Genomic DNA, 62,982 nt, shown 5'->3' with positions numbered 1-62,982 from the left:
TAGTAATGCATGCTAACATAAACATGCTAATGGTTAGCATGTGTCACATACCAAGTTATACGACTGTAAGGTGTATGGCTGTGTAATTAGAGAAAAAAACCCGTAAAGTTAGCACTTTAATGTTAGCGGGCTAGCATGCTAAAGTTAGCACGCTAACTGTTAACAAGTGTCACATACCAAGTTATATGACTGTAGGGTAAACTGTTGCCAATTTAGCTCAAAAAGCTAGCACTGTAATGTTAGCGTGCTAACGTAAACATGCATACAGTTAGCATGTTTAAAATACCAAGTTATATGACTGTAAGGTGTATGGCTGCGGAATTAGACAAAAAAGCATAACATTTTGCCAAAAAAAAGTTATTACTTTGATGTTAGTGTGCCAGCATGCTAACGTTAGCATGCTAACAGTTAACATGTGTCACATTCCAAGTTATATGACTCTAAGGTGTATGGCTGCGGACGTAGACAAAAAAGTGTAATATTAACAGGAAACGTTGCCATGCTAATGTTAGCATACTAGCATGCTAAAGTTAGGAAGCTAGCACATGACTGGGTAAGAAGAAATGCCAAAATGCAGTATTTGTTGGGGTGGACATAAAAAGTAGCAAAAAAGCTAGCATAAAACATTAGCATGCTAATATGAGAGACGCTAGCAAAAAAAAGCTAGCATGCTAACGTTTTCACAAGTTTGGTAGCCGTTAACGTGCTAACCTTGTGGCGATATGAAAATACTACACGTCTGTAGTTTGGGCACTTCCGGGTTGGCGATGTCTGTTCAGTTCATGAGACAATTGAGAAGTAGACAAGTTGTGTTAGCTCTTACAAGCCTTGGAAAAGATAAGTCTCTAAGTAAACTGTTTAACTTGTTTATGTAACTCAATATTAAGGTGGAAAGTGGTTAAATTTGATACTAAGATGATAAGAAACTATCGAGTTCGAGCCCATTATCGAATCCCATTATCGAACCGATTCCTTATCGATTCTCTTATCGAAACCAGATAGGTTGTTGTATATGGAAAAAAACACAATATTTGGTTTAACAAAAGCTCACTTTTATTTTATAAGAAAAAAAATTTAAAAAAATAAATATTGACTGTTACCCCCCTAAAAAAATAAAATAAATAAATATTGACTGTTGTTACCCAAAGTATATTAAGTGGGATTTTTCAGAAAAACAAATATATACAGTAACACAAAACCAAGCTGTCTCTGTGATCACTATAGGTGTATAAATAATAATATAGTGTTAATTAAAATCAGTCCCTTGGGCACAAAACTGAAAATAATACAGCTCTCCAAAAAGTGCACTTCTGCTGCTATTGGAACATACTAACTACACACACAGGCAGACAGCTAACAAACAATCCAAGACATCTAATAAAGTTCCAAAGCAGATTAATCCATTTAGGCTCTTTATTGTTGTTGTTCTCGCTTTGTCTTTTCCTATCTTTACTTTTGTCTTGCACTGGACTGTTATTGTTTTTTTTTTAACTGAAATACACACAATGGCAAATGTATAAGCTATGTGATTCAATTAACATACTGAAATGTAATACACAATATGTAAATATTAGCTTCACACAAATATACAGTACTATCATCAAACAAATACTTCTCAGTGTTGAAACTATTTCGATGGTGGAAATACACGACTGGCAGCCATTTTAAATCCTCAAATCATCCATTGAAACAGTGCACAAAAATCGTTTTTCAATAAACATCTTACTATCAAATTTACCACTTTCCACCTTAATATTGAGTTACATAAACAAGTTAAACAGTTTACTTACAGACTTATCTTTTCCAAGGCTTGTAAGAGCTAACACAATTTGTCTACTTCTCAATTGTCTCATGAACTGAACTGACGTCGCCAACCCGGAAGTGCCCAAAACTAATAAGGCGTAGTATTTTCATATCGCCACAAGGTGTCAGTAAGAGTCTACAATCAAATGGGCATAACATTGCCGTCCCACAGGGCATTTCCTGTGGGAAGGGATTTGAATAAAGAACCAACTCTTTTTCTTTACTAAAGTGGCCTCGATAATGGCAACCGGTTCTCAAAAAGGGATTTGAGTCCATGGAATCGGTTCTTTTCTTATCGAACAACCGGGAGAACCGGTTTCGAACATCATCCCTAGGCGTATGACGCGCAAAGCTACAACGTTGGGGTACAAAACAAAATAAAAAGCATCCTAATCAGGGACAGGTGATGGAGCCAAGTTCTTGAATGTACAAAAGAAGTAAAACGTTTGGACAGCCCTCAACTAAATGAATATGTTTGTGTGGTTTCCAGGATTTGCACAAAAACCTGGAGAAGAAGTTGGCAGAGTTCCACGAGAGGGAGGACTGCATCCTCTACGCCAGCTGCTTCGACGCCAACGCCGGACTGTTTGAGGTGCGTCACGCCCGCGTCCGCCCCAGCGCCGGTACCGCCATGTTGACCCCTGCGTCGCTCCCCTCGACAAGGTCCTGCTGGGTCCCGAGGACGCCGTGTTGTCCGACGAGCTCAACCACGCCTCCATCATCGACGGCATCCGTCTGTGTCGGGCCAAGCGGCTGCGCTACAAACACCTGGACCTCAGAGACCTGGAGAGCAAGCTCAAGGAGTCTCAGGTGTGGTCCCGTCCTCGGGTTGCTTAGCCTGGATGACAACATGGCGTTGTTGGCTTCATGTAAACGCCTTTATTTTGAAGTAGAAGAGAGGAAGTGAGTCAGCGGGGCCTCTTAAAGGGCCAGCATCAGTGGGAGTGTTTCCCATATTCTAATATATTTGTGACAGCCCGCCACAAATACAAACTACAATAGCAGTGAAGTTGTCACGTTGTGTAAATGGTAAACAAAAAGAGAATACAACAAATCCTTTTCAACTTATATTCAATTGAATAGACTGCAAAGACAAGATATTTCATGTTCACACTGGAAAAATGTGTTATTTTTGCAAATATTAGCTCATTTGGAATTTGAAGCCTGCAACATGTTTCAAAAAAGCTGGCACAAGTGGCAAAAAAGAGTGAGAAAGTTGAGGAATGCTCATCAAAGACTTATTTGGAACATCCCACAGGTGAACAGGCTAATTGGGAACGGGTGGGTGCCATGATTGGGTATAAAAGCAGCGTCCGTGAAATGCTCAGTCGTGCACAAACAAGGACGGGGCGAGGGTCACCACTTTGTCAACAAATGCCTGAGCAAATTGTTGAAGAACAACATTTCTCAACTAGGAATTTAGGGATTTGACCATCTACGCTCCGTAATATCATCAAAAGGTTCAGACAATCTGGAGAAATCACTGCGCGTAAGCGGCAAGGCCGTGACCTTCAGTCTTTCAGGCGGTACTGCATCAAAAAGCCACATCAGTGTGTAAAGGATATCACCACATGGGCTCAGGAACACTTCAGAAAACCACTGTCAGTAACTACAGTCGGTCGCTACATCTGTAAGTGCAAGTTAAAACTGTACTATGCAAAGCCAAAGCCATTTATCAACAACACCCAGACACGCCGCCGGCTTCGCAGGGCCCGAGCTCGTCTAAGATGGACTGATGCAAAGTGGAAAAGTGTTCTGTGGTCTGACGAGTCCACACAAATTGTTTTTGGAAACTGTGGACGTGGTGTTGCTGCCATTAAATTCTAAGTTCATGATTATTTGCAAAAACTAACAAAGTTTCTCAGTGTGAACATGAAATATCTTGTCTTTGCAGTCTATTCAATTGAATATAAGTTGAAAAGGATTCCTTGTATTCTCTTTTTATTTACCATTTACACAACGTGACAACTTCACTGCTTTGAGTTTTGTACATTTGGAGAAATTGGTTCAACCTTTTTTTTTAAAAATTATTTTAATTTAATCTGTTCACTCTTCAACCCAATTCGAAGGAGATCTGCACTTTTTTTTTTAGGAATTCTACCCATCATTTAGCGTAATTTCCGCACTTCAAGCCGCTATGAAACATGCGGCTTGTAAAACTGTGTGGCTAATTTATGGATTATTTTTCGCACTTTGAGGCGTGTTATTGTTTGTGCTACAGCGCCATCTTTTGGACGCGTTCGCTCACTGCAGGTGCTGCATTGCCCGTCTGTTTAGATTTTTTTATTTTTAATCCTACCTCGAGTACATTTGTCGTTCGGTCTTCCAGCTGTCCATAGCGGTTCTACTTGTATGAATTCTACATTCGTCACTCCAAGCAACATTTGTAAGTTTTACAATATAACTACAACAATTCTTATTTACTAAACCGTCCCATGCTATCGTAATGTAATGAAGCTAGTAAATGTAACGATTGGAATAAAACTCAATGTATTATTATTATTATTATTATTATTATTCAACGTTTAAATCTGTAGATCAACTTCAGGTCTATCTATGGATATAAAGTTTGTCAAAAACACAAAATTTCCCAAAAATAATTTTTTGAGTGAAGTCATTGAATTGGTGAATAATTCATAACAACACTGCTTTTAATTTATGATTATTTTTTGACCAATGACCATTTAAAAAAAACCCACTAAAATTCTTGGTGATCCAAAAGGGTCCCACTCATAAAAGTGTTAAAAATGAGCCTTTTTCTTAACTTGCATTATGCCCTTTTTGTCAAAGAAAACTTTGTTTCTTATGGAATATATGCAATATTTTACCCCCAGAAACATTTCAAAGGGAAACAAAAGGTGTGAAGTAATTGGAGCCTTAAATAGGTGAATAATTCATAACAACACTGCTTTCAATTTATTATTATTATTTGACCAATGACCGTTTAAAAAAAAAACAAAAAAACATTTGCAGTTCGATCTTCCAGCCGTCCATAGCGTTTCTACTCGTATGGATGTTTTCACGCATATTATTACGTGCTATCGCAATGTGATGAAGCTAGTAAATGGAACGATTGGAATAAAACTCCATGTAAAGGAGTAAAAGTAGCATTTCTTCTTCTCATAAATACTCAAGTAAAAGTATGTTGCATTAAAACTACACAATTTACCCGAAAAGTTACTTAAGTAAATACAACAAAATAACTTCCCACCTCTGGTAATAAGCACATACTAAAAGTGTAAATTGAGTAAAAAAAAGTCAGAAATATGAGGTAAAAAGTATAAATTGAGAATAAAATGTCTGAAATATGAGGTGAAAAGTCTAAATTGACCACAAAAAGTCAGATATATGAGGTAAAAAGTCTGAATTGAGTACAAAAAGTCAGAATTATGAGGTGACAAATCTAAATTGAGTACAAAAAGTGAGAATTGAGGTAAAAAGTCTACATTTTATTTTTTTTAAAGTCAGAAATATGAGGTAAAAAGTCTAAATTGAGTACAAAAAGTCTGAAATATAAGTTAAAAAGTCTAAATTGACAACAAAAAGTCAGAAATATGAGGTAAAAAGTCTAAATTGAGAATAAAAAGTCAGAATTATGCGGTGAAAGGTCTAAATTGAGTACAAAAAGTCAGAATTGAGGTAAAAAGTCTAAATTGTATTTTTTTTAAAAAGTCAGAAATATGAGGTGAAAAGTCTAAATTGTGAATAAAGTTAAAGTTAAAGTAACAATGATTGTCACACACACACTAGGTGTGGTGAAATTTGTCCTCTGCATTTGACCCATCCCCTTGATCACCCCCTGGGAGGTGAGGGGAACAGTGGGCAGCAGCGTAGCCGCGCCCGGGAATCAACAAGTCATAATATGAGGTAAAAGGTGTAAATTGAGTTAAAAAAAAGTCAGAAATATGAGGTAAAAAGTCTAAATGTATTACAGTCAGACATATGAGGGAAAAAGTCTAAATTGAGAACAAAAAGTCAGAAATATGAGGTAAAAAGTCTAAATTGAAAACAAAAAGTCAGATATATGAGGTAAAAAGTCTGAATTGAGTACAAAAAGTCAGAATTATGAGGTGACAAATCTAAATTGAGTACAAAAAGTGAGAATTGAGGTAAAAAGTCTACATTTTATTTTTTTTAAAGTCAGAAATATGAGGTAAAAAGTCTAAATTGAGAACAAAAAGTCAGAAATATGAGGTAAAAAGTCTAAATTGAGAACAAAAAGTCAGAAATATGAGGTAAAAAGTCTAAATTGAGAATGAAAAGTCAGAATTATGCGGTGAAAGGTCTAAATTGAGTACAAAAAGTCAGAATTGAGGTAAAAAGTCTAAATTGTATTTTTTTTAAAAAGTCAGAAATATGAGGTAAAAGGTCTAAATTGTGAATAACAAGTCATAATATGAGCTAAAAGGTGTAAATTGAGTTTAAAAAAAGTCAGAAATATGAGGTAAAAAGTCTAAATTGAGAACAAAAAGTCAGAAATATGAGGTAAAAAGTCTAAATTGAGAACAAAAAGTCAGAAATATGAGGTAAAAAGTCTAAATGTATTACAGTCAGACATATGAGGTAAAAAGTCTAAATTGAGAACAAAAAGTCAGAAATATGAGGTAAAAAGTCTAAATTTAGGAAACTAAAAGTCAGAAATATGAGGTAAAAAGTCTAAATTGACAACAAAAAGTCAGATATATGAGGTAAAAAGTCTGAATTGAGTACAAAAAGTCAGAATTATGAGGTGACAAATCTAAATTGAGTACAAAAAGTGAGAATTGAGGTAAAAAGTCTACATTTTATTTTTTTTTAAGTCAGAAATATGAGGTAAAAAGTCTAAATTGAGTACAAAAAGTCTGAAATATAAGGTAAAAAAGTCTAAATTGAGAACAAAAAGTCAGAAATATGAGGTAAAAAGTCTAAATTGAGAATAAAAAGTCAGAATTATGCGGTGAAAGGTCTAAATTGAGTACAAAAAGTCAGAATTGAGGTAAGAAGTCTAAATTGTATTTTTTTAAAAAAGTCAGAAATATGAGGTAAAAAGTCTAAATTGTGAATAAAGTTAAAGTTAAAGTACCAATGATTGTCACACACACACTAAGTGTGGTGAAATTTGTCCTCTGCATTTGACCCATCCCCTTGATCACCCCCTGGGAGGTGAGGGGAACAGTGGGCAGCAGCGTAGCCGCGCCCGGGAATCAACAAGTCATAATATGAGGTAAAAGGTGTAAATTGAGTAAAAAAAAGTCAGAAATATGAGGTAAAAAGTCTAAATGTATTACAGTCAGACATATGAGGGAAAAAGTCTAAATTGAGAACAAAAAGTCAGAAATATGAGGTAAAAAGTCTAAATTGAGGAAACTAAAAGTCAGAAATATGAGGTAAAAAGTCTAAATTGAGGAAACTAAAAGTCAGAAATATGAGGTAAAAAGTCTAAATTGACAACAAAAAGTCAGATATATGAGGTAAAAAGTCTGAATTGAGTACAAAAAGTCAGAATTATGAGGTGACAAATCTAAATTGAGTACAAAAAGTGAGAATTGAGGTAAAAAGTCTACATTTTATTTTTTTTAAAGTCAGAAATATGAGGTAAAAAGTCTAAATTGACAACAAAAAGTCAGATATATGAGGTAAAAAGTCTGAATTGAGTACAAAAAGTCAGAATTATGAGGTGACAAATCTAAATTGAGTACAAAAAGTGAGAATTGAGGTAAAAAGTCTACATTTTATTTACCTCAGAAATATGAGGTAAAAAGTCTAAATTGAGAATAAAAAGTCAGAATTATGCGGTGAAAGGTCTAAATTGAGTACAAAAAGTCAGAATTGAGGTAAAAAGTCTAAATTGTTTTTTTTTTTAAAAGTCAGAAATATGAGGTAAAAAGTCTAAATTGTGAATAACAAGTCATAATATGAGCTAAAAGGTGTAAATTGAGTAAAAAAAAGTCAGAAATATGAGGTAAAAAGTCTAAATGTATTACAAACAGTCAGACATATGAGGTAAAAAGTCTAAATTGAGAACAAAAAGTCAGAAATATGAGGTAAAAAGTCTAAATTGAGAACAAAAAGTCAGAATTGAGGTAAAAAGTCCAAATAGTATTTTTTTTTTAAAGTCAGAAATATGAGGTAAAAAGTCTAAATTGTGAATAACAAGTCATAATATGAGCTAAAAGGTGTAAATTGAGTAAAAAAAAGTCAGAAATATGAGGTAAACAGTCTAAATGTATTACAAACAGTCAGACATATGAGGTAAAAAGTCTAAATTGAGAACAAAAAGTCAGAAATATGAGGTAAAAAGTCTAAATTGAGAACAAAAAGTCAGAAATATGAGGTAAAAAGTCTAAATTGAGAACAAAAAGTCAGAAATATGAGGTAAAAGGTCAAATATAGGATGGGGAAAAATGTGGATATGAAAAAAATAACTATAAGAAATAAAAAACAAAAAAATTAGGAGATAAGAAAATCCAAATTATGAAAAAAATATGTGATGAGAAATTAGTCAAAATTGAAAGAAAAAAAATCATAATTATAAGTTAAAAATAAAATCTTTGTATTGCGCAACATAATAAATACAGCTTTCATAGCACTGCCATCTAATGTCTTGGAAGTGCAACTGCATTGCAAACATGACTCAAACGTAATAAGGAAACAAGATAGAACAACAATTATCTTAATCGTCTTATTTTGAAAGAATGCAATTGTATTATCAAACAACCAACATTTATTAACACACACAAAAGTACAGAAAATTGGTACCGGTTTCCAGATACCGTCAATTGGTAGCGAATCGGTTCAAATGTGAACACACGTGTACACACACACACACTTACACACACTTGGAGTGTGTATGACTGTCAGGATTTGTCCCCGTCAGTCCTCTCGCATGCGGCTGGTGGTGACAGACGGGGTCTTCTCCATGGACGGGGACGTGGCCCCTCTCGTAGGAATCTGTGACCTGGCGGAGCAGTACGGGGCCATGGTGTTCATCGATGAATGCCACGCCACCGGTTTCCTGGGTCCTCGGGGCAGGCAAGTAGAAGAGGAGGAAAATGTCTTTCAGAACGTGTTGTTCAAAAGTAGTGAGAATGTTGTTGTAATGCACACTGTTGAAGAATATTGTTGAAATAATCAAATATGTGTTGTCCCTCTGACTAATTGACACTGGAAATCATTATAATTCAATTCATAATTAATATCAGGGGTGGTGGCCAAACTTTTTACACTTTTTAACTTTGTTTTTTAATGGCAAACACACAAAATATGCAAGATTTTACCACAAAAACATGTCAAAGTGTAATATTTGATGTGAAGTCATTGGAGCCTTAAACAGCTCAATAATTCATAACAACTTTGATTTTAATTCATTATTATTTTTTGAGCAATGACAGTTTAAAAAAATACATTTAAAACATTTCTTAGGGATCCTAAAGGGTCCTACTCATAAAAGTGTTAAAAATAAGCATTTTTCTTAACTTTATTTTGCCCTTTTTGTTTAAGAAAACTTTGTTTTTTTAATGTTAAAACATTTCAAAGTGTAATAATTGATATGAAGTCATTGGAGCCTTAAATAGGTCAATAATTCATAACATTGATTTATTATAATTTTTTGAGCAATGACAGTTTAAAAAATAAAATACAATAAAAATATTCGGGATCCTAAAGGGTCCTACTCATAAAAGTGTTAAAAATAAGCCTTTTCTAACTTTATTTTGCCCTTTTTATCTAAGAAAACTTTTTTTATTTTATTTTAAAAACCCAAAAAATACAATATTTTACTCCGAAAACATGTCAAAGTGTAATATTTAATGTGAAGTCATTGGAGCCTTAAACAGCTCAATAATTCATAACAACTTTGATTTTAATTCATTATTATTTTTTCAGCAATGACAGTTTAAAAAAATAAATAAAACAATTCTTATGGATCCCAAAGGGTCCCACTCATAAAAGTGTTAAAAGTAAGCCTTTTTAACTTTCATTATGCCCTTTTTGTCTAAGAAAAATTAGTTTTTTATGCCAAACACAAAATATGCAATATTTTACCCCAAAAATATTTCAAAGTGGAATTTTTGATGATGATTTTTGAATATTTCAATAGGTCATAACATTGATTTTAACTCTTTATTTTTTCGGCAATGTCAGTTTAAAAAAAAAACAACAATTCTTATCCCATAAAAGTGTTAAAAAGAAGCCTTTTTTTAACTTTATTTTGCCCTTTTTGTCTAAAACTTTTTTAAAAATTATTTTAAAAACAAAATACACAATATTTTACCCCAAAAACATTTCCAAGTGTAATATTTAATGTGAAGTCATTGGAGCCTTAAACAGCTCAATAATTCATATCCCAAAAGGTCCTACTCATAAAAATGTTAAAAATAAGCCTTTTTTAACTTTATTTTGCCCTTTTTGTCTAAGAACACTTTTTTATTTTTTTTATTTTAAAAACACAAAATATACCCTATTTTACCCCAAAAACATTTCAAAGTGTAATATTTGATGTGAAGTCATTAGAGCCTTAAATATGTCAATAATTTATTATTTTTGAATATTTCAATAAGTCATAACATTGATTTTAACTCTTTATTTTTTCGGCAATGTCAGTTTAAAAAAAAAACAACAATTCTTAGGGATCCCATAAAAGTGTTAAAAATAAGCCTTTTTTTAACTTTATTTTGCCCTTTTTGTCTAAAACTTTTTTTTAAATTATTTTAAAAACACAAAATATAAAATATTTTACCCCAAAAACATTTCAAAGGGTAATATTTAATGTGAAGTCATTGGAGCCTTAAACAGCTCAATAATTCATAACAACTTTGATTTTAATTCGTTATTTTTTGAGCAATGACAATTTAAAAAAAATTATATGGGATCCTAAAGGGTCCTACTCATAAAAGTGTTAAAAATAAGCCTTTTTTTTTTACTTTATTTTGCCCTTTTTGTCTAAAAACTTTTTTATTTTAAAAACACAAAATATACACTATTTTACCCCAAAAACATTTCAGAGTGTAATAATTGATGTGAAGTCATTGGAGCCTTAAATATGTCAATAATTAATTATTTTTAAAAAATTCTTAGGGATCCCAAAGGGTCCTACTCATAAAAGTGTTAAAAATAAGCCTTTTTTAACTTTCATTATGCCCTTTTTGTCTAAGAAAAATTGTTTTTTATGCCAAACACAAAATATGCAATATTTTACCCCAAAAAGATTTCAAAGTGGAATTTTTGATGATGATTTTTGAATATTTCAATAATTCATAACATTGATTTTAACTCTTTATTTTTTCGGCAATGTCAGTTAAAAAAAAACCCAACAACAATTCTTAGGGATCCCATTAAAGTGTTAAAATTAAGGCTTTTTTTTAACTTTATTTTGCCCTTTTTGTCTAAGAAAACTTTTTTAAAATTATTTTAAAAACTCAAAATATACAATATTTTACCCCAAAAACATTTCCAAGTGTAATATTTAATGTGAAGTCATTGGAGCCTTAAACAGCTCAATAATTCATAACAACTTTGATTTTAATTCATTATTTTTTGAGCAATGACAATTTAAAAAAAATTATTAGGGATCCTAAAGGGTCGTACTCATAAAAGTGTTAAAAATAAGCCTTTTTCTTAACTTTATTTTGCCCTTTTTGTCTAAGAAAACTTTGTTTTTTTTAAATGTTAAAACATTTCAAAGTGTAATATTTGATATTAAGTCATTGGAGCCTTAAATATGTCAATAATTCATAACAACATTGATTTTAATTCATTATTTTTTGAGCAATGACAGTTTAAAAAAAAAAAAAAAATTATTCTTAGGGATCCCAAAAGGTCCTACTCATAAAAGTGTTAAAAATAAGCCTTTTTTTAACTTCATTTTGCCCTTTTTGTCTAAGAAAACTTTTTTATTTTAAAAACACAAAATATACACTATTTTACCCCAAAAACATTTCAAAGTGTAATATTTGATGTGAAGTCATTGGAGCCTTAAATATGTCAATAATTAATTATTTAAAAAAAATTCTTAGGGATCCCAAAGGGTCCTACTCATAAAAGTGTTAAAAATAAGCCTTTTTTTTAAACTTTCATTATGCCCTTTTTGTCAAAGAAATTTTTGTTTTTTATGGCAAACACAAAATTTGCAATATTTTACCACAAAAATATTTCAAAGTGGAATTTTTGATGATGATTTTTTAATATTTCAATAATTCATAACATTGATTTTAACTCTATTTTTTCGGCAATGTCAGTTAAAAAAAAAAAACAATTCTTAGGGATCCCATTAAAGTGTTAAAATTAAGCCTTTTTTAAACTTTATTTTGCCCTTTTTGTCTAAGAAATTTTTTTTTTTAAATTATTTTAAAAACACAAAATATACAATATTTTACCCCAAAAACATTTCAAAGTGTAATATTTAATGTGAAGTCATTGGAGCCTTAAACAGCTCAATAATTCGTAACAACTTTGATTTTAATTCATTATTTTTTGAGCAATGACAATTTAAAAAAAATTATTAGGGATCCTAAAGGGTCCTACTCATAAAAGTGTTAAAAATAAGCCTTTTTTTAAACTTTATTTTGCCCTTTTTGTCTAAGAAAACTTTGTTTTTTTTAAATGTTAAAACATTTCAAAGTGTAATATTTGATGTGAAGTCGTTGGAGCCTTAAATATGTCAATAATTCATAACAACATTGATTTTAATTCATTATTATTTTTTGAGCAATGACAGTTTAAAAAAAAAAAAGTTTTATTCTTAGGAATCCCAAAAGGTCCTACTCATAAAAGTGTTAAAAATAAGCCTTTTTTTAACTTTATTTTGCCCTTTTTGTCTAAGAAAACTTTTTTTATTTTTTTAAATTTTAAAAACACAAAATATACACTATTTTACCCCAAAAACATTTCAAAGTGTAATATTTGATGTGAAGTCATTGGAGCCTTAAATATGTCAATAATTAATTATTTTAAAAAAATTCTTAGGGATCCCAAAGGGTCCTACTCATAAAAGTGTTAAAAATAAGCCTTTTTTTAACTTTCATCATGCCCTTTTTGGTCAAAGAAATTTTTGTTTTTTATGGCAAACACAAAAATTTGCAATATTTTACCACAAAAATATTTCAAAGTGGAATTTTTGATGATGATTTTTGAATATTTCAATAATTCATAACATTGATTTTAACTCTTTATTTTTTCGGCAATGTCAGTTTAAAAAAAAAAAAAAACAATTCTTAGGGATCCCATAAACTGTTAAAAATAAGCCTTTTTTTAAACTTTATTTTGCCCTTTTTGTCTAAGAAAACTTTTTTTTACATTATTTTAAAAACACAAAATATACAATATTTTACCCCAAAAACATGTCAAAGTGTAATATTTAATGTGAAGTCATTGGAGCTTAAATAGCTCAATAATTCATAACAACTTTGATTTTAATTCATTATTATTTTTTCAGCAATGACAGTTTAAAAAAATAAATAAAAACATTCTTATGGATCCCAAAGGGTCCTACTCATAAAAGTGTTAAAAATGGGCCTTTTTAACTTTCATTATGCCTTTTTTGTCAAAGAAAAATTAGTTTTTTATGGCAAACACACAAAATATGCAATATTGTACCACACAAATATTTCAAAGTGGAATTTTTGATGATGATTTTTGAATATTTCAATAATTCATAACATTATTGATGATTTTTTGGGCAATGTCAGATTATAAAACCCAACAACAATTATTTGGGATCCCAAAGGGCCCCACTCATAAAAGTGTTAAAAATAAGCCTTTTTTAACTTTCATTATGCCATTTTTGTCAAAGAAAACGTAAAAAAAAAAAAAAAAAAGTCAAACACACAAAATATGCAATATTTTAACACAAAAACATTTCAAAGTGTAATATTTAATGTGAAGTCCGTGGAGCCTTTAAACAGCTCAATAATTCGTAACATTGATCTTTGATTTATTATTATTTTTTGGGCAATGACAGTTTAAAAAAATCCCACTAAATTTCTTAGGGATCTCAAAGGGTCGCACTCATAAAAGTGTTAAAAATAAGCCTTTTTTAACTTTATTGTACCCTTTTTGTCTAAGAAAACTTTGTTTTTTTAAAATATTAAAAACACGAAATATGCAATATTTTACCATAAAAACATGTCAAAGTGTAATATTTAATGTGAAGTCTTTAGAGCCTTAAATATGTCAATAATTCATAACATTGATTCATTATAATTTTTTGAGCAATGACAGTTTAAAAATGAAATACTATTAAATTATTCGGGATCCCAAAGGGTCCTACTCATAAAAGTGTTAAAAATAAGCATTTTTAAACTTTATTTTGCCTTTTTATCTAAGAAAACTTTTGTTTTTTATATTTTAAAAACACAAAATATACAATATTTTACCCCAAAAACATTTTAAAGTGTAATATTTAATGTGAAGTCATTGGAGCCTTAAACAGCTCAATAATTCGTAACATTGATCTTTGATTTATTATTGTTATTTTTTGGGCAATGACAGTTTAAAAAAATCCCACTAAAATTCTTAGTGATCCCAAAGGGTCGCACTCATAAAAGTGTTAAAAATAAGCCTTTTTTTTAAACTTTATTTTGCCCTTTTTGTCTAAGAAAACTTTGTTTTTTTTAATGTTAAAACATTTCAAAGTGTAATAATTGATATGAAGTCATTGGAGCCTTAAATAGGTCAATAATTCATAACATTGATTCATTATAATTTTTTGAACAATGACAGTTTAAAAAATAAAATACTATAAAATTATTCGGGACCCCAAAGGGTCCTACTCATAAAAGTGTTAAAAATAAGCCTTTTTTAACTTTATTTTGCCCTTTTTATCTAAGAAAACTTTTGTTTTTTTTATTTTAAAAACACAAATATACAATATTTTACCCCAAAAACATGTCAAAGTGTAATATTTAATGTGAAGTCATTGGAGCCTTAAACAGCTCAATAATTCATAACATTGATCTTTGATTTATTATTATTTTTTGGGCAATGACAGTTTAAAAAAAATCCCACTAAATTTCTTAGGGATCCCAAAGGGTCGCACTCATAAAAGTGTTAAAAATAAGCCTTTTTTTAACTTTATTTTACCCTTTTTGTCTAAGAAAACTTTTTTTTTAAATGGTAAAAACACAAAATTTGCAATATTTTACCCCAAAAACATGTCAAAGTGGAATATTTAATGTGAAGTCAATGGAGCCTTAAACAGCTCAATAATTCATAACAACTTTGATTTTAATTCATTATTATTCTTTGAGCAATGGCAGTTTAAAAAACCAAAATAAAATAAAAAATTCTTAGGGATCCCCAAAGGGTCGCACTCATAAAAGTGTTAAAAATAAGCTTAACTTTATTTTGCCCTTTATGTCTAAGAAAACTTTGTTTTTTTAAATGTTAAAAACATTTCAAAGTGTAATAATTGATATGAAGTCATTGGAGCCTTAAATAGGTCAATAATTCATAACAACTTTGATTTTAATTCATTATTATTTTTTCAGCAATGACAGTTTAAAAAAATAAATAAAAACATTCTTATGGATCCCAAAGGGTCCTACTCATAAAAGTGTTAAAAATGGGCCTTTTTAACTTTCATTACGCCTTTTTTGTCAAGAAAAATTAGTTTTTTATGGCAAACACACAAAATATGCAATATTGTACCACACAAATATTTCAAAGTGGAATTTTTGATGATGATTTTTGAATATTTCAATAATTCATAACATTATTGATGATTTTTTGGGCAATGTCAGATTATAAAAACCCAACAACAATTATTTGGGATCCCAAAGGGCCCCACTCATAAAAGTGTAAAAATAAGCCTTTTTTTAACTTTCATTATGCCATTTTTGTCAAAGAAAACGTAAAAAAAAAAAAAAAAAAAGTCAAACACACAAAATATGCAATATTTTAACACAAAAACATTTCAAAGTGTAATATTTAATGTGAAGTCCGTGGAGCCTTAAACAGCTCAATAATTCGTAACATTGATCTTTGATTTATTATTATTTTTTGGGCAATGACAGTTTAAAAAAATCCCACTAAATTTCTTAGGGATCTCAAAGGGTCGCACTCATAAAAGTGTTAAAAATAAGCCTTTTTTAACTTTATTGTACCCTTTTTGTCTAAGAAAACTTTGTTTTTTAAAATATTAAAAACACGAAATATGCAATATTTTACCATAAAAACATGTCAAAGTGTAATATTTAATGTGAAGTCTTTAGAGCCTTAAATATGTCAATAATTCATAACATTGATTCATTATAATTTTTTGAGCAATGACAGTTTAAAAAATGAAATACTATTAAATTATTCGGGATCCCAAAGGGTCCTACTCATAAAAGTGTTAAAAATAAGCATTTTTAAACTTTATTTTGCCCTTTTTATCTAAGAAAACTTTTGTTTTTTTATTTTAAAAACACAAAATATACAATATTTTACCCCAAAAACATTTTAAAGTGTAATATTTAATGTGAAGTCATTGGAGCCTTAAACAGCTCAATAATTCGTAACATTGATCTTTGATTTATTATTGTTATTTTTTGGGCAATGACAGTTTAAAAAAATCCCACTAAAATTCTTAGTGATCCCAAAGGGTCGCACTCATAAAAGTGTTAAAAATAAGCCTTTTTTTTAAACTTTATTTTGCCCTTTTTGTCTAAAAAAACTTTGTTTTTTTTAATGTTAAAACATTTCAAAGTGTAATAATTGATATGAAGTCATTGGAGCCTTAAATAGGTCAATAATTCATAACATTGATTCATTATAATTTTTTGAACAATGACAGTTTAAAAAATAAAATACTATAAAATTATTCGGGACCCCAAAGGGTCCTACTCATAAAAGTGTTAAAAATAAGCCTTTTTTAACTTTATTTTGCCCTTTTTATCTAAGAAAACTTTTGTTTTTTTTATTTTAAAAACACAAAATATACAATATTTTACCCCAAAAACATGTCAAAGTGTAATATTTAATGTGAAGTCATTGGAGCCTTAAACAGCTCAATAATTCATAACATTGATCTTTGATTTATTATTATTTTTTGGGCAATGACAGTTTAAAAAAATCCCACTAAATTTCTTAGGGATCCCAAAGGGTCGCACTCATAAAAGTGTTAAAAATAAGCCTTTTTTTAACTTTATTTTACCCTTTTTGTCTAAGAAAACTTTTTTTTTAAATGGTAAAAACACAAAATTTGCAATATTTTACCCCAAAAACATGTCAAAGTGGAATATTTAATGTGAAGTCAATGGAGCCTTAAACAGCTCAATAATTCATAACAACTTTGATTTTAATTCATTATTATTCTTTGAGCAATGGCAGTTTAAAAAACCAAAATAAAATAAAAAATTCTTAGGGATCCCAAAGGGTCGCACTCATAAAAGTGTTAAAAATAAGCTTTAACTTTATTTTGCCCTTTATGTCTAAGAAAACTTTGTTTTTTTAAATGTTAAAACATTTCAAAGTGTAATAATTGATATGAAGTCATTGGAGCCTTAAATAGGTCAATAATTCATAACATTGATTCATTATAATTTTTTGAGCAATGACAGTTTAAAAAATAAAATACTATAAAATTATTCGGGATCCCAAAGGGTCCTACTCATAAAAGTGTTAAAAATAAGCCTTTTTTAACTTTATTTTGCCCTTTTTATCTAATAAAACTTTTGTTTTTTTATTTTAAAAACACAAAATATACAATATTTTACCCCAAAAACATGTCAAAGTGGAATATTTAACAACTTTGATTTTAATTCATTATTATTTTTTGAGCAATGACAGTTTAAAAAAATTAATAAAAAATTCTTATGGATCCCAAAGGGTCCTACTCATAAAAGTGTTAAAAATGGGCCTTTTTTAACTCTCATTATGCCTTTTTTGTCAAAGAAAAATTAGTTTTTTATGGCAAACACACAAAATATGCAATATTGTACCACACAAATATTTCAAAGTGGAATTTTTGATGATGATTTTTGAATATTTCAATAACTCATAACATTATTGATGATTTTTTGGGCAATGTCAGATTATAAAAACCCAACAACAATTCTTTGGGATCCCAAAGGGTCCTACTCATAAAAGTGTTAAAAATAAGCCTTTTTTAACTTTCATTATGCCTTTTTTGTCAAAGAAAAATTAGTTTTTTATGGCAAACACACAAAATATGCAATATTTTACCCCAAAAAGATTTCAAAGTGGAATTTTTGATGATGATTTTTGATTATTTCAATAATTCATAACATTGATTTTAACTCTTTATTTTTTCGGCAAAAATCCCACTAAATTCTTAGGGATCCTAAAGGGCCCCACTCGTAAAAGTGTTAAAAAATAAGCCTTTTTTTAACTTTCATTATGCCCTTTTTGTCAAAGAAAACTTTTTTTTTTTAAATGTTAAAAACACAAAATATGCAATATTTTACCACAAAAACATGTTAAAGTGTAATATTTAATGTGACATCATTGGAGCCTTAAACAGCTCAATAACTCATAACATTGATTTTTGATTTATTATTATTTTTTGGGCAATGTCAGTTTAAAAAAATCCCACTAAAATTCTCAAGGATCCCAAAAGGTCGCACTCATAAAAGTGTTAAAAATAAGCCTTTTTTTTAACTTTATTTTGCCCTTTTTGTCTAAGAAAACTTTGTTTTTTTAAATGTTAAAACATTTCAAAGTGTAATAATTGATATGAAGTCATTGGAACCTTAAATAGGTCAATAATTCATAACATTGATTCATTATAATTTTTTGAGCAATGACAGTTTAAAAAATAAAATACTATAAAATTATTCAGGACCCCAAAGGGTCCTACTCATAAAAGTGTTAAAAATAAGCCTTTTTAAACTTTATTTTGCCCTTTTTATCTAAGAAAACTTTTGTTTTTTTATTTTAAAAACACAAAATATACAATATTTTACCCCAAAAACATGTAAAAGTGTAATATTTAATGTGAAGTCATTGGAGCCTTAAACAGCTCAATAATTCATAACAACTTTGATTTTAATTCATTATTATTTTTTCAGCAATGACAGTTTAAAAAAATAAATAAAAAATTCTTATGGATCCCAAAGGGTCCTACTCATAAAAGTGTTAAAAATAAGCCTTTTTTAACTTTCATTATGCCTTTTTTGTCAAAGAAAAATTAGTTTTTTATGGCAAACACACAAAATATGCAATATTGTACCACACAAATATTTCAAAGTGGAATTTTTGATGATGATTTTTGAATATTTCAATAACTCATAACATTATTGATGATTTTTTGGGCAATGTCAGATTATAAAAACCCAACAACAATTCTTTTGGATCCCAAAGGGCCCCATTCATAAAAGTGTTAAAAATAAGCCTTTTTTAACTTTCATTATGCCATTTTTGTCAAAGAAAACTTAGAAGAAAAAAAAAAAAAAGTCAAACACACAAAATATGCAATATTTTAACACAAAAACATTTTAAAGAGTAATATTTAATGTGAAGTCATTGGAGCCTTAAACAGCTCAATAATTCATAACAATGATCTTTGGTTTATTATTATTATTTGGGCAATGACAGTTTAAAAAAATCCCACTAAAATTATTAGGGATCCCAAAGGGTCGCACTCATAAAAGTGTTAAAAATAAGCCTTTTTTAACTTTATTTTGCCCTTTTTGTCTAAGAAAACTTTGTTTTATTAAATGTTAAAACATTTCAAAGTGTAATACTTTATATGAAGTCATTGGAGCCTTAAATAGGTCAATAATTCATAACATTGATTCATTATAATTTTTTGAGCAATGACAGTTTAAAAAATAAAATACTATAAAATTATTCGGGATCCCAAAGGGTCCTACTCATAAAAGTGTTAAAAGTAAGCCTTTTTAAACTTTATTTTGCCCTTTTTATCTAAGAAAACTTTTGTTTTTTTATTTTAAAAACACAAAATATACAATATTTTACCCCCAAAACATGTCAAAGTGTAATATTTAATGTGAAGTCATTGGAGCCTTAAACAGCTCAATAATTCATAACAACTTTGATTTTAATTCATTATTATTTTTTGAGCAATGACAGTTCAAAAAAATAAATAAAAACATTCTTAGGGATCCCAAAGGGTCCTACTCATAAAAGTGTTAAAAATAAGCCTTTTTAAACTTTCATAATGCCTTTTTTGTCAAAGAAAAATTAGTTTTTTATGGCAAACACACAAAATATGCAATATTGTACCACACAAATATTTCAAAGTGGAATTTTTGATGATGATTTTTGAATATTTCAATAACTCATAACATTATTGATGATTTTTTGGGCAATGTCAGATTATAAAAACCCAACAACAATTCTTTGGGATCCCAAAGGGCCCCACTCATAAAAGTGTTAAAAATAAGCCTTTTTTTAACTTTCATTATGCCATTTTTGTCAAAGAAAACTTAAAAAAAATAATAAAAAAAATGTCAAACACACAAAATATGCAATATTTTACCACAAAAACATTTTAAAGTGTAATATTTAATGTGAAGTCTTTGGAGCCTTAAACAGCTCAATAACTCATAACATTGATCTTTGATTTATTATTATTTTTTGGGCAATGACAGTTTAAAAAATACCACTAAATTTCTTAGGGATCCCAAAGGGTCGCACTCATAAAAGTGTTAAAAATAAGCCTTTTTTAACTTTATTTTACCCTTTTTGTCTAAGAAAACTTTGTTTTTTTAAAATGTTAAAAACACAAAATATGCAATATTTTACTACAAAAACATGTCAAAGTGTAATATTTGATGTGAAGTCATTGGAGCCTTAAACAGCTCAATAATTCGTAACATTGATTTTTGATTTATTATTATTATTTTTTGGGCGATGACAGTTTAAAAAAATCCCACTGAAATTTTTAGTGATCCCAAAGGGTCGCACTCATAAAAGTGTTAAAAATAAGCCTTTTTTTAAACTTTATTTTGCTCTTTTTGTCCAAGAAAACTTTTTTTTTAAATGGTAAAAACACAAAATTTGCAATATTTTACCCCAAAAACATGTCAAAGTGTAATATTTAATGTGAAGTCATTGGAGCCTTGACAGTTTAAAAAATATATATATATTCTTAGGGATCCCAAAGGGTCTCACTCATAAAAGTGTTAAAAATTAGCCTTTTTTAACTTTCATTATGCCCTTTTTGTCTAAGAAAAATTTGTTTTTTATGCCAAACACAAAATATGCAATATTTTACCCCAAAAAGATTTCAAAGTGGAATTTTTGATGATGATTTTTGAATATTTCAATAGGTCATAACATTGATTTTAACTCTTTATTTTTTCGGCAATGTCAGTTTAAAAAAACAACAACAATTCCTATCCCATAAAAGTGTTAAAAATAAGCCTTTTTTTAACTTTATTTTGCCCTTTTTGTCTAAAACCTTTTTTTAAATTATTTTAAAAACAAAATACACAATATTTTACCCCAAAAACATTTCCAAGTGTAATATTTAATGTGAAGTCATTGGAGCCTTAAACAGCTCAATAATTCGCAACAACTTTGATTTTAATTCATTATTTTTTGAGCAATGACAATTTAAAAAAAATTATTAGGGATCCTAAAGGGTCCTACTCATAAGTGTTAAAAATAAGCCTTTTTTAAAACTTTATTTTGCCCTTTTTGTCTAAGAAAACTGTTTTTTTTAAATGTTAAAACATTTCAAAGTGTAATATTTGATGTGAAGTCATTGGAGCCTTAAATATGTCAATAATTCATAACAACTTTGATTTTAATTCATTATTATTTTTTGAGCAATGACAGTTTAAAAAAATAAATAAAACAATTCTCATGGATCCCAAAGGGTCCTACTCATAAAAGTGTTAAAAATGGGCCTTTTTTAACTTTCATTATGCCTTTTTTGTCAAAGAAAAATTAGTTTTTTATGGCAAACACACAAAATATGCAATATTGTACCACACAAATATTTCAAAGTGGAATTTTTGATGATGATTTTTGAATATTTCAATAATTCATAACATTATTGATGATTTTTTGGGCAATGTCAGATTATAAAAACCCAACAACAATTCTTTGGGATCCCAAAGGGCCCCACTCATAAAAGTGTTAAAAATAAGCCTTTTTTTAACTTTCATTATGCCATTTTTGTCAAAGAAAACTTAAAAAAAAAAAAAAGTCAAACACACAAAATATGCAATATTTTACCCCAAAAACATGTCAAAGTGTAATATTTAATGTGAAGTCATTGGAGCCTTAAACAGCTCAATAATTCATAACAACTTTGATTTTAATTTATTATTATTTTTTGAGCAATGACAGTTTAAAATAATAAATAAAACAATTCTTATGGATCCCAAAGGGTCCTACTCATAAAAGTGTTAAAAATGGGCCTTTTTTAACTTTCATTATGCCTTTTTTGTCAAAGAAAAATTAGTTTTTTATGGCAAACACACAAAATATGCAATATTGTACCACACAAATATTTCAAAGTGGAATTTTTGATGATGATTTTTGACTATTTCAATAATTCATAACATTGATTTTAACTCTTTATTTTTTCGGCAATGTCAGTTTAAAAAAAATCCCACTAAAATTCTTAGGGATCCTAAAGGGCCCCACTCGTAAAAGTGTTAAAAATAAGCCTTTTTTTAACTTTCATTATGCCCTTTTTGTCAAAGAAAACTTTTTTTTTTTAAATGTTAAGCACACAAAATATGCAATATTTTACCACCAAAAAAAGTGTAATATTTGATGTGAAGTCATTGGAGCCTTAAACAGCTCAATAATTCATAACAATGATCTTTGGTTTATTATTATTTTTTGGGCAATGACAGTTTAAAAAAATCTCACTAATATTATTAGGGATCCCAAAGAGTCCCACTCATAAAAGTGTTAAAAATAAGCCTTTTTTTTAAACTTTATTTGACCCTTTTTGGCTAAAAAAAAACATGTTTTTTTTTATGTTAAAAACACAAAATATGCAATATTTTACCACAAAAACATTTTAAAGTGTAATATTTAATGTGACATCATTGGAGCCTTAAACAGCTCAATAATTCATAACATTGATTTTTGATTTATTATTATTTTTTGGGCAATGTCAGTTTAAAAAAATCCCACTAAAATTCTCAGGGATCCCAAAGGGTCGCACTCATAAAAGTGTTAAAAATAAGCCTTTTTAAACTTTTTTAAAATTTATTATTATTATTTAGAAAACTTTTATTTTTTTATTTTAAAAACACAAAATATACAATATTTTACCCCAAAAACATGTCAAAGTGTAATATTTAATGTGAAGTCATTGGAGCCTTAAACAGCTCAATAATTCATAACAACTTTGATTTTAATAATTTTTTTTTTTTTCAGCAATGACAGTTTAAAAAAATAAATAAAAAAATTCTTATGGATCCCAAAGGGTCCTACTCATAAAAGTGTTAAAAATGGGCCTTTTTTAACTTTCATGATGCCTTTTTTGTCTAAGAAAAATTAGTTTTTTATGGCAAACACACAAAATATGGAATATTGTACCACACAAATATTTCAAAGTGGAATTTTTGATGATGATTTTTGAATATTTCAATAACTCATAACATTATTGATGATTTTTTGGGCAATGTCAGATTATAAAAACCCAACAACAATTCTTTGGGATCCCAAAGGGCCCCACTCATAAAAGTGTTAAAAATAAGCCTTTTTTTAACTTTCATTATGCCATTTTTGTCAAAGAAAACTTAAAAAAAAAAAAAAAGAAAAAAGTCAAACACACAAAATATGCAATATTTTACCACAAAACATTATAAAGTGTAATATTTAATGTGAAGTCATTGGAGCCTTAAACAGCTCAATAATTCATAACATTGATCTTTGATTTATTATTATTTTTTGGGCAATGACAGTTTAAAAAAATCCCACTAAATTTCTTAGGGATCCCAAAGGGTCGCACTCATAAAAGTGTTAAAAATAAGCCTTTTTTTAACTTTATTTTACCCTTTTTGTCTAAGAAAACTTTGTTTTTTTAAAATATTAAAAACACAAAATATGCAATATTTTACCAAAAAAATATGTCAAAGTGTAATATTTAATTTGAAGTCATTGGAGCCTTAAACAGCTCAATAATTCATAACATTGATTTTTGATTTATTATTATTATTATTTGGGCAATGACAGTTTAAAAAAATCCCACTAAAATTCTTAGTGATCCCAAAGGGTCGCACTCATAAAAGTGTTAAAAATAAGCCTTTTTTTAACTTTATTTTGCCCTTTTTGTCTAAGAAAACTTTGTTTTTTTAAATGTTAAAACATTTCAAAGTGTAATACTTTATATGAAGTCATTGGAACCTTAAATAGGTCAATAATTCATAACATTGATTCATTATAATTTTTTGAGCAATGACAGTTTAAAAAATAAAATACTATAAAATTATTCGGGACCCCAAAGGGTCCTACTCATAAAAGTGTTAAAAATAAGCCTTTTTTAACTTTATTTTGCCCTTTTTATCTAAGAAAACTTTTGTTTTTTTATTTTAAAAACCCAAAAAATACAATATTTTACTCCGAAAACATGTCAAAGTGTAATATTTAATGTGAAGTCATTGGAGCCTTAAACAGCTCAATAATTCATAACAACTTTGATTTTAATTCATTATTATTTTTTGAGCAATGACAGTTTAAAAAAATAAATAAAAAAATTCTTATGGATCCCAAAGGGTCCTACTCATAAAAGTGTTAAAAATGGGCCTTTTTAACTTTCATTACGCCTTTTTTGTCAAAGAAAAATTAGTTTTTTATGGCAAACACACAAAATATGGAATATTGTACCACACAAATATTTCAAAGTGGAATTTTTTATGATGATTTTTGAATATTTCAATAATTCATAACATTATTGATGATTTTTTGGGCAATGTCAGATTATAAAAACCCAACAACAATTCTTTGGGATCCCAAAGGGCCCCACTCATAAAAGTGTTAAAAATAAGCCTTTTTTTAACTTTCATTATGCCATTTTTGTCAAAGAAAACTTAAAAAAAAAAAAAAAAAAAGTCAAACACAAAATATGCAATATTTTAACACAAAAACATTTTAAAGTGTAATATTTAATGTGAAGTCATTGGAGCCTTAAACAGCTCAATAATTCGTAACATTGATTTTTGATTTATTTATTTTTTTTTGGGGGAATTGACAGTTTAAAAAAATCCCACTAAAATTTTTAGTGATCCCAAAGGGTCGCACTCATAAAAGTGTTAAAAATAAGCCTTTTTTTAAACTTTATTTTGCCCTTTTTGTCTAAGAAAACTTTTTTTTAAATGGTAAAAACACAAAATTTGCAATATCTTACCCCAAAAACATGTCAAAGTGTAATATTTAATGTGAAGTCATTGGAGCCTTAAATATGTCAATAATTCATAACAACTTTGATTTTAATTCATTATTATTTTTTGAGCAATGGCAGTTTAAAAAAACAAAATAAAATAAAAAACTCTTAGGGATCCCAAAGGGCCCCACTCATAAAAGTGTTAAAAATGAGCCTTTTTTAACTTTCGTTATGCCTTTTTTGTCAAAGAAAAATTATTTTTTTATGGCAAACACGCAAAATATGCAATATTTTACCCCAAAAATATTTCAAAGTGGAATTTTTGATGATGATTTTTGAATATTTCAATAATTCATAACATTGTTTTTGATTCATTATTATTTTTTGGAGTAAAGACAGTTAAAAGAATAAAATAGCTTTGTGTTATTAGTCAACATTACCACTTTTACTCGTTACATTTCACCTCTTTGCTCTTTTATTCCACTTTTTATGAGTTTTTTTGAGATGCTTTGGCCGCCCCTGATTATTCTAAATCAACGATGAAGTAAAAGTATGTGCGTGATGAAGAAAATTGTGTTTGCAGAGGAACTGATGAGCTCCTGGGCGTGATGGAGCGTGTTGACATCGTCAACTCCACCCTGGGAAAAGCCCTGGGAGGTGCAGCTGGTGTGTTTCCTCCTGTTTGCGCCACTAAAGTGCAGCCATGCTCCAAGATGACTAACCAGTAACTTGGGTGGGTGTGTCCAGGTGGTTACACGGTGGGCCCCAAGCCTCTCATCGACCTGCTTCGGCAGCGTTCTCGGCCCTACCTCTTCTCCAACTCCCTGCCTCCTCCCGTGGTGGGCTGTGCCACGCGGGCGGTGGAGCTGCTGCTGGCCTCCAGTGACATTGCCCACACCATGTCTGCCAAGACCATGAGGTACCACACCACTTATCTCATCATTATGATTTCTAATCTCATCATTTCCATGTATCTCATCATTTTGATTTTTTTATTATCACATAATTATTTTCATTTCAATTAATTATTTTCATTTCATATTTAACTTTTTTCTCAATTTAGAGTTTTAATCTGGAAATTATGACTTTTTATCTCACTTGAAGTGTATCTCATAAGTTTGACTTTCTCATAATTATGACTTTGTATCTCATATTTCATTTTTCCCCTCATAATTATGAGGGAAAAATTTCAACAAATTTTTCATAACACTTTTTTCATAATTTGGATTTTCTTATCTCATTATTATGACCTGTATTTTCATAATTTCGATAAAACTCATAATTTTGTTATTTGTTTATCTGATAGTTAATTTTTTTAATCCACAATTTTCCCCCATCTCATATTCGACTTTTTACCTCATATTTTTGATTTTTTTTTTTCTCAATTTATACTTTTTACCTCATATATTTGACTTTTTGTATTTAATTTAGACTAATAACCTCATATTTCTGACTTTTTTTCTCAATATATACTTTGTAGCTCATATTTTTGACTTTTTTTGTTCTTAATTTAGACTTTTTACCTCATATTTCTGACTTTTAGTTTCCTAAATTTAGACTTTTTACTTCATATTTCGGACATTTAGTTCTCAATTAAGACTTTTTACCTCATTTGACTTTTTTTCTCTCAATTTAGACTTTTTACCATATATTTTTGACTTTTAGTTTCCTAAATGTAGACTTTTTACCTCATATTTCTGACTTTTTGTTCTCAATTTAGACTTTTTACCTCATATTTCTGACTTTTAGTTTCCTAAATTTAGACTCTTTACCTCATATTTCTGACTTGTTGTTCTCAATTTAGACTTTTTACCTCATATATCGGACTTATAGTTTCCTAAATTTAGACTTTTTACCTCATATTTCGGACTTTTTGTTCTCAATTTAGACTTTTTACCTCATATTTCTGACTTTTAGTTTCCTAAATTTAGACTTTTTACCTCATATTTCGGACTTTTAGTTCTCAATTAAGACTTTTTACCTCATTTGACTTTTTTTCTCTCAATTTAGACTTTTTACCATATATTTTTGACTTTTAGTTTCCTAAATGTAGACTTTTTACCTCATATTTCTGACTTTTTGTTCTCAATTTAGACTTTTTACCTCATATTTCTGACTTAATTTCCTAAATTTAGACTCTTTACCTCATATTTCTGACTTGTTGTTCTCAATTTAGACTTTTTACCTCATATATCGGACTTATAGTTTCCTAAATTTAGACTTTTTACCTCCTATTTCGGACTTTTTGTTCTCAATTTACACTTTTTACCTAATATTTCTGACTTTTTTTCTCTCAATTTAGACTTTTTACCTCATTTCTGACTTTTTTTTCTCAATTTAGACTTTGTACCTCATATGTCTGACTTTTAGTTTCCTAAATTTATCATTTTTACCTCATATTTCTGACTTTTTGTTCTCAATTTAGACTTTATACCTCATATTTCTGATTTTTTAAGTTAAAGTACCAATGATAGTCACACACACACACACTAGGTGTGGCGAAATTATTCTCTGCATTTGACCCATCACCCTTGATCACCCCCTGGGAGGTGAGGGGAGCAGTGAGCAGCAGCGGTGGCTGCGCCCGGGAATCATTTTTGGTGATTTAACCCCCCAGCAGGGAGGCAATGGCTTGCATTTTTATTTTTGTACTCAATTTAGACTTTTTACCTCCTATTTCTGCCTTTATTCTCAGTGTTTATTGAGTAGATATAAGACTTATCTGGGGAATATTCATTGTAGGAAAAGTCAATAATAGTAGAGTATATCCAGTATCAGGCACCGCACAAATATTGTCACTTGTTTACTGTTTTTTAAAATCCGCATCAGATTGTCGATTCATTTGCGTGCCGCAGGTTCCGGAACAAGATGACCGAGGCGGGCTTCACCATCTCAGGCTCCGCCCACCCCATCTGCCCGGTGATGCTGGGCGACGCGCGGCTGGCGTCGCTCATCGCGGACGACATGCTGAAGCTAGGTGAGAGCGCTTCATGCTAGCACGTCTCACCAAACTCAATGTGACCCCCCCCTCTCCCGCTCCCCCTCAGGAGTCTACGTGATCGGGTTCTCCTTCCCGGTGGTTCCCAAAGGCAAAGCCAGAATCCGCGTTCAGATTTCGGTGGCGCACACGGACGACGACATCGATCACTGCGTGGACGCCTTCGTTCAGACGGCTCGCAAGCATGGCGTCGTGTCTTGAAGACCAGGGAAGTGACTTGACTTCTTCACTATATTGACCAGGATCAATACACAATGTTATTGATCATCCTGGGGGGGGGAATAATGTTTTCCACTTGGTATTAAATACATGACTCAAGTTGAAATATTGTGTGCAGCCAAAGTGAGTCAATATTTATACTCTGCAATATTTATACTCTGCAAATTGAATATTTATACTCAGCAAATTAAATATTTATACTCTGCAAATTGAATATTTATACTCAGCAAAGAGGAAACTGTCAAAGTTGACTTTGATATAAAATGTATAAAAAAGTGTTTATTTCCACTTGATTAGTCACTAAACACCAAAGTGTAAAAAAAGGCTGTTTACTTATTTTAAAGTGTCCTTGCTAACTAAAAATAATAATAATAAACAATGAATTAAAATCAATGTTATAAATTATTGATCCAATTTTTTTACATCAAATATTTTACTTTGAAATATTTTTAGGCACAATATAGCATTTTTATGTCAAATATTTAATGTGTTTGCCATAAAAAAAAGATTTGTATTATTAAATTTATATATATATATTTTTTTGTTTGTATGCAGACAAGTTTTGTCATTTATCTGGGGTAGGTTCCTGCCTTTTAAACCCTTAAACATGTTAGAGAAAATGAATAAATAAATGAGGTTTTTGTTTCGTTGAAATCTCGGGATTTAGGGGTTGAAAGTAAAAAAAATGAAAACAACTTTTTTTAACACTTTTCACCCCTTGCGACACCAAAAGGGAAAAGCGGTAGAAAATGGATGATTGGATGAGTGGGGTCCTTTTGGATCCCTGAGAATTTTAGTAGGATCGTTTTTAAACTGTCATTGCTAATAATAAATAATAATAATGAATCAAAATCAATGTTATAAATGATTGACCTATTTAGGGATACTGATGTTTTACTTTGAAATATTTCTGTGGACAATATTGCATGTTTATGTCAATTATTTTCTGTGTTTGCCATCAAAAAAGTTTTCGTTGACAAAAAGGGCTAAAAATAAACAAAATAAAACATGAAAAAATACTAAAAATGTACAATTGTGGAAATCAATTGTGATATCTCGAGATTTTAGGGTTGAAAGTAAAAAAATTAAAAATTATTATTTTTAACACTTTTCACCCCCCGCTACCCCAAAAAGGAAAAGCGGTAAAAAATGGACGGATGGATGAGTGGGGTCCTTTTGGATCCCTGAGAATTTTAGTAGGATAGTTTTTAAACTGTCATTGCTAATAATAAACAACAATAATAATGAATCAAAATGTTGTTATAAATGATTGACCTATTTAGGGATACTAATATTTTACTTTGAAATATTTCTGTGGACAATATTGCATGTTTATGTCAAATATTTTCTGTGTTTGCCATAAAAAAAGTTTTCGTTGACAAAAAGGGCTAAAAATAAACAAAATAAAACATGAACAAATACTAAAAATGTACAATTGTGGGACAGATCTGAAGTGGATCTTGAGATTTAAGTGTTGAAAGTAAAAATAATTTATTTTTAACACTTTTATGAGTGGCGTCTTTTTGGATGCCTGAGAATTTTAGTGGGATTGTATGTATGTTGCTCAAAATCAATGTTATGAATTATTGACATATTTAGGGATATTATTTTACTTTGAAATATTTTTGGGGACAATATTGCATGTTTATGTCAAATATTTCATGTGTTTGCCATAAAGAAAGTTTCCATTAATACATTTATATATTTCCCTTTTTTATGCAGACCAGGTTTGTCATTTATCTGGGGTAGGTTCCTGCCTTTTTAAACCCCTAAACATGTTAAAGAAAATGAATAAATAAATGAGGTTTTTGTTCCGTGGAAATCTCGAGATTTAAGGGTTGAAAGTAAAAAATGTTTTAAAATTCATAATTATTTTTAACACTTTTCACCCCTCGCTACCCCAAAAAGGAAAAGCGGTAAAAAATGGACGGATGGATGAGTGGGGTCCTTCTGGATCCCTGAGAATTTTAGTAGGATAGTTTTTAAACTGTCATTGCTAATAATAAATAATAATAATGAATCAAAATCAATGTTATAAATGATTGACCTATTTAGGGATACTAATATTTTACTTTGAAATATTTCTGTGGACAATATTGCATGTTTATGTCAAATATTTTCTGTGTTTGCCATTAAAAAAGTTTTCGTTGACAAAAAGGGCTAAAAATAAACAAAATAAAACATGAAAAAATACTAAAAATGTACAATTGTGAAATCTCGAGATTTTAGGGTTGAAAGTAAAAAAATTAAAAATTATTATTTTTAACACTTTTCACCCCCCGCTGCCCCAAAAGGGAAAAGCGGTAGAAAATGGACGGATGGATGAGTGGGGTCCTTTTGGATCCCTGAGAATTTTAGTAGGATAGTTTTTAAACTGTCATTGCTAATAATAAATAATAATAATGAATCAAAATGTTGTTATAAATGATTGACCTATTTAGGGATACTAATATTTTACTTTGAAATATTTCTGTGGACAATATTGCATGTTTATGTCAATTATTTTCTGTGTTTGTCATTAAAAAAGTTTTCGTTGACAAAAAGGGCTAAAAATAAACAAAATAAAACATGAAAAAATACTAAAAATGTACAATTGTGGGACAGATCTGAAGTGGATCTTGAGATTTAAGTGTTGAAAGTAAAAATAATTTATTTTTAACACTTTTATGAGTGGCGTCCTTTTGGATGCCTTGAGAATTTTAGTGGGATTTTTTTAACGGACGTTGCTCAAAATCAATGTTGTGAATTATTGGCATATTTAGGGATATTATTTTACTTTGAAATATTTTTGGGGACAATATTGCATGTTTATGTCAAATATTTCATGTGTTTGCCATAAAGAAAGTTTTCATTAATACATTTATATATTTCCCTTTTTTATGCAGACAAGGTTTGTCATTTATCTGGGGTAGGTTCCTGCCTTTTAAAACCCCTAAACATGTTAGAGAAAATGAATAAATAAATGAGGTTTTTGTTCCGTTGAAATCTCGAGATTTAAGGGTTGAAAGTAAAAAAAATGAAAACAAATTTTTTTAACACTTTTCACCCCTCGCTACCCCAAAAAGGAAAAGCGGTAGAAAATGGATGGATGGATGAGTGGGGTCCTTGTGGATCCCCGAGAATTTTAGTAGGATAGTTTTTAAACTGTCATTGCTAATAATAAATAATAATAATGAATCAAAATGTTGTTATAAATGATTGACCTATTTAGGGATACTAATATTTTACTTTGAAATATTTCTGTGGACAATATTGCATGTTTATGTCAATTATTTTCTGTGTTTGCCATAAAAAAAGTTTTCGTTGACAAAAAGGGCTAAAAATAAACAAAATAAAACATGAAAAAATACTAAAAATGTACAATAGTGGGACAGATCTGAAGTGGATCTTGAGATTTAAGTGTTGAAAGTAAAAAAATTTTAAAAATTCATAATTATTTTTAACACTTTTCACCCTTCGCTACCCCAAAAAGGAAAAGCGGTAGAAAATGGATGGATGGATGAGTGGGGTCCTTTTGGATCCCTGAGAATTTTAATAGGATATTTTTTAAACTGTCATTGCTAATAATAAATAATAATAATGAATCAAAATCAATGTTGTTATAAATGATTGACATATTTAGGGATACTGATGTTTTACTTTGAAATATTTCTGTGGACAATATTGCATGTTTATGTCAATTATTTTCTGTGTTTGCCATTAAAAAAAGTTTTCTATGGCAAAAAGGGTTAAAAATAAACAAAATAAAACATGAAAAAATACTAAAAATGTACAATTGTGGGACAGATCTGAAGTGGATCTTGAGATTTAAGTGTTGAAAGTAAAAATACTTTATTTTTAACACTTTTATGAGTGGCGTCTTTTTGGATGCCTGAGAATTTTAGTGGGATTTTTTTAACGGACGTTGCTCAAAAAAAATTGAAAGTAAAAAAAATTAAAACAATTTTTTAACACTTTTCACCCTCTGCGACACCAAAAGGGAAAAGCGGTAGAAAATCCACAAATCTATGTATTGCATGAAGAGACTATCCTTTTCTATCCACAAAATATCCTTTTTGAATTGAGAATCGTGTTGAATTGAAAAAAAATTATTTTGAATCAAATCGTAACCCCAAGAATCCATATTATATTGAATCGAATCATGGGACACCCAAAGATTCACAGTCCTAATACATATGTATGTACATACATACATATGTATGTATGTACATACATATGTATGTACATACATATGTATGTACATACATATGTATGTACATACATACATATGTATGTATGTACATACATATGTATGTACATACATACATATGTATGTATGTACATACATATGTATGTACATACATATGTATGTTCATACATACATACATAGATATGTATGTATGTATGTATGTACATACATACATATGTATATACATACATACGTATGTTCGTACATACGTATGTTCGTACATACATATGTATGTACGAACATACATATGTATGTATGTACATACATACATATGTATATACATACATACGTATGTTCGTACATACATATGTATGAACATACATATGTATGTATGTACATACATACATATGTATATACATACATACGTATGTTCGTACATACATATGTATGTACATACATATGTATGTACGAACATACGTATGTATGTATATACATATGTATGTATGTACATACATACATATACATACATATGTATGTACATACATACATACGTATGTTCGTACATACATACATACATACATACGTATGTTCGTTCATACATACATATGTATGTTCATACATACATGTGTATGTATGAACATACATACAAATGTATGTTCATACATACATACAAATGTATGTTCATACATACATACAAATGTATGTTCATACATACATACAAATGTATGTTCGTACATACATACAAATGTATGTTCGTACATACATACAAATGTATGTTCGTGCATGCATACAAATGTATGTTCGTACATGCATACAAATGTATGTTCGTACATACATACAAATGTATGTTCGTACATACATACAAATGTATGTTCGTACATGCATACAAATGTATGTTCGTACATACATACAAATGTATGTTCGTACATACATACAAATGTATGTTCGTACATGCATACAAATGTATGTTCGTACATACAAATGTATGTTCGTACATACATACAAATGTATGTTCGTGCATACATACAAATGTATGTTCGTACATACAAATGTATGTTCGTACATACATACAAATGTATGTTCGTACATACATACAAATGTATGTTCGTACATACAAATGTATGTTCGTACATACATACAAATGTATGTTCGTGCATGCATACAAATGTATGTTCGTACATACAAATGTATGTTCGTACATACATACAAATGTATGTTCGTACATACATACAAATGTATGTTCGTACATACATACAAATGTATGTTCGTACATACATACAAATGTATGTTCGTACATACATACAAATGAATGTTCGTACATACATACAAATGTATGTTCGTACATACATACAAATGTATGTTCGTACATACATACAAATGTATGTTCGTGCATACATACAAATGTATGTTCATACATACATACAAATGTATGTTCGTACATACATACAAATGTATGTTCGTACATACATACAAATGTATGAACATACATACAAATGTATGTTCATACATACATACAAATGTATGTTCGTACATGCATACAAATGTATGTTCGTGCATACATACAAATGTATGAACATACATACAAATGTATGTTCGTGCATACATACAAATGTATGTTCGTACATACATACAAATGAATGTTCGTACATACATACAAATGAATGTTCGTACATACATACAAATGTATGTTCGTACATACATACAAATGTATGTTCGTACATACATACAAATGTATGTTCGTGCATACATACAAATGTATGTTCGTACATACATACAAATGTATGTTCGTACATACATACAAATGTATGTTCGTACATACATACAAATGTATGAACATACATACAAATGTATGTTCATACATACATACAAATGTATGTTCGTACATACATACAAATGTATGTTCATACATACATACAAATGTATGTTCGTACATGCATACAAATGTATGTTCGTGCATACATACAAATGTATGTTCGTACATACATACAAATGTATGTTCGTACATACATACAAATGTATGAACATACATACAAATGTATGTTCATACATACATACAAATGTATGTTCGTACATGCATACAAATGTATGTTCGTGCATACATACAAATGTATGAACATACATACAAATGTATGTTCGTACATGCATACAAATGTATGTTCCTACATACATTTGTATGTATGTTCCTACATGCATACAAATGTATGTTCGTACATACATACAAATGTATGTTCGTACGTACATACAAATGTATGTACGTACATACATACAAATGTATGAACATACATACAAATGTATGTTCGTACATACATACAAATGTATGTTCGTACATACATACAAATGTATGTTCGTACATGCATACAAATGTATGTTCGTACATACATACAAATGTATGTTCGTACATACATACAAATGTATGTTCGTACATACATACAAATGTATGTTCGTACATACATACAAATGTATGTTCGTACATACATACAAATGTATGTTCGTACATACATACAAATGTATGTTCGTACATACATACAAATGAATGTTCGTACATACATACAAATGTATGTTCGTACATACATACAAATGTATGTTCGTACATACATACAAATGTATGTTCGTGCATACATACAAATGTATGTTCATACATACATACAAATGTATGTTCGTACATACATACAAATGTATGTTCGTACATACATACAAATGTATGAACATACATACAAATGTATGTTCATACATACATACAAATGTATGTTCGTACATGCATACAAATGTATGTTCGTGCATACATACAAATGTATGAACATACATACAAATGTATGTTCGTGCATACATACAAATGTATGTTCGTACATACATACAAATGAATGTTCGTACATACATACAAATGAATGTTCGTACATACATACAAATGTATGTTCGTACATACATACAAATGAATGTTCGTACATACATACAAATGTATGTTCGTACATACATACAAATGTATGTTCGTGCATACATACAAATGTATGTTCATACATACATACAAATGTATGTTCGTACATACATACAAATGTATGTTCGTACATACATACAAATGTATGAACATACATACAAATGTATGTTCATACATACATACAAATGTATGTTCGTACATGCATACAAATGTATGTTCGTGCATACATACAAATGTATGAACATACATACAAATGTATGTTCGTGCATACATACAAATGTATGTTCGTACATACATACAAATGTATGTTCGTACATACATACAAATGTATGAACATACATACAAATGTATGTTCATACATACATACAAATGTATGTTCGTACATGCATACAAATGTATGTTCGTGCATACATACAAATGTATGTTCGTACATGCATACAAATGTATGTTCCTACATACATTTGTATGTATGTTCCTACATGCATACAAATGTATGTTCGTACATACATACAAATGTATGTTCGTACATACATACAAATGTATGTTCGTACGTACATACAAATGTATGTACGTACATACATACAAATGTATGAACATACATACAAATGTATGTTCGTACATACATACAAATGTATGTTCGTACATACATACAAATGTATGTTCGTACATGCATACAAATGTATGTTCGTGCATACATACAAATGTATGAACATACATACAAATGTATGTTCGTACATGCATACAAATGTATGTTCGTACATACATACAAATGTATGTTCGTACGTACATACAAATGTATGTACGTACATACATACAAATGTATGAACATACATACAAATGTATGTTCGTGCATACATACAAATGTATGTTCGTACATACATACAAATGTATGTTCGTACATACATACAAATGTATGAACATACATACAAATGTATGTTCATACATACATACAAATGTATGTTCGTACATGCATACAAATGTATGTTCGTGCATACATACAAATGTATGTTCGTACATGCATACAAATGTATGTTCCTACATACATTTGTATGTATGTTCCTACATGCATACAAATGTATGTTCGTACATACATACAAATGTATGTTCGTACATACATACAAATGTATGTTCGTACGTACATACAAATGTATGTACGTACATACATACAAATGTATGAACATACATACAAATGTATGTTCGTACATACATACAAATGTATGTTCGTACATACATACAAATGTATGTTCGTACATACATACAAATGTATGAACATACATACAAATGTATGTTCGTACATGCATACAAATGTATGTTCGTACATACATACAAATGTATGAACAAACATACAAATGTATGTTCGTACATACATACAAATGTATGTTCGTACATACATTTGTATGTATGAACATACATACAAATATATGTTCGTACATACATATAAATGTATGTTCGTGCATGCATACAAATGTATGTTCGTGCATACATACAAATGTATGTTCGTACATACATACAAATGTATGTTCGTACATACATACAAATGTATGTTCGTACATACAAATGTATGTTCGTACATACATACAAATGTATGTTCGTGCATGCATACAAATGTATGTTCGTACATACAAATGTATGTTCGTACATACATACAAATGTATGTTCGTACATACATACAAATGTATGTTCGTACATACATACAAATGTATGTTCGTACATACATACAAATGTATGTTCGTACATACATACAAATGAATGTTCGTACATACATACAAATGTATGTTCGTACATACATACAAATGTATGTTCGTGCATACATACAAATGTATGTTCATACATACATACAAATGTATGTTCGTACATACATACAAATGTATGTTCGTACATGCATACAAATGTATGTTCGTGCATACATACAAATGTATGAACATACATACAAATGTATGTTCGTACATGCATACAAATGTATGTTCCTACATACATTTGTATGTATGTTCCTACATGCATACAAATGTATGTTCGTACATACATACAAATGTATGTTCGTACATACATACAAATGTATGTTCGTACGTACATACAAATGTATGTACGTACATACATACAAATGTATGAACATACATACAAATGTATGTTCGTACATACATACAAATGTATGTTCGTGCATACATACAAATGTATGTTCGTACATACATACAAATGTATGAACATACATACAAATGTATGTTCGTACATGCATACAAATGTATGTTCGTGCATACATACAAATGTATGTTCGTACATACATACAAATGTATGAACAAACATACAAATGTATGTTCGTACATACATACAAATGTATGAACATACATACAAATATATGTTCGTACATACATACAAATGTATGTTCGTGCATGCATACAAATGTATGTTCGTGCATACAAATGTATGTTCGTACATACATACAAATGTATGTTCGTACATACATACAAATGTATGTTCGTACATACAAATGTATGTTCGTACATACATACAAATGTATGTTCGTACATACATACAAATGTATGTTCGTACATACAAATGTATGTTCGTACATACATACAAATGTATGTTCGTGCATGCATACAAATGTATGTTCGTACATACAAATGTATGTTCGTACATACATACAAATGTATGTTCGTACATACATACAAATGTATGTTCGTACATACATACAAATGTATGTTCGTACATACATACAAATGTATGTTCGTACATACATACAAATGAATGTTCGCACATACATACAAATGTATGTTCGTACATACATACAAATGTATGTTCGTACATACATACAAATGTATGTTCGTACATACATACAAATGTATGTTCGTGCATACATACAAATGTATGTTCATACATACATACAAATGTATGTTCGTACATACATACAAATGTATGTTCGTGCATACATACAAATGTATGTTCATACATACATACAAATGTATGTTCGTACATACATACAAATGTATGTTCGTACATACATACAAATGTATGAACATACATACAAATGTATGTTCATACATACATACAAATGTATGTTCGTACATGCATACAAATGTATGTTCGTGCATACATACAAATGTATGAACATACATACAAATGTATGTTCGTACATGCATACAAATGTATGTTCCTACATACATTTGTATGTATGTTCCTACATGCATACAAATGTATGTTCGTACATACATACAAATGTATGTTCGTACATACATACAAATGTATGTTCGTACGTACATACAAATGTATGTACGTACATACATACAAATGTATGAACATACATCCAAATGTATGTTCGTACATACATACAAATGTATGTTCGTACATACATACAAATGTATGTTCGTACATACATACAAATGTATGTTCGTACATGCATACAAATGTATGTTCGTACATACATACAAATGTATGTTCGTACATACATACAAATGTATGAACAAACATACAAATGTATGTTCGTACATACATACAAATGTATGTTCGTACATACATACAAATGTATGAACATACATACAAATATATGTTCGTACATACATACAAATGTATGTTCGTGCATACATACAAATGTATGTTCGTACATACAAATGTATGTTCGTACATACATACAAATGTATGTTCGTACATACATACAAATGTATGTTCGTACATACAAATGTATGTTCGTACATACATACAAATGTATGTTCGTGCATGCATACAAATGTATGTTCGTACATACAAATGTATGTTCGTACATACATACAAATGTATGTTCGTACATACATACAAATGTATGTTCGTGCATACATACAAATGTATGTTCGTACATACATACAAATGTATGAACAAACATACAAATGTATGTTCGTACATACATACAAATGTATGTTCGTACATACATACAAATGTATGAACATACATACAAATATATGTTCGTACATACATACAAATGTATGTTCGTGCATACATACAAATGTATGTTCGTACATACAAATGTATGTTCGTACATACATACAAATGTATGTTCGTACATACATACAAATGTATGTTCGTACATACAAATGTATGTTCGTACATACATACAAATGTATGTTCGTGCATGCATACAAATGTATGTTCGTACATACAAATGTATGTTCGTACATACATACAAATGTATGTTCGTACATACATACAAATGTATGTTCGTACATACATACAAATGTATGTTCGTGCATACATACAAATGTATGTTCGTGCATACATACAAATGTATGTTCATACATACATACAAATGTATGTTCGTACATACATACAAATGTATGTTCGTACATACATACAAATGTATGTTCGTACATACATACAAATGTATGAACATACATACAAATGTATGTTCGTACATACATACAAATGTATGTTCCTACATGCATACAAATGTATGTTCCTACATACATACAAATGTATGTTCTTACATGCATACAAATGTATGTTCGTACATACATACAAATGTATGTTCCTACATACATACAAATGTATGTATGAACATACATGCAAATGTATGTTCGTACATACATACAAATGTATGTATGAACATACATACAAATGTATGTTCGTACATACATACAAATGTATGTTCCTACATACATACAAATGTATGTATGAACATACATACAAATGTATGTTCGTACATACATACAAATGTATGTATGAACATACATACAAATGTATGTTCCTACATACATACAAATGTATGTTCGTACATACATACAAATGTATGTTCGTACATACATACAAATGTATGTTCGTACATACATACGAATGTATGTTCCTACATACATACAAATGTATGTTCGTACATACATACAAATGTATGTTCCTACATACATACAAATGTATGTATGAACATACATACAAATGTATGTTCGTACATACATACAAATGTATGTTCGTACATACATACAAATGTATGTATGAACATACATACAAATGTATGTTCCTACATACATACAAATGTATGTTCCTACATACATACAAATGTATGTTCCTACATACATACAAATGTATGTATGAACATACATACAAATGTATGTTCTTACATACATACAAATGTATGTATGAACATACATACAAATGTATGTTCGTACATACATACAAATGTATGTTCGTACATACATACAAATGTATGTATGAACATACATACAAATGTATGTTCCTACATACATACAAATGTATGTTCGTGCATACATACAAATGTATGTTCGTACATACATTTGTATGTATGTACGAACATACATACAAATGTATGTTCGTACATACATTTGTATGCATGTACGAACATACATACAAATGTATGTTCGTACATGCATACAAATGTATGTTCGTACATGCATACAAATGTATGTTCGTACATACATACAAATGTATGTTCGTACATACATACAAATGTATGTTCGTACATACATACAAATGTATGTTCGTACATACATACAAATGTATGTTCGTACATGCATACAAATGTATGTTCGTACATACATACAAATGTATGTTCGTACATACATACAAATGTATGTTCGTACATACATACAAATGTATGTTCGTACATACATACAAATGTATGTTCGTACATACATACAAATGTATGTTCGTACATACATACAAATGTATGTTCGTACATACATACATACATATGTATGTATGAACATACATACATACAAATGTATGTTCGTACATACATACAAATGTATGTTCGTACATACATACAAATGTATGTTCGTACATACATACATACATATGTATGTATGAACATACATACATACAAATGTATGTTCGTACATACATACAAATGTATGTTCGTACATACATACAAATGTATGTTCGTACATACATACATACATATGTATGTATGAACATACATACATACAAATGTATGTTCGTACATACATACAAATGTATGTTCGTACATACATACAAATGTATGTTCGTACATACATACAACTGTATGTTCGTACATACATACAAATGTATGTTCGTACATACATACAAATGTATGTTCGTACATGCATACAAATGTATGTTCGTACATGCATACAAATGTATGTTCGTACATACATACAAATGTATGTTCGTACATACATACAAATGTATGTTCGTACATACATTTGTATGTATGAACATACATACAAATATATGTTCGTACATACATATAAATGTATGTTCGTGCATGCATACAAATGTATGTTCGTGCATACATACAAATGTATGTTCGTACATACATACAAATGTATGTTCGTACATACATACAAATGTATGTTCGTACATACAAATGTATGTTCGTACATACATACAAATGTATGTTCGTGCATGCATACAAATGTATGTTCGTACATACAAATGTATGTTCGTACATACATACAAATGTATGTTCGTACATACATACAAATGTATGTTCGTACATACATACAAATGTATGTTCGTACATACATACAAATGTATGTTCGTACATACATACAAATGAATGTTCGTACATACATACAAATGTATGTTCGTACATACATACAAATGTATGTTCGTGCATACATACAAATGTATGTTCATACATACATACAAATGTATGTTCGTACATACATACAAATGTATGTTCGTACATGCATACAAATGTATGTTCGTGCATACATACAAATGTATGAACATACATACAAATGTATGTTCGTACATGCATACAAATGTATGTTCCTACATACATTTGTATGTATGTTCCTACATGCATACAAATGTATGTTCGTACATACATACAAATGTATGTTCGTACATACATACAAATGTATGTTCGTACGTACATACAAATGTATGTACGTACATACATACAAATGTATGAACATACATACAAATGTATGTTCGTACATACATACAAATGTATGTTCGTGCATACATACAAATGTATGTTCGTACATACATACAAATGTATGAACATACATACAAATGTATGTTCGTACATGCATACAAATGTATGTTCGTGCATACATACAAATGTATGTTCGTACATACATACAAATGTATGAACAAACATACAAATGTATGTTCGTACATACATACAAATGTATGAACATACATACAAATATATGTTCGTACATACATACAAATGTATGTTCGTGCATGCATACAAATGTATGTTCGTGCATACAAATGTATGTTCGTACATACATACAAATGTATGTTCGTACATACATACAAATGTATGTTCGTACATACAAATGTATGTTCGTACATACATACAAATGTATGTTCGTACATACATACAAATGTATGTTCGTACATACAAATGTATGTTCGTACATACATACAAATGTATGTTCGTGCATGCATACAAATGTATGTTCGTACATACAAATGTATGTTCGTACATACATACAAATGTATGTTCGTACATACATACAAATGTATGTTCGTACATACATACAAATGTATGTTCGTACATACATACAAATGTATGTTCGTACATACATACAAATGAATGTTCGCACATACATACAAATGTATGTTCGTACATACATACAAATGTATGTTCGTACATACATACAAATGTATGTTCGTACATACATACAAATGTATGTTCGTGCATACATACAAATGTATGTTCATACATACATACAAATGTATGTTCGTACATACATACAAATGTATGTTCGTGCATACATACAAATGTATGTTCATACATACATACAAATGTATGTTCGTACATACATACAAATGTATGTTCGTACATACATACAAATGTATGAACATACATACAAATGTATGTTCATACATACATACAAATGTATGTTCGTACATGCATACAAATGTATGTTCGTGCATACATACAAATGTATGAACATACATACAAATGTATGTTCGTACATGCATACAAATGTATGTTCCTACATACATTTGTATGTATGTTCCTACATGCATACAAATGTATGTTCGTACATACATACAAATGTATGTTCGTACATACATACAAATGTATGTTCGTACGTACATACAAATGTATGTACGTACATACATACAAATGTATGAACATACATCCAAATGTATGTTCGTACATACATACAAATGTATGTTCGTACATACATACAAATGTATGTTCGTACATACATACAAATGTATGTTCGTACATGCATACAAATGTATGTTCGTACATACATACAAATGTATGTTCGTACATACATACAAATGTATGAACAAACATACAAATGTATGTTCGTACATACATACAAATGTATGTTCGTACATACATACAAATGTATGAACATACATACAAATATATGTTCGTACATACATACAAATGTATGTTCGTGCATACATACAAATGTATGTTCGTACATACAAATGTATGTTCGTACATACATACAAATGTATGTTCGTACATACATACAAATGTATGTTCGTACATACAAATGTATGTTCGTACATACATACAAATGTATGTTCGTGCATGCATACAAATGTATGTTCGTACATACAAATGTATGTTCGTACATACATACAAATGTATGTTCGTACATACATACAAATGTATGTTCGTGCATACATACAAATGTATGTTCGTACATACATACAAATGTATGAACAAACATACAAATGTATGTTCGTACATACATACAAATGTATGTTCGTACATACATACAAATGTATGAACATACATACAAATATATGTTCGTACATACATACAAATGTATGTTCGTGCATACATACAAATGTATGTTCGTACATACAAATGTATGTTCGTACATACATACAAATGTATGTTCGTACATACATACAAATGTATGTTCGTACATACAAATGTATGTTCGTACATACATACAAATGTATGTTCGTGCATGCATACAAATGTATGTTCGTACATACAAATGTATGTTCGTACATACATACAAATGTATGTTCGTACATACATACAAATGTATGTTCGTACATACATACAAATGTATGTTCGTGCATACATACAAATGTATGTTCGTGCATACATACAAATGTATGTTCATACATACATACAAATGTATGTTCGTACATACATACAAATGTATGTTCGTACATACATACAAATGTATGTTCGTACATACATACAAATGTATGAACATACATACAAATGTATGTTCGTACATACATACAAATGTATGTTCCTACATGCATACAAATGTATGTTCCTACATACATACAAATGTATGTTCTTACATGCATACAAATGTATGTTCGTACATACATACAAATGTATGTTCCTACATACATACAAATGTATGTATGAACATACATGCAAATGTATGTTCGTACATACATACAAATGTATGTATGAACATACATACAAATGTATGTTCGTACATACATACAAATGTATGTTCCTACATACATACAAATGTATGTATGAACATACATACAAATGTATGTTCGTACATACATACAAATGTATGTATGAACATACATACAAATGTATGTTCCTACATACATACAAATGTATGTTCGTACATACATACAAATGTATGTTCGTACATACATACAAATGTATGTTCGTACATACATACGAATGTATGTTCCTACATACATACAAATGTATGTTCGTACATACATACAAATGTATGTTCCTACATACATACAAATGTATGTATGAACATACATACAAATGTATGTTCGTACATACATACAAATGTATGTTCGTACATACATACAAATGTATGTATGAACATACATACAAATGTATGTTCCTACATACATACAAATGTATGTTCCTACATACATACAAATGTATGTTCCTACATACATACAAATGTATGTATGAACATACATACAAATGTATGTTCTTACATACATACAAATGTATGTATGAACATACATACAAATGTATGTTCGTACATACATACAAATGTATGTTCGTACATACATACAAATGTATGTATGAACATACATACAAATGTATGTTCCTACATACATACAAATGTATGTTCGTGCATACATACAAATGTATGTTCGTACATACATTTGTATGTATGTACGAACATACATACAAATGTATGTTCGTACATACATTTGTATGCATGTACGAACATACATACAAATGTATGTTCGTACATGCATACAAATGTATGTTCGTACATGCATACAAATGTATGTTCGTACATACATACAAATGTATGTTCGTACATACATACAAATGTATGTTCGTACATACATACAAATGTATGTTCGTACATACATACAAATGTATGTTCGTACATGCATACAAATGTATGTTCGTACATACATACAAATGTATGTTCGTACATACATACAAATGTATGTTCGTACATACATACAAATGTATGTTCGTACATACATACAAATGTATGTTCGTACATACATACAAATGTATGTTCGTACATACATACAAATGTATGTTCGTACATACATACATACATATGTATGTATGAACATACATACATACAAATGTATGTTCGTACATACATACAAATGTATGTTCGTACATACATACAAATGTATGTTCGTACATACATACATACATATGTATGTATGAACATACATACATACAAATGTATGTTCGTACATACATACAAATGTATGTTCGTACATACATACAAATGTATGTTCGTACATACATACATACATATGTATGTATGAACATACATACATACAAATGTATGTTCGTACATACATACAAATGTATGTTCGTACATACATACAAATGTATGTTCGTACATACATACAACTGTATGTTCGTACATACATACAAATGTATGTTCGTACATACATACAAATGTATGTTCGTACATGCATACAAATGTATGTTCGTACATGCATACAAATGTATGTTCGTACATACATACAAATGTATGTTCGTACATACATACAAATGTATGTTCGTACATACATACAAATGTATGTTCGTACATGCATACAAATGTATGTTCGTACATACATACAAATGTATGTTCGTACATACATACAAATGTATGTTCGTACATACATACAAATGTATGTTCGTACATGCATACAAATGTATGTTCGTACATACATACAAATGTATGTTCGTACATACATACATACATATGTATGTATGAACATACATACATACAAATGTATGTTCGTACATACATACAAATGTATGTTCGTACATACATACAAATGTATGTTCGTACATACATACAAATGTATGTTCGTACATGTATACAAATGTATGTTCGTACATACATACATATGTATGTATGAACATACATACATACAAATGTATGTTCGTACATACATACATACATATGTATGTATGAACATACATACATACAAATGTATGTTCGTACATGCATACATATGTATGTATGAACATACATACATACAAATGTATGTTCGTACATACATACATACATACATATGTATGTATGAACATACATACATACAAATGTATGTTCGTACATACATACAAATGTATGTTCCTACATACATACAAATGTATGTTCGTACATGCATACAAATGTATGTTCGTACATGCATACAAATGTATGTTCGTACATACATACATACATATGTATGTATGTTCATACATACATACAAATGTATGTTCGTACATGCATACAAATGTATGTTCGTACATGCATACAAATGTATGTTTGTACATACATACAAATGTATGTTCGTACATACATACATACATATGTATGTATGTTCATACATACATACAAATGTATGTTCGTACATGCATACAAATGTATGTTCGTACATGCATACAAATGTATGTTTGTACATACATACAAATGTATGTTCGTACATACATACATACATATGTATGTATGTTCATACATACATACAAATGTATGTTCGTACATGCATACAAATGTATGTTCGTACATACATACAAATGTATGTTCGTACATACATACAAATGTATGTTCGTACATACATACAAATGTATGTTCCTACATGCATACAAATGTATGTTCTTACATGCATACAAATGTATGTTCGTACATACATACAAATGTATGTATGAACATACATGCAAATGTATGTTCGTACATACATACAAATGTATGTATGAACATACATACAAATGTATGTTCGTACATACATACAAATGTATGTTCCTACATACATACAAATGTATGTATGAACATACATACAAATGTATGTTCGTACATACATACAAATGTATGTATGAACATACATACAAATGTATGTTCCTACATACATACAAATGTATGTTCGTACATACATACAAATGTATGTTCGTACATACATACAAATGTATGTTCGTACATACATACGAATGTATGTTCCTACATACATACAAATGTATGTTCGTACATACATACAAATGTATGTTCCTACATACATACAAATGTATGTATGAACATACATACAAATGTATGTTCGTACATACATACAAATGTATGTATGAACATACATACAAATGTATGTTCGTACATACATACAAATGTATGTATGAACATACATACAAATGTATGTTCGTACATACATACAAATGTATGTATGAACATACATACAAATGTATGTTCCTACATACATACAAATGTATGTTCGTACATACATACAAATGTATGTTCCTACATACATACAAATGTATGTATGAACATACATACAAATGTATGTTCCTACATACATACAAATGTATGTATGAACATACATACAAATGTATGTTCGTACATACATACAAATGTATGTATGAACATACATACAAATGTATGTTCCTACATACATACAAATGTATGTTCGTACATACATACAAATGTATGTTCGTGCATACATACAAATGTATGTTCGTACATACATACAAATGTATGTTCGTACATACATACAACTGTATGTTCGTACATACATACAAATGTATGTTCGTACATACATACAAATGTATGTTCGTACATGCATACAAATGTATGTTCGTACATACATACAAATGTATGTTCGTACAAACATACAAATGTATGTTCGTACATACATACAAATGTATGTACGTACATACATACAAATGTATGTACGTACATACATACAAATGTATGAACATACATACAAATGTATGAACATACATACAAATGTATGAACATACATACAAATGTATGAACATACATACAAATGTATGTTCATACATACATACAAATGTATGTTCGTACATACATACAAATGTATGTTCGTACATACATACAAATGTATGAACATACATACAAATGTATGTTCATGCATGCATACAAATGTATGTTCGTACATACATACAAATGTATGTTCGTACATACATACAAATGTATGTTCGTACATACATACAAATGTATGTTCGTACATACATACAAATGTATGTTCGTACATACATACAAATGTATGTTCGTACATGCATACAAATGTATGTTCGTACATACATACAAATGTATGTTCGTACATGCATACAAATGTATGTTTGTACATACATACAAATGTATGTTCGTACATGCATACATACATATGTATGTATGTTCATACATACATACATACGAATGTATGTTCGTACATGCATACAAATGTATGTTCGTACATACATACATACATATGTATGTATGTTCATACATACATACGAATGTATGTTCGTACATGCATACATACATATGTATGTATGTTCATACATACATACGAATGTATGTTCGTACATGCATACAAATGTATGTTCGTACATGCATACAAATGTATGTTTGTACATACATACAAATGTATGTTCGTACATACATACATACATATGTATGTATGTTCATACATACATACGAATGTATGTTCGTACATGCATACAAATGTATGTTCGTACATACATACAAATGTATGTTCGTACATACATACAAATGTATGTTTGTACATACATACAAATGTATGTTCGTACATACATACATACATATGTATGTATGTTCATACATACATACGAATGTATGTTCGTACATGCATACAAATGTATGTTCGTACATACATACAAATGTATGTTTGTGCATGCATACAAATGTATGTTTGTACATACATACAAATGTATGTTCGTACATACATACAAATGTATGTTCGTACATACAAATGTATGTTCGTACATACATACAAATGTATGTTCGTACATACATACATACATATGTATGTATGTTCATACATACATACAAATGTATGTTCATACATACATACAAATGTATGTTCGTACATACATACAAATGTATGTTCGTACATACATACAAATGTATGTTCGTACATGCATACAAATGTATGTTCGTACATACATACAAATGTATGTTCGTACATGCATACAAATGTATGTTCGTACATACATACAAATGTATGTTCGTACATACATACAAATGTATGTTCGTACATACATACAAATGTATGTTCTTACATGCATACAAATGTATGTTCGTACATACATACAAATGTATGTTCGTACATACATACAAATGTATGTATGAACATACATACAAATGTATGTTCGTACATACATACAAATGTATGTTCCTACATACATACAAATGTATGTACCTACATACATACAAATGTATGTATGAACATACATACAAATGTATGTTCGTACATACATACAAATGTATGTATGAACATACATACAAATGTATGTTCCTACATACATACAAATGTATGTTCGTACATACATACAAATGTATGTTCGTACATACATACAAATGTATGTTCGTACATACATACGAATGTATGTTCCTACATACATACAAATGTATGTTCGTACATACATACAAATGTATGTTCCTACATACATACAAATGTATGTATGAACATACATACAAATGTATGTTCGTACATACATACAAATGTATGTATGAACATACATACAAATGTATGTTCGTACATACATACAAATGTATGTATGAACATACATACAAATGTATGTTCCTACATACATACAAATGTATGTTCGTACATACATACAAATGTATGTTCCTACATACATACAAATGTATGTATGAACATACATACAAATGTATGTTCCTACATACATACAAATGTATGTATGAACATACATACAAATGTATGTTCGTACATACATACAAATGTATGTATGAACATACATACAAATGTATGTTCCTACATACATACAAATGTATGTTCGTACATACATACAAATGTATGTTCGTGCATACATACAAATGTATGTTCGTACATACATACAAATGTATGTTCGTACATACATACAACTGTATGTTCGTACATACATACAAATGTATGTTCGTACATGCATACAAATGTATGTTCGTACATACATACAAATGTATGTTCGTACATGCATACAAATGTATGTTCGTACATACATACAAATGTATGTTCGTACATGCATACAAATGTATGTTCGTACATACATACAAATGTATGTTCGTACATGCATACAAATGTATGTTTGTACATACATACAAATGTATGTTCGTACATGCATACAAATGTATGTTCGTACATGCATACAAATGTATGTTCGTACATGCATACAAATGTATGTTCGTACATGCATACAAATGTATGTTCGTACATACATACAAATGTATGTTCGTACATACATACAAATGTATGTTCGTACATACATACAAATGTATGAACATACATACAAATGTATGAACATACATACAAATGTATGAACATACATACAAATGTATGAACATACATACAAATGTATGAACATACATACAAATGTATGAACATACATACAAATGTATGTTCGTACATACATACAAATGTATGTTCGTACATACATACAAATGTATGAACATACATACAAATGTATGAACATACATACAAATGTATGAACATACATACAAATGTATGAACATACATACAAATGTATGTTCATACATACATACAAATGTATGTTCGTACAAACATACAAATGTATGTTCATACATACATACAAATGTATGTTCGTACATACATACAAATGTATGAACATACATACAAATGTATGTTCATGCATGCATACAAATGTATGTTCGTACATACATACAAATGTATGTTCGTACATACATACAAATGTATGTTCGTACATACATACAAATGTATGTTCGTACATACATACAAATGTATGTTCGTACATACATACAAATGTATGAACATACATACAAATGTATGTTCATGCATGCATACAAATGTATGTTCGTACATACATACAAATGTATGTTCGTACATACATACAAATGTATGTTTGTACATACATACAAATGTATGTTCGTACATACATACAAATGTATGTTTGTACATACATACAAATGTATGTTTGTACATACATACAAATGTATGTTCGTACATACAAATGTATGTTCGTACATACATACAAATGTATGTTCGTACATACAAATGTATGTTCGTACAAACATACAAATGTATGTTTGTACATACATACAAATGTATGAACATACATACAAATGTATGTTCGTACATACATACAAATGTATGTTCCTACATGCATACAAATGTATGTTCCTACATACATACAAATGTATGTTCGTAAATACATACAAATGTATGTTCGTACATGCATACAAATGTATGTTCGTACATGCATACAAATGTATGTTCGTACATACATACAAATGTATGTTCGTACATACATACAAATGTATGTTCGTGCATACATACAAATGTATGTTCGTACATACATACAAATGTATGTATGAACATACATGCAAATGTATGTATGAACATACATACAAATGTATGTTCCTACATACATACAAATGTATGTATGAACATACATGCAAATGTATGTTCGTACATACATATGTATGTATGAACATACATACATACAAATGTATGTTCGTACATACATACAAATGTATGTTCGTACATACATACATATGTATGTATGAACATACATACATACAAATGTATGTTCGTACATACATACAAATGTATGTTCGTACATACATACAAATGTATGTTCGTACATGTATACAAATGTATGTTCGTACATACATATGTATGTATGAACATACATACATACAAATGTATGTTCGTACATACATACAAATGTATGTTCGTACATGTATACAAATGTATGTTCGTACATACATACATATGTATGTATGAACATACATACATACAAATGTATGTTCGTACATACATACATACATATGTATGTATGAACATACATACATACAAATGTATGTTCGTACATACATACAAATGTATGTATGAACATACATGCAAATGTATGTATGAACATACATACAAATGTATGTTCCTACATACATACAAATGTATGTATGAACATACATGCAAATGTATGTTCGTACATACATATGTATGTATGAACATACATACATACAAATGTATGTTCGTACATACATACAAATGTATGTTCGTACATACATACATATGTATGTATGAACATACATACATACAAATGTATGTTCGTACATACATACAAATGTATGTTCGTACATACATACAAATGTATGTTCGTACATACATACAAATGTATGTTCGTACATGTATACAAATGTATGTTCGTACATACATATGTATGTATGAACATACATACATACAAATGTATGTTCGTACATACATACAAATGTATGTTCGTACATGTATACAAATGTATGTTCGTACATACATACATATGTATGTATGAACATACATACATACAAATGTATGTTCGTACATGCATACATATGTATGTATGAACATACATACATACAAATGTATGTTCGTACATGCATACATATGTATGTATGAACATACATACATACAAATGTATGTTCCTACATGCATACAAATGTATGTTCCTACATACATACAAATGTATGTTCTTACATGCATACAAATGTATGTTCGTACATACATACAAATGTATGTTCCTACATACATACAAATGTATGTATGAACATACATGCAAATGTATGTTCGTACATACATACAAATGTATGTATGAACATACATACAAATGTATGTTCGTACATACATACAAATGTATGTTCCTACATACATACAAATGTATGTATGAACATACATACAAATGTATGTTCGTACATACATACAAATGTATGTATGAACATACATACAAATGTATGTTCCTACATACATACAAATGTATGTTCGTACATACATACAAATGTATGTTCGTACATACATACAAATGTATGTTCGTACATACATACGAATGTATGTTCCTACATACATACAAATGTATGTTCGTACATACATACAAATGTATGTTCCTACATACATACAAATGTATGTATGAACATACATACAAATGTATGTTCGTACATACATACAAATGTATGTATGAACATACATACAAATGTATGTTCGTACATACATACAAATGTATGTATGAACATACATACAAATGTATGTTCCTACATACATACAAATGTATGTTCGTACATACATACAAATGTATGTTCCTACATACATACAAATGTATGTATGAACATACATACAAATGTATGTTCTTACATACATACAAATGTATGTATGAACATACATACAAATGTATGTTCGTACATACATACAAATGTATGTATGAACATACATACAAATGTATGTTCCTACATACATACAAATGTATGTTCGTGCATACATACAAATGTATGTTCGTACATACATACAACTGTATGTTCGTACATACATACAAATGTATGTTCGTACATACATACAAATGTATGTTCGTACATGCATACAAATGTATGTTCGTACATACATACAAATGTATGTTCGTACATACATACAAATGTATGTTCGTACATACATACAAATGTATGTTTGTACATACATACAAATGTATGTTCGTACATACATACAAATGTATGTTCGTACATACATACGAATGTATGTTCGTACATGCATACAAATGTATGTTCGTACATACATACAAATGTATGTTCGTGCATGCATACAAATGTATGTTTGTACATACATACAAATGTATGTTCGTACATACATACAAATGTATGTTCGTACATACAAATGTATGTTCGTACATACATACAAATGTATGTTCGTACATACATACATACATATGTATGTATGTTCATACATACATACAAATGTATGTTCGTACATGCATACAAATGTATGTTCGTACATGCATACAAATGTATGTTCGTACATACATACAAATGTATGTTCGTACATACATACAAATGTATGTTCGTACATGCATACAAATGTATGTTCGTACATACATACAAATGTATGTTCGTACATGCATACAAATGTATGTTCGTACATACATACAAATGTATGTTCGTACATACATACAAATGTATGTTCCTACATGCATACAAATGTATGTTCTTACATGCATACAAATGTATGTTCGTACATACATACAAATGTATGTATGAACATACATGCAAATGTATGTTCGTACATACATACAAATGTATGTATGAACATACATACAAATGTATGTTCGTACATACATACAAATGTATGTTCCTACATACATACAAATGTATGTATGAACATACATACAAATGTATGTTCGTACATACATACAAATGTATGTATGAACATACATACAAATGTATGTTCCTACATACATACAAATGTATGTTCGTACATACATACAAATGTATGTTCGTACATACATACAAATGTATGTTCGTACATACATACGAATGTATGTTCCTACATACATACGAATGTATGTTCGTACATACATACAAATGTATGTTCCTACATACATACAAATGTATGTATGAACATACATACAAATGTATGTTCGTACATACATACAAATGTATGTATGAACATACATACAAATGTATGTTCGTACATACATACAAATGTATGTATGAACATACATACAAATGTATGTTCGTACATACATACAAATGTATGTATGAACATACATACAAATGTATGTTCCTACATACATACAAATGTATGTTCGTACATACATACAAATGTATGTTCCTACATACATACAAATGTATGTATGAACATACATACAAATGTATGTTCCTACATACATACAAATGTATGTATGAACATACATACAAATGTATGTTCGTACATACATACAAATGTATGTATGAACATACATACAAATGTATGTTCCTACATACATACAAATGTATGTTCGTACATACATACAAATGTATGTTCGTGCATACATACAAATGTATGTTCGTACATACATACAAATGTATGTTCGTACATACATACAACTGTATGTTCGTACATACATACAAATGTATGTTCGTACATACATACAAATGTATGTTCGTACATGCATACAAATGTATGTTCGTACATACATACAAATGTATGTTCGTACATACATACAAATGTATGTTCGTACATACATACAAATGTATGTTTGTACATACATACAAATGTATGTTCCTACATACATACAAATGTATGTTCGTACATGCATACAAATGTATGTTCGTACAAACATACAAATGTATGTTCGTACATACATACAAATGTATGTACGTACATACATACAAATGTATGTACGTACATACATACAAATGTATGAACATACATACAAATGTATGAACATACATACAAATGTATGAACATACATACAAATGTATGAACATACATACAAATGTATGAACATACATACAAATGTATGAACATACATACAAATGTATGTTCATACATACATACAAATGTATGTTCGTACATACATACAAATGTATGTTCGTACATACATACAAATGTATGAACATACATACAAATGTATGTTCATACATACATACAAATGTATGTTCGTACATACATACAAATGTATGTACGAACATACAAATGTATGTTCATGCATGCATACAAATGTATGTTCGTACATACATACAAATGTATGTTCGTACATACATACAAATGTATGTTCGTACATACATACAAATGTATGTTCGTACATACATACAAATGTATGTTCGTACATACATACAAATGTATGAACATACATACAAATGTATGTTCATGCATGCATACAAATGTATGTTCGTACATACATACAAATGTATGTTCGTACATACATACAAATGTATGTTTGTACATACATACAAATGTATGTTCGTACATACATACAAATGTATGTTTGTACATACATACAAATGTATGTTTGTACATACATACAAATGTATGTTCGTACATACAAATGTATGTTCGTACATACATACAAATGTATGTTCGTACATACATACAAATGTATGTTCGTACATACATACAAATGTATGTTCGTACATACAAATGTATGTTCGTACATGCATACAAATGTATGTTCGTACATACATACATACATATGTATGTATGAACATACATACATACAAATGTATGTTCGTACATACATACAAATGTATGTTCGTACATACATACAAATGTATGTCCATACATACATACAAATGTATGTTCGTACATACATACAAATGTATGTTCGTACATGCATACAAATGTATGTTCGTACATGCATACATACATACATACATAGATATGTATGTATGTATGTATGTACATACATACATATGTATATACATACATACGTATGTTCGTACATACATACATATGTATATACATACATACGTATGTTCGTACATACAAATGTATGTTCGTACATACATACATACATATGTATGTTCATATATACATACATATGTATGTACGTACATACATATGTATGTACATACATATGTATGTACATACATATGTACGTACGTACATACATATGTATGTATGTACATACATACATATGTATGTACATACATACATATGTATGTTCATACGTACATATGTTCATACATACATACATATGTATGTATGTTCATACATACATATGTATGTATGTTCATATACATATATATGTATGTACATATGTATGTATGTTCATACATACATACATATGTATGTTCATATATACATATGTATGTATGTACATACATATGTATATGTATGAACATGCATACGTATGTATCTATGTTCATACGTATTTATGTATGTACATATGTATGTATGTTCATACATACATACGTATGTTCATATATACATACATATGTGTATGTATGTACATACATATGTGTATGTATGTACATACATATGTATATGTATGAACATACATATGTATATGTATGAACATACATATGTATATGTATGAACATACATATGTATATGTATGAACATACATATGTATATGTATGAACATACATATGTATATGTATGAACATACATATGTATATGTATGAACATACATATGTATATGTATGAACATACATATGTATATGTATGAACATACATACGTATGTATCTATGTTCATACATACATACATACATATGTATGTATGTATGTATGTACATACGTATGTATGTATGTTCATACATATACATATGTATGTTCATACATATACATATGTATGTACATACATACAATTGTATGTATATATGAACATACATATGTATGTATGTATGAACATACATACATATGAACATATGTATATGTATGAACATAGATACATACGTATGTATGTATGTACATACGTATTTATGTATGTTCATACATATATACATATGTATGTATGTTCATACATATGTATCTATGTTCATACATATGTATGTACATACATACATATGTATGTACGAACATACATATGTATGTTCGTACATGCATACAAATGTATGTTCGTACATACATACAAATGTATGAACATACATACAAATGTATGTTCGTACATACATACAAATGTATGTTCGTACATGCATACAAATGTATGTTCGTACATACATACAAATGTATGAACATACATACAAATGTATGTTCGTACATGCATACAAATGTATGAACATACATACAAATGTATGTTCGTACATGTATACAAATGTATGTTCGTACATGCATACAAATGTATGTTCGTACATACATACAAATGTATGTTCGTACATACATACAAATGTATGTTCGTACATGTATACAAATGTATGTTCGTACATACATACAAATGTATGAACATACATACAAATGTATGTTCGTACATGTATACAAATGTATGTTCGTACATGCATACAAATGTATGTTCGTACATACATACAAATGTATGTTCGTACATACATACAAATGTATGAACATACATACAAATGTATGTTCGTACATGCATACAAATGTATGTTCGTACATGCATACAAATGTATGTTCGTACATACATACAAATGTATGTTTGTACATACATACAAATGTATGTTCGTACATACATACAAATGTATGTTTGTACATACATACAAATGTATGTTTGTACATACATACAAATGTATGTTCGTACATACAAATGTATGTTCGTACATACATACAAATGTATGTTCGTACATACATACAAATGTATGTTCGTACATACATACAAATGTATGTTCGTACATACATACAAATGTATGTTCGTACATACATACAAATGTATGTTCGTACATACATACAAATGTATGTTCGTACATACAAATGTATGTTCGTACATGCATACAAATGTATGTTCGTACATACATACATACATATGTATGTATGAACATACATACATACAAATGTATGTTCGTACATACATACAAATGTATGTTCGTACATACATACAAATGTATGTCCATACATACATACAAATGTATGTATGAACATACATACATACAAATGTATGTTCGTACATACATACAAATGTATGTTCGTACATACATACAAATGTATGTCCATACATACATACAAATGTATGTTCGTACATACATACAAATGTATGTTCGTACATGCATACAAATGTATGTTCGTACATGCATACATACATACATACATAGATATGTATGTATGTATGTATGTACATACATACATATGTATATACATACATACGTATGTTCGTACATACATACATATGTATATACATACATACGTATGTTCGTACATACAAATGTATGTTCGTACATACATACATACATATGTATGTTCATATATACATACATATGTATGTACGTACATACATATGTATGTACATACATATGTATGTACATACATATGTACGTACGTACATACATATGTATGTATGTACATACATACATATGTATGTACATACATACATATGTATGTTCATACGTACATATGTTCATACATACATACATATGTATGTATGTTCATACATACATATGTATGTATGTTCATATACATATATATGTATGTACATATGTATGTATGTTCATACATACATACATATGTATGTTCATATATACATATGTATGTATGTACATACATATGTATATGTATGAACATACATACGTATGTATCTATGTTCATACGTATTTATGTATGTACATATGTATGTATGTTCATACATACATACGTATGTTCATATATACATACATATGTGTATGTATGTACATACATATGTGTATGTATGTACATACATATGTATATGTATGAACATACATATGTATATGTATGAACATACATATGTATATGTATGAACATACATATGTATATGTATGAACATACATATGTATATGTATGAACATACATATGTATATGTATGAACATACATATGTATATGTATGAACATACATATGTATATGTATGAACATACATATGTATATGTATGAACATACATACGTATGTATCTATGTTCATACATACATACATACATATGTATGTATGTATGTATGTACATACGTATGTATGTATGTTCATACATATACATATGTATGTTCATACATATACATATGTATGTACATACATACAATTGTATGTATATATGAACATACATATGTATGTATGTATGAACATACATACATATGAACATATGTATATGTATGAACATAGATACATACGTATGTATGTATGTACATACGTATTTATGTATGTTCATACATATATACATATGTATGTATGTTCATACATATGTATCTATGTTCATACATATGTATGTACATACATACATATGTATGTACGAACATACATATGTATGTTCGTACATGCATACAAATGTATGTTCGTACATACATACAAATGTATGAACATACATACAAATGTATGTTCGTACATACATACAAATGTATGTTCATGCATGCATACAAATGTATGTTCGTACATACATACAAATGTATGTTCGTACATACATACAAATGTATGAACATACATACAAATGTATGTTCGTACATGCATACAAATGTATGTATGAACATACATACAAATGTATGTTCGTACATGTATACAAATGTATGTTCGTACATACATACAAATGTATGTTCGTACATACATACAAATGTATGAACATACATACAAATGTATGTTCGTACATGTATACAAATGTATGTTCGTACATGCATACAAATGTATGTTCGTACATACATACAAATGTATGAACATACATACAAATGTATGTTCGTACATGCATACAAATGTATGTATGAACATACATGCAAATGTATGTTCGTACATGTATACAAATGTATGTTCGTACATACATACAAATGTATGTTCGTACATGCATACAAATGTATGTTCGTACATACATACATACATATGTATGTATGAACATACATACATACAAATGTATGTTCGTACATACATACAAATGTATGTTCGTACATACATACAAATGTATGTTCGTACATGTATACAAATGTATGTTCGTACATACATACAAATGTATGTTCCTACATGTATACAAATGTATGTTCTTACATACATACATACATACATATGTATGTATGAACATACATACATACAAATGTATGTTCGTACATACATACATACATATGTATGTATGAACATACATACATACAAATGTATGTTCGTACATGCATACAAATGTATGTTCGTACATACATACAAATGTATGTTCGTACATACATACAAATGTATGTTCGTACATGCATACAAATGTATGTTCGTGCATGCATACACATGTATGTTCGTACATACAGACAAATGTATGTATGAACATACATACAAATGTATGTTCGTACATACATACAAATGTATGTATGAACATACATACAAATGTATGTTCCTACATACATACAAATGTATGTTCGTACATACATACAAATGTATGTTCCTACATACATACAAATGTATGTTCATACTTACATACATACATATGTATGTTCATATATACATACATATGTATGTACGTACATACATATGTATGTACATACATATGTATGTATGTACATACATATGTATGTATGTACATACATATGTACGTATGTACATACATATGTATGTATGTACATACATACATATGTATGTTCATACGTACATATGTTCATACATACATACATACATATGTATGTATGTTCATACATACATACATATGTATGTTCATATATACATACATATGTATGTATGTACATACATATGTATATGTATGAACATACATACGTATGTATCTATGTTCATACGTATTTATGTATGTACATATGTATGTATGTTCATACATACATACGTATGTTCATATATACATACATATGTGTATGTATGTACATACATATGTGTATGTATGTACATACATATGTGTATGTATGTACATACATATGTATATGTATGTACATACATATGTATATGTATGTACATACATATGTATATGTATGAACATACATATGTATATGTATGAACATACATATGTATATGTATGAACATACATATGTATATGTATGAACATACATACGTATGTATCTATGTTCATACATACATATGTATGTATGTACATACGTATTTATGTATGTTCATACATATACATATGTATGTTCATATGTATGTATGTTCATACATATGTATATGTATGAACATACATATGTATATGTATGAACATACACATGTATATGTATGAACATACACATGTATATGTATGAACATACACATGTATATGTATGAACATACACATGTATATGTATGAACATACATATGTATATGTATGAACATACATATGTATATGTATGAACATACATATGTATATGTATGAACTTACATATGTATATGTATGAACATACATATGTATATGTATGAACATACATATGTATATGTATGTACATACATATGTATATGTATGAACATACATACGTATGTATCTATGTTCATACGTATTTATGTATGTACATATGTATGTATGTTCATACATACATACGTATGTTCATATATACATACATATGTGTATGTATGTACATACATATGTGTATGTATGTACATACATATGTGTATGTATGTACATACATATGTGTATGTATGTACATACATATGTATATGTATGTACATACATATGTATATGTATGTACATACATATGTATATGTATGTACATACATATGTGTATGTATGTACATACATATGTGTATGTATGTACATACATATGTATATGTATGTACATACATATGTATATGTATGTACATACATATGTATATGTATGAACATACATATGTATATGTATGAACATACATATGTATATGTATGAACATACATATGTATATGTATGAACATACATACGTATGTATCTATGTTCATACATACATATGTATGTATGTACATACGTATTTATGTATGTTCATACATATACATATGTATGTTCATATGTATGTATGTTCATACATATGTATATGTATGAACATACACATGTATATGTATGAACATACACATGTATATGTATGAACATACACATGTATATGTATGAACATACACATGTATATGTATGAACATACACAT

The 62,982-nt window shown here is 29.0% G+C and overlaps 1 protein-coding gene across 1 annotated transcript; it reads left to right on the top strand.

Annotated features, from left to right (window-relative positions):
* Window positions 1-2,281: 2,281 nt before the first annotated feature.
* LOC133642469 (2-amino-3-ketobutyrate coenzyme A ligase, mitochondrial-like) lies at window positions 2,282-28,730 on the top strand (the record flags this gene model as incomplete). The annotated part of the gene is made up of 7 exons (XM_062036660.1): window positions 2,282-2,395; window positions 2,467-2,613; window positions 8,660-8,814; window positions 25,620-25,702; window positions 25,784-25,955; window positions 27,892-28,013; window positions 28,084-28,730. Coding segments are annotated over 7 exons (945 nt in total), but the record flags the coding sequence as incomplete, so codon positions are not given.
* Window positions 28,731-62,982: the final 34,252 nt, after the last annotated feature.

Source organism: Entelurus aequoreus, linkage group LG25 (assembly GCF_033978785.1).
Source record: "Entelurus aequoreus isolate RoL-2023_Sb linkage group LG25, RoL_Eaeq_v1.1, whole genome shotgun sequence".
Taxonomy (NCBI): Eukaryota; Metazoa; Chordata; class Actinopteri; order Syngnathiformes; family Syngnathidae; genus Entelurus; species Entelurus aequoreus.
Note: the sequence above shows the minus strand (reverse complement) of the source record. Positions and strands in the feature narration are given on the sequence as shown.